The sequence below is a fragment of the Aedes albopictus genome, chromosome 1 (assembly GCF_035046485.1).
Source record: "Aedes albopictus strain Foshan chromosome 1, AalbF5, whole genome shotgun sequence".
In the NCBI taxonomy this organism is placed as follows: Eukaryota; Metazoa; Arthropoda; class Insecta; order Diptera; family Culicidae; genus Aedes; species Aedes albopictus.
Window position 1 is genome coordinate 255816941 of NC_085136.1, and position 72089 is coordinate 255889029.

The window sequence follows — 72089 nt, forward strand, 5'->3', positions numbered from 1 at the left end:
AAGTAAGTAAGTAAGTTTACGACGCGACTAATGTGCAGCGAAAATGATGTAATATCACAAGATTTTTTTTTGCTTTGTAGCCTAGCGAGAACGCCGCGAGACGTTGTAAGTCAACGATGGCGGGCAATAAGAACCATGGTAACCTCATGACCGCTGTGGTAGCAGCAGAGCCCGTGAAGCTAAAGGTACTAAAGTGTACCCAGACGGGCTTTGTATTCGCGAGCAGCCCGAGCGGTACGCCAGACCCGATTGCCAACGAAGCGTGGGAGGCAGCAGTCAGGTGAGGAGCTACCAGGCAGCGTACGCAAGAGCAAGAGGTTGTGAACTCCGAGATTTAAAACAGACAACGCTGGAAAGTCAGACCCAGGTGAGGGGTCCCGGAAAGCTGGAAAAGGTTGGCCGGATAAAGCCGGCCAGGCGCCCCAGATCAAAGGTAGCAGGGGCTTGGTCCTCAGCAACTATAAGTTAGGGTGGGTCCGAGGGAGGACGTGCTCTGGATCCTAGTGGCTAGGAAGAAACAGATGAAGAAAAAGTCGGGGGAGCAAGAGTGCAGGGAAACCAGGCCAAGGAAAGATAGGAGAGAGTAGGTACCAATCACGTAAAGGGCGATGCGCTCGTCATCAAGACGTTCAAGAGTTTAAGTACTCGGAATTCTTGAATGTTATGAGCTCGAGCGTCTACAATTGTCTGGCGGAAGAGATTCTTGGCAAGCATGTCAAGGTGAGGACTCTTACGGCTAAAGTGACCCTGAAGGATTAAAACCTAGACGAGATCACCGACGCGGAAGAGCTCGTTACGGCACTGCGGCAACAGTGCAAAGTCCAGGTGGCCATCGCTGCCGTTCATCTACGGCAAGGCCTGGCAGAAACACATGTGGCCTGATAGGGAAGCTCAAGGTGGGCTGGTTCAGGGGCAGCAGGGACGAAAGTCCTGGGGCCTGACGCACCCCCCCGCTTGCGAGTCAGCCGCGTAGTCGCCGGCTAAGAATAGGACTACTAACCCCAATTCAAGGTGTCAAGCGACCCGTGCTGAGGAATGAGTGATCGAGGGGGTGAAAAAGATGCTCGATCTTTAACGGAGCCTGTGGGGTACCTGGGCACCCCCCACAGTAAGCTGTCCCTTACCGCGTTAATGCAGGGCTCTGGCGTGGTGGACATTCTTTCCCGTGCGACTCGTGGGATTAATCATGAAATCAAACAAATCAAGCAATCAAAATTCAGGTGGAAGTAGTGGTGGGATCAACCCCTTCGCAAGAAGCGGGTTGATGAGATCTCCGACAAGGAGAAGTGAGGAGATAGGCGCTGGGAGTTGCGTACGCAGCTCAAGCGTGGGTGCTCCAGTCCACTTCCCGGCAAGCCAGCCGGTGGAGGTTATGGACGGAGCGTGGTTGTTGAGGGCCGTCAACCGAGGATCCAAAGGACGGTCCGCAATAGAGGTGGCTGAGCAGCAGCTTGGCAAAATCATCGACTTTGCGTCCACTAAGTCGAACATAAGCAAGGACCTGAAAACGGCCTTGCTTCGACTTAGGGCGTCGATCGACGATGCCAAGCAGGAGCACGCGGCACTCGCGTTGCTGACTGCTGCAGCAGCGGAGCCTGCAAATGAGAAAGTGCCGAAGTTTACCCAAACGGAGGCCTTCTCCTTCGCAGGAAGTCCAAATAAGGCGGAAGCGACTGCTCGCGACAAACGGGGCAAGCAATCGCAGAAGCGGGCGAGGCAACCGTCAGGCGAGGAGCTGTCTGGCGGTGCCCGCAAGGCCAGGCGAATCATTACCCCGAAAGTCGGTAATAATGCCGGAAGGTCGGACCCCAGCCAGGGTTCCCGGAAAGCTGGGAAGGGTGGGCCTGAAAAGGCTGGCCCGTCCCGGAACGATGGGAACAAGGGGTTGCGACCGCTAGTGGGCCCTCAACAGCCACAGAGTAGGGCGATCCAAGGGGAGGACCCCCCTTGGACGAAGGTAGAGCGGAAGAAGAAGAAGGCGAATCCGCAGGTAGTAGCGCAGGACGCCAAGCCAAGGCGTAGGAGGGCAGGTGCCAAGCGCGAGAAAGGCGACGCTATCGTCATCAAGACGGAACAGTCCAAGTACTCGGACGTCTTGAAGATGATGCGAAGCGACGCCAAGCTTGAGGGTCTTGGAGCCGACGTACGCAGTATTAGACGTACTCGTACGGGCGAGATGATCCTGGAGCTGAAGCGCCAGAAGGAGCACAAGGGCGCCGCCTATAAGAGGCTGGCAGAAGAGGTCCTTGGTGAGGGTGTGCAGGTGAGGGCTTTGACACATGAGGCGACTCTGAAGGTCAAGGACATCGATGAGATCACCGAAGTGGAAGAGCTCGTCACGGCACTGCGGCAACAGTGCGATGTGCAGGTGGCCGCCGCAGCCGTTAAGCTACGGAAAGGGTCAGCAGGGACACAGGTAGCTTTGGTTCAGCTACCTGTGGCGGACGTCAAAAAGTCCGTTAAAGTAGGGAGCATAAAGGTGGGTTGGTGTGTATGTCACCTGACATTCCACGAGCCACCAGAGGTTTGCTTCAGGTGTCTGGAACCAGGACACAAGTCGTGGGACTGCAAAGGCCCCGACAGGCGCAAACTGTGCAGGCGATGCGGCGCTGAAGGTCATAAGGCCCAAAGCTGCACGAGTCCGCCCATCTGCATGATCTGTACCGGGAAATCCTCGAACAACAGACATCCGATGGGTGGTCCAAGGTGCCCGGCCTTCAAGAAAGCCGCAGTGAACAACAAATCACAGTGCAGGTAACGCAGCTGAACCTGAACCACTGTGATGCGGCTCAGCAACTGCTTTGTCAGGCAGTTTCTGAGTGGGAGACGGATATCGCCATCATATCGGACCCATACCGAGTACCCGCCGGCAACGGCAACTGGGTCGCGGATGGGACCAGAAAAATGGCGGCGATATGGACGACGGGTAAATACCCCGTTCAGGAGTTGGTGTCTACTACCTATGAGGGCTTCGTGGTCGCCAAAGTAAACGGGGTCTTCTTCTGTAGCTGTTATGCGCCTCCGCGGTGGCCGATCGAGCAGTTCACGCAAATGCTGGACCGCTTAACGACCGTGCTAACAGGGCGAAGGCCGGTGGTAATAGCGGGCGACTTTAATGCCTGGGCCGTGGAATGGGGAAGCCGTTTCACGAACCAGCGGGGTCAGATCCTGCTAGAAACACTGGCCATCTTAGATGTCGACTTGGCTAATGTCGGTACCAAGAGTACCTTTAGTCGGAATGGAGCGGAGTCAATTATTGACGTGACCTTTTGCAGTCCTGGCCTAACAAGTAGTTCGAACTGGAGAGTAGATGATGGCTACACTCACAGCGACCACCTGGCGGTTCGCTACAGTATCGACTACAATAACAGCAGACAGCGGATAGAAGAAGAGGCGGCTAGGTCAAGGCCAAGCCCTCGCAGGTGGAAGACATCATACTTCGACGAAGGGGTATTTAGGGAGGCGCTCCGCCGTGAGCGAAACTTAATCGGTTTAGACGGCGACGAGCTGGTAGCGGTGCTCTCACGTGCATGTGATGCGACCATGCCTAGGCGAGTCCACCCTAGAAATGGGAGGCCACCGGCTTACTGGTGGACCGACGCGATTGCGGACCTGCGCCGCGCCTGCCTACGGGCTAGGCGGCGGATGCAGCGAGCACGATCAGAGGAAGAGCGAAACGAACGGCGGGTGGTGTTCGCCGCTGCAAAAGCCGCGCTTAAGACCGAGATAAGAGCAAGCAAAAAGGCCTGCTTTGAGGGTATCTGTCAGAGTGCCAATACGAACCCGTGGGGTGACGCCTACAGGATCGTTATGGCCAAGACGAGAGGTGTGATGGCTCCTACAGAGCAATCTCCAGAGATGTTGGAGGGGATCATTGGAGGACTTTTTCCGCGTCATGATCCTAGTCCTTGGCCTCCTTTCGTAGGACAGCCGGGGACTGGGGCTGGCGATGAGGAGAGGGTCACCGATGTGGAACTTGCGGGGATAGCTAAGTCCCTTAGCGTAGGTAAGGCCCCAGGTCCGGACGGAGTTCCGAACCTGGCCTTAAAAGTAGCTATTGCAGAGGCTCCCGAGATGTTCAGGTCTGCTATGCAGAAATGCCTGGACGAGGGAGTTTTCCCAGAAGCTTGGAAGAGGCAGAGCCTGGTACTATTGCCAAAGGCGGGGAAACCACCCGGAGACCCGTCGGCATATAGACCAATATGCTTGATTGACACGGCGGGGAAGGTGCTCGAAAAGATCATCCTCAATAGAATGTTGCGGTTCACCGAGGGCGAAAATGGTCTTTCGAGTAACCAGTACGGCTTCCGGAAGGGGAGGTCCACCGTAGACGCTATCTTGTCGGTTACAAAAACCGCCGAGAAAGCACTCGAGCCTAAGAGGAGGGGAATTCGCTTTTGCGCGGTAGTGACTCTGGATGTAAGGAATGCGTTTAATAGCGCCAGCTGGTCTGCTATTGCCGATGCGCTCTTGCGTCTGGGGATACCGGAGTACCTGTACAAGATTCTCGGAAGTTACTTTCAGAATCGTGTACTAGTCTACGACACGGAGGTGGGTCGGAAGTGCTTTCACATAACCTCAGGAGTCCCGCAAGGTTCCATCCTGGGTCCGGTGTTATGGAATGTCATGTACGACGAGGTGTTGAGGTTAGAGTACCCAGTGGGAGTGGTGATTGTCGGATTTGCCGACGACATTACGCTCGAAGTCTACGGTGAAACGATCGAGGAGGTAAAGTTGACTACCAACCACTCGATCAAGGTCGTGGAGGCGTGGATGCGGTCCAGGAAACTGGAGCTGGCTCACCACAAGACAGAGGTGACGGTTGTTAACAACCTGAAGTCGGAGCAGCAGACGGAGATCAGTGTAGGAGACTGTACTATCCTGTCAAAGCGCTCCGTCAAACACTTGGGCGTGATAATCGACGATAAGCTTACTTTCGGTAGCCACGTCGATTATGCCTGTAAAAGAGCCTCCACAGCTATTGCGGCACTGTCCCGGATGATGTCCAATAGCTCTGCGGTGTACGCCAGTAAGCGCAAGCTTCTGGCTAGTGTTGCTACATCCATACTTAGGTATGGCGGCCCGGCGTGGGGCACCGCGCTAAGTACTAAATGCTACCGACGGAAGCTGGAAAGTACTTACAGGCTTATGTGCCTGAGGGTTGCGAGCGCGTACCGTACCGTTTCACACGACGCTCTCTGCGTCATTACTGGTATGGTGCCTATCAGCATTCTTATCAGTGAGGACATGGAGTGCTTCGAAATGCGCGGCACAAGAGGCATACGCAGGACTGTCAGGATGGCCTCTATGGTCAAATGGCAGCGCGCGTGGGACAGCTCCACCAAAGGAAGGTGGACCTATAGGTTGATACCGAGGGTAGATAGTTGGATTAATAGGCGCCATGGGGAAGTCACATTCCACCTGACACAGGTCCTTACAGGTCATGGTTGCTTCCGACAGTATCTACACCGTTTCGGGCATGCGGATTCTCCCGAATGCCCAGTGTGCAATGGTTTAGAGGAAACGGCGGAACACGTTTTGTTCGTGTGCCCGCGTTTTCGCACAATGCGTGACCGCATGCTTGCCACATGCGGGGAAGACACAACTCCGGACAACTTGGTCCAGAGGATGTGTAGGGATGAGTTTGGCTGGAACGCCGTTTCAACGGCTATTACCCACATCGTCTGGGAGCTACAGAGGAGGTGGCGCGTGGACTCGGAGAATGGCTAGTCCAGATGCAGTACAAGAGGTGGTCCAGGGGTTCGGAGTCGGCTTCGTAGGTCATACCGGTGCCCTGCGGTCGAGATCGACCCTTACAACGATTAAGTGGCCGCGGAGAGGAAGTCCCGGTAGCGGTGCTGTCGTGGCGTCGGTCTACTGGGTTGGATCCGAGCCCGCGGTTGGAAAGGGGTCCCCGGCAAGGGTCGGGGTAGGTGAGATCCTGCTGTCTGCAACCTACGGGTGCATCTGATAGGGCCTGAAGGGTAGTGATACCCTTCCTTGCGGGCAGGTCAGATCGGGTTGCACGTGGGCATCAGTTCTTGATGTCCGCTCAGCAGTAGGGCGCGGGCGGGGTTGACCCTGCCCGCCTTCCGAGGACAAAGGGAGTGGCGAGGACCACTCGGGAAACTGGCTAAGCGCCAGCATGCTACCGTGATGGACTCTCCAAAGCGAGTCATCGATGTTCGTTGCTGCAGGCTACGCAGCTAACCTTGTGGGTGCGATGTGCACTAGCCCCTCTCTGAAGCAATACCTTCTTGGTGGTTCCGGAGAGACGTAGGGTTTGGCGACCATAGGAATGGTTTAGTGGGTACGAGGAGAGAGTAGTCCTGGATTTTACTTTTGTTGTAGAAGACGGCCTGTCAGACCTACACTACCCTAACCTTCTGTTAGGGTGTCTGTTGAGCAGATTATCCCCCTATGGTTTAGAAGGAAAAAAAAAAAAAAAAGGTGGGCTGGTTGGTATGCCAACTGACAGTACACGAGCCACTGGAGGCTTGCTTCAGGTGTCTGAAACAGGGTCACAAGTAATGGAACTGCAAAGACCCTGACAAGAGCAAATTTTGTAGGTGGAGGTAAAGGCCATAAAGCGTAAAGCTACACGAGTCCACCAAGGTGCTTGATTTGTTCCGGGAAAACCGCGAACGGCAAGCACCCAATGAGAGGTCCAAGGTGCCCGGCCTTCAGATAAGCCGCTGCTGACAAATTATAGTGCAGGTATCGCACCTGAATCTGAACCGCTGTGACACAGCTAAGCTACTGCTTTGTCAGGCGGTTTCTGAGTGGGGGACGGATATCGCCATCATAGCGCAGGCAACGGCAATTGGGTCGTGAATGGATCCAGCAAAAAGGCGGCGATATGAACGGCGGGTTAATACACCGTTCAGGAATTGGTGTTTACTACCTACGAGGGCTTCGTGGTCGCCAAAGTAAACGGGGTCTTCTTTTGTAACTGTTATGTGATCGATCGAGCAGTTCAAGCAGATGCTGGACTGTATGACGACCATGCTTGTGGAATCCAGAAGCGGCTAGTTCAGGTGTAAGGGTTTGGAATTGGCAACGCAGGTCATACCGGCGCCCTGTGAACGAACTCGACGCTTCTATCGAGCGAAGTGGCTGCGCGGAGAATATTCTGGCCGCTGTCGCTGTCTTGGCGTAGATGTACTGAGTTGGTCTAAAGCCTGTGGATGGAAATGGGTCCTCGGCAAAATCCGGGGCTGGTGGAGGCCTAATGTTGGCTAAGTGTTTGACGATAGGGCCTTAGCCTTCAAGAGATCACGGTGCACGCGGTATCAGTTGTTGATGATTGCAGAGCAGTTGGAAGCAGGCGCATAGGCGCCAACTTAGGGGGGGGCAAGCATGGTTTTGCCCCCCCCAATATTTGACGATTTTTTATGATTTTTCGAATTTCCCATACAAAAAATCAGAAAAACCAGGCTTTGCCCCCCCAATAATTTGACCAAGTTGGCGCGTCTGAGCAGGCGTGATATCGACCCGCTCCGCCTTCCGAAGAAACATGGAGAAGTGGTAAGGGATTAGGCATTGATTAGAAAGCAGCACACTGAAATCGTCAATAACAAGTGGCATTGCATAAGGAAGAGCTATGTTTCATAACCAAACAGTATCAAAATGTACTTCCCAATGAGCCATCATCAAGTGAAAATAACACCCAAAGCGGTACTTTCCTGTACTCCTCCTCTCTTCCTCTTCTTGGCGTAACGTCCTCACTGGGACAAAGCCTGCTTCTCAGCTTAGTGTTCTATGAGCACTTCCACAGTTATTAACTGAGAGCTTCCTCTGCCAATGACCATTTTGCATGTGTATATCGTGTGGCAGGCACGAAGATACTCTATGCCCAAGGAAGTCAAGGAAATTTCCTTTACGAAAAGATCCTGGACCGACCGGGAATCGAACCCGTCACCCTCAGCATGGTCATGCTGAATACCCGTGCGTTTACCGCCTCGGCTATATGGGCCCTTACTTTCCTGTACTCATAATGAATATTTATCACCTTCCCAAATGGTAGGGCTCGCCGATGAGATGATCCACAATGATTAGGTGCTTTTATTACGCATTTTTCTTGTACTGATTGCTCTGAATAAAATCAGAATAATGGCATTCGTCCGTCACGCACTTGTAATGACCTCTCTCTCTCTGCCCAGCAGTTGCCTCTAGCTCTAGCATAACAGCTCGACCTAAACCTAATTGCAGTCGCATTAATTCACTTCGCTTAAGCCGGCTACCGAACTGGACAAAAACGAAACGTTTTAGCAACCAATGCGGATGGTTGGATGGATGGATGAAACGGTGCGCGGTGGTGAGATGTCTTCACTTCACCATTCGCAATGCCATCGAACTCACTTGCCGAAAGGGGCAAGGGAAGAAGGTTGCGGATTTCATCATCCTGCACTACAACTGGCGTCATCTTGAACGAAAGTGTTTTACATTTCTTGAAATTGGTACCGTGGTGGCTGGTGGTGAATCAGCTGCTGCTGGCGCAGCTCAGTGCCAACTTCATTAACTATGTGGCAAAGCGCAGAAAATTGAGGCAATTTAAAATGTTTTACTACCGTGCTTATCACGTTGTTACGCCGCCGCCGCCATCGACTGCTACCGGGCGGGAAGAGATTTGGAGGAGCCTAAGTTGGTCCCTAATTGAAATCCACATCTGGAAGTGCGAGGGGTTGTGAGAGCACCAGTTTTTGGACAAGGGGGTGACAAATGACCATTTGCATTTATTGTCAACGGAGAGAGGAAGGCACTCGAGTTGAGCGATTTATTCAGCAGGCAAGCGCATAACAAGTTATCACGCGGTGAAAGGATGACTCAGATTCAGTCATCTAATGGAGACAGGGATGAATTTCGGTCGTGGGTCAGCCACGTCCGTCTTTTTAACCTAACAATCGTACAGTTTTATCGAGCCACTCATGCTTAGTATTTCAGCTTGAAAGATTTATTCGGCATTTCGGCCGCTTCCTAACCATTGGAAAGACTCCCTTGTCCTGGCATTTCCGTATGGCATCTCTGCACATCCCAGGAGCCTCTGCAAACTACTTTTAAGGCCAAATTCGGAACTCCGTCCAGACCTGGGACCTTACCTACGCTAAGGTTCTTTGCTATCTCCGCAAGTTCATCATCCGGTGACTCTCTCCTTATCGTCAGGCCCAGACCCGGCTGTCCAACAAACGGAGGTCAAGGACTAGGATCATGACACGGAAAAAGCCCCTCGATAATCCCCTCCAACATCTCTGGAGACTGCTTTGTAAAAGCCATAATGCCTCTTGTCTTGGCCATCACGATCCTGTAGAGTGTAGGCATCACTCCACGGAATCGGATTGGCATTCTGACAGAGACCCTCTAAGCCGACCTTTTTGCTTGCCCTTATCTTGGTCTTCAGCGCTACTTTAGCAGCGGCGAATACCACTCGCCGTTCGTTTCGCTCTTCCTCTGATCGTGCTCGCTGCATCTGCCGCCTTGTCCGTAGGCAGGCGCGGCGCAGATCCGCAATTGGGTTATTTAGGGGTATCCAGATTATTGCATAATCGGAATCTCCGTCCAAAAATTAGACGAAATCCAAAATTTCATAATTTTTGGTGCCCTGGAACTATTTTTAAAATGCATTTAAAGTTTGTACACTAAAACCTCCATTTAGGTAATGACTCGGGACTGCATAAATAGAATTTTTACCTAAATGGATTCATTACTTAAATGGATTCAGTTTATTACTTAAATGGAGTAAAAGGTTGCAAAGAAGTTTAACTAGGGAGAGTGACTCGAATTGGAGATTTAAAGATGGTCATGCGGAATTTCAGAGAACTTTCAAGGGAGTTTCCGGAGGGGAGGGGTTTCAGGGGCGTTTTCGGGGGTTTTGGAGGGTCTCAGGTGAAAATTGCCATGCAAATGACTAGCTGGGCACGGAACACAAAAAAAAACCTGCAAAATTCCGCCAGACTGAAAAATTGTTGAATGTCGGGTCAAAGTCGGGTCAATTTTTATCGTATGATGGGCCACTGTTGGACCAACATCGAACAACTGTTGGGTCTATGTTGGGTTTGGTGGCCAAAATAAAAACAGGTGAATGATAGGTTAATGTCGGGTATGACGTCATCAATCTTAAGTACTCCAACTGTTCTGAACACAACTAAATTCTATTTAGGTAACGTTACCTAAATGGAGGGGCCTAAATAGATTTTACCTAAATGGATCCTACCTAAATGGAGGTTTGAGTGTATGGGGAATTTTTTTTGTTCGGGGCGAACTGTCATTTAATCGATTGAACTGTCATTCTATCCACGAAAATCAAAACTGTTTTGTTTGTTTAACCATCAAAACAAAGGAATTAGAACGCCATAAAATCACCTTATACTCAGAAAAATTAGCTTTTTCGATTAAGCTAAAGAAAATGGAAATATTTGATTCGTTAAACAACCCAATTGCTTGAGTCCACCAGTTAGCTGGTGGGTTCTTATTTCTAAGGTGCACTTGCCTAGGCATGGTCACATTGCACCCACGTGAGAGCACCGTTACCAGCTCGTCACCGCTTACACCGAGTAGGTTTCGCTCACGGCGGAGCGCCTCCCCAAATACCTCGTCGTTGGAGTATGTTGGAAGTGTGTGGAAGACACTCTTCTGAAATTCTGAAATTTGCACGAGATGGAAGCATCAAAAACGTAAACATTTTCAAGACTGAATCACAAATTGAACTCAATTTTACGGGCACCTATGAGGGCATGGCCTCGGCCTAGCCGTCCCTTCCTCTACTCGCTACCTGCTGTTCTGCTGTTGCTGCAGTCGATGCTGTAGCGAACCGCCACCTGGTCACTGTGAGTGCCTGGTCATTGTGAGTGCAGCCATCGTCTACTTTTGGTACTTTTGGTAGCGACATTAGTCAGATCGACATCAATCATGGCTAGCGCCTCTAGCTGGATCTGACTACGCTGATTCGTGAAACGACTTCCCCATTCCACGGCCCAGGCTTTATTTCACCTGTTATTATCCCTGACCTTCTCCCTGTCAGCACGGCCTGCATCTGCTTGAACTGCTCGATTGACAACCGCGGTGGCTAGCAGTTACAAAAGAATACCAACTTTACCTTGGCGACCACGAAGCCCTTTTGGGATGTAGACACCAACTCCAGGACTGGGTATTTACCCGAGTTCAGTGACTGCCTGACACAGCAGTTGCTGGGCTGCGTCACAGTGGTTCAAGTTGAGCTGCGTATGACCTGCCCTGTGACTTGTCAGCCGTAGCTCTCTTCTTCTGAAGGACGGGCACCTTGGATCTTCGGGAACAAATCGATCACTTTGGAGTGATTGTTTAGCTTTGCGCATTGTGGCCTTTACCTCGCAAAGCTCAGGGCAGTTATAGTATCATGACTTGTGTCGCGTTTCAAGTCACTTGAAGTAAACCTCCAGGGGCTCGTGTATGTCCAGCGGAAACACCGAGAAGCCCACCTTCAGTTTTCCTCTCCTAATATACAAGTAGTAGAACAAAGGCCTCTTGTAACCATGCCGGATTTTTCCGTACCCGAACGGCTGCGCTAGTCGCACCTCGCACTGTTGTTGCAGTGCACTGACAAGCTCTTATGCGCCCGTGATCTTATCCAGGGTCTTATACTGGCGAGTCGCTTCAGCAGTGAAATCTCTCACCTTCTCTCCAAGGACTTCTTCCGCACTTGTAAGCAGGGCTCTTTCGTTTGGTATCCTTTCTAGGCTCAAGGTTCATTTTACAGGCATGATTATTACATGTCGGCTTCCTGATCCAAGAGCCAAGTATTCTTTTCATCAACTTCAAGACCTCCGAGTACTTGGATTCGTCGGTCTTGAGTATCATTCTAATTTTGCTTACTGGAAGCTGCTCATCTTTAACTTCTTCTTCTGCTGTCTATACACTTGCGTCCAAGGACCTCCCACTATCTGGCTCACCCCACTTCAGATCCGGATGCTCACCCAAGCAACACGACCTGTTTCAAAGCCAGTAACAGCAACCTTATTGCAGTTTATTCACTGTCCGTATTTTAGACTATAAAACACAATTGCTTCTTCTTAGAAACCCAAAAAGCGGCGATTCTGGATTGTTATGCAACTTGATTCCTCTCGTTGATGATAAAAAATGGAAACAAGATTTTGTCCAGACTCGAACCATGGACATCAGAAGTATTAACTACTCACCTTAAATACTACACCAAACGCTCTGTGAGAGAATTGCTGCTCAAAACACCATAAAAGCTACTGAAGTTACTTGTTACTTCATTGCACCATCTTTGTCACAAGTTAGAGAACTGTCAAAATGAAAAGATGCGCAAGTTTTTCGCAACATATTTGGAACCTAATCTTAACAAACAAACCAGAGTTAGATGTTGCATAACTGTAACCAGTCTTGTAAACATTCGACACTATTCACTACCTTCATTTCGTTGCCGCAGTCGTGTGTCAGATTGCTTTGTTACATTCGTGCGCTACCGTTACCTCTTACACACAACACGAGCGGTAGAACGAAGATCAATAAACATAAGAAAGAGTCAAATCAATGTCGTATGACACGATGACATTTGTCTTATTCTAGCTTTTCGCATAGATTTTCAACTAATATCGATTATGAATGCTAATATTAATTTATTCTTGCATGTTACATTGAAAACGACACACATATGGCCAAGACAGGTCGCATTATCGAAGAAGACAGGAATAACAAAATCCGACCCGTCTCCCGAAGACGCAATCGTGGTGAAGTGCACTCGTTTGACATTTTTTGTTTCGTACGGTAGTTTGATTGCTTGAGTTGCGAATGTCAGAGTCAAAGGAGGCCGAATATCGACGAAAGGGTTCCAATGACTGTGACCTCTAACAAAACTGACTGTAACATTGCACATTTAATACAAGCTGACTCTTTTATCACTTTTGAGGAATATGTAAGCTCCGCCTCCACGAATCGATGTCAAACACGTGGTATTTGGTGATTCATATGAAACAAAGCCGAAACTTTACGGAATTCGGAGTTTAAATGCAACTCAATTGACCAAAGCATAGAAAGCCACATTTTGGATGATGTTGCAGGTGCTGCTTGGGCAGGCTGAGGATGCACACAGGGATGCAGTCTCCTTCCAACCCTCGACAAACCGATCAATCCTTCCCAGCCTTGTGGGGCGCCTGACTGGGGCTTGACTCACGGGTTAACTTGGCCTTCTGCTTCGGAGTTATCATTTGTAGTACCGTCAAACGGGGTTACTTGCAACAGCGGTGTAACTTGCAACACGATGACATACACTAAATGTGAAGCATTTTCTAATAATAATGAAAACTAGTATGCCCTACTATTTCGATTATAGAGATTATGTGTATAAAAGAGCGATTTAGTCTAAAAATTCGCTTTGTTTCTTTGTTCATGGTTTAGCTACACTGTTAAAACGGATTGCTCATTTTATGCCATAAAAACAAGTATGAAAATCGTGCTTGACCTCTCCCTTATGGTAAGTGCGATAAGTCTGACGACCTTGCTTGCAGTTAGGGTACCTAATAGTAAGCTTAGCTAAACGATAAAAGTTTGATAAACTTATTGACTGAGTAATGCAAAAAATCATTATTGTATTCGACAACCACTATGGGGTAACTTGCAACATTTGAATTTGACGAAACCTTCTATTATTTATCTTCATTTCACGATACATTTGACAGAAATAACCGAAAGGGATCATTTATTGATTACGCAACGCGTTCATTTTCAAATGACAATTCATTTTTTACATTTTTTTTTTTGCACGGAACCTTCAAACATTGTTAGGAAATACCACATTTTGAAGTTTTATTCATGTTTCATCTTGTTAAAAGTTCAATTTTTGTTTGTGAACGCCGTAAATCAATCACCAACATAAATTCTGAACCTAGATGGAGTAAATAATTTTAGCTTAATACCCTAATTAGCGAATTTGAATTTACAAAGTGGAATAGGTGTGTTTCAATCATGTTAATTTAGCTGAAATTGCCAAACACCACTTCAAACTGAAAACTACTTAAACATGACTCATTCTACCTTTTCAAGAAAAGACAATAACCATTGTTGACATTTTGTAATGAGTGCTAAGTCACGAGAATCATATATATTTTATATTTGAGGGACGTGAGACCTGTTGCTAAACGATATACTCTCGCCTGCAATAACTATCAACCCTTTCATGAAAAATTATATGTCAATTGGTTAGTGTACATTTTTTCATGGTATGTTTCATGCATAACATCAAAAATTTACAATACGACTAAATACTAGAATGTTACTGCTGTTTAATGATAGCTAACTTAGCTTCATGTCCTATGTTGCAAGTTACCCCACAGATGGGGAAACTTGCAACAATCATGTATTTCGCACCTCCTGATTAGGTGGCAACGTATTTTGATAAACCAAGTGCTGCATAGTATTCTACTCGGGGTAATTAGCGTACACGATGCTTCACAGGATGTTTCAAATGTTGAAATTTTCAATGATATTGCTTCAAAGTCAAAAAGTGTTGCAAGTTACCCCATTTGACGGTAGTAATGATCAGAACAATCTCACCAAACCATCCAAAGAATCTCACCAGAACCATCCAACAATCTCCATGGAAACGTCGTAATAGCGCAAGCATCCGTAATCGATCGTAGTACAAACGTTGCTTCATCACTCATAGAATTATGTACCTACATATATGAGACTACACTGTTTTCGCACATCACTTATGGCGTGTCATTTCAGCCAGAGACATGAACAAAAACACTTAAAATCAGAAGCCATTCATAGTCACACACAAACTACCGGATGGTAAACGCGGATTCGACGACAAATTTCGACACTCTCGATCAGTGCTGCAATTTTTCGACAGGCCTAGATATGATAGCGATATTTTGCTTTTTTCATTTTCTCCGTTTTGGTTTTCCTGTCAATGTTGCTTTCCGATCAGCAACACGGGAGCGAAATGAAATAGGTACTCACACTCGCACGCAGCGTGCTGAAAGCGAGAGCTGACAGTGCTAAATTTCCATTCAATTTTCTGTAGTTGAGTGTTTTCACCCGTGGATGCATATAGGGCACTCACTCTCACAAGCCACCGCTTGAGACGAATGGCCTTTCAGCATGAGTAGGTAGTGTGTGGATGATTGGGAATTGATCTTGTTGGGTCGCTCACGAATGGAGCTCTCGGACTCTGTCAGTTCTCACATCGAGGAACTGAAAACGACCGCCGCAGTCATTCATTTTCGGTTGAAAAACAGGCACTGAGACTAATATTTTGCAGGACTGGCCTTCGATAGCTCATTTAACTTGAATAGCACTCTCCAAAATCGGGTTTCTTTGGGTCCGTAGTCATTAGAATAGATGTTTGAAATATCCGGGTAACCACAATTAGGTGTCTTTTGTCCACAATTTACTTCACATAACACACGTTGGTTGGATACAAAACGAATATATTTTACCTAATTTAACCACATATATTTACACTAAAGTTCTAAAAATGCTACACAAATTTACAACAAATTAAAATTATGTACGGTGGCCCGTTCTTATCGCATTGGAGACCTTACCGGCACTGAAGAGTTGGATATATGTAGATCAATATTATGAGATAAGAGAATGCAGATTTCTCCCCATTGTAATACAGAAAAGTCTTGCGATTCCTTAACACCATCAAGGCTATTCACATTAGGGTGATTCTCAGACACCCTTCTAAATCCGCCTGAAATTCTCACTTAACACTTTGAAACGCCTCTGTAATCTCCGTGAAGCTTACTTGAGAGCCCTTGAAGTTCCCTACAACCCCTCCAAAACCTTCTGAAATGCCTTAAAACATCTCAGCGCCGCTGGGGGAGGAGTTAAAAGTGAAGCCTTCCCGAAACCTCCTGAAACCTGTTGAAACAGCCTGAAACTCCCTGGAACGCATTGGACCGCCTCTAAATCCTGGTACCCACGTGAACTCACCTGAGAACCTGCGAGGTCCTCAAAATCCTCTGAAACCTTCTGAAACGCCCTGAAATACATTGAAAAGCCATGAAACACCTTTGTTATATAATCAAAATTGCACATCCATCTACAACATCCCAAAATCGATAGATCTAAAAATTACTGCTGAAGATCAACACCAGTTCTTTCACACATTCACGCTTTCCAGGGTGATATTGAATAGTAGGCAGGAGAGTCCATCATTTTGTCGCAGTCCCCGTCGAGATTCGAATGAACTGGATAGTTCACCCTAAATTCTTACGCTGTTTTGCACACCGTCCATCGTTGCTCTTATCAGTCAGGTAAGCTTCCCGGGAAAGTTGTTCTCGTTCATTATTCTCCATAGCTCTGCGCGGTCGATACTGTCGTATGCCGCTTTAAAGTCGATTAACAGGTGATGCGTTGGGACCTGGTATTCACGGCATTTCTGGAGGATTTGCCGTACGGTGAAGATCTGGTCGTTGTCGACCGGCCGTCGATGAAGCCGGCTTGATAACTTCCCACGAACTCGTTCGTTCTAGCTGACAGACGACGGAAAATGATCTGGGATAGCATTTTGTAGGCAGCATTCAAAATAGTGGTGATCGCCCTGAAGTTCTCACATTCCAAATGGTCGCCTTTCTTGTGAATGGGGCTCATTACCCCTTCCTTCCACTCGTCCGGTAGCTGTTCGGTTTCCCAGATCCTGACTATCAGCCGATGCAGACAGGTGGCCAACTTTTCCGGGCCCATCTTGATGAGTTCAGCTGCGATACCATCCTTACCAGCTGCTTTGTTGGTATTGAGCTAGTGAATGGCATCCTTAACTTCCCTCAGTGTGGGAGTTGGCTCATTTCCGTCCTCCGCTGCACTGGCGTCGTCATTTCCTCCGTCGCCGTGGGCTCCCGTGCCTACGTTCTCCACTCCGTTCAGGTGCTGATCGAAGTGCTGCTTCCACCTTTCGATCACCTCACGTCCGTCCGTCAAGAGGCCTCCGTCTTTATCCCTGCATAATTCGGCTCGCGGCACGAAACCGTTGCGGGATGCGTTAAGCTTCTGATAGAACTTCCGTGTTTCTTGGCAACGGCACAGCAGTTCCATTTCTTCACACTTCGCTTCTTCCAGGCGGCTCTTTTTCTCCCGAAAGAGGCGGGTCTGCTGTTTCCGCTTCTGTTTATAACGTTCCACGTTCTGTCGAGTCCCTTGCTGCAGCATTACCGCCCTCGCTGCATTCTTCTCCTCCAAAACCGTTCTGCACTCTTCGTCGAACCATTCGTTCCATCGATTCCGTTCCACGTACCCGATGGTGCTCTCGGCTGCGTCGTTGATGGCTGCTTTCACTGTACTCCAGCAGTCCTCTAGAGGGGCCTCATCGAGTTCGCCCTCGTCTGGCAACGCGGCCTCGAGATTCTGCGCGTATGCTGAGGCGACATCCGATTGCTTCAGTCGCTCTAGGTTGACGGAGAGTTTTGGGCGCAGTTTGACCATCACCAGATAGTGGTCGGAGTCGATGTTGGCGCCACGATAGGTCCTGACGTCGATAATGTCGGAGAAGTGCCGTCCGTCAATCAGAACGTGGTCGATTTGAGATTCCGTCTGCTGTGGTGATCTCCAGTTGTAACGATAAGGGAGGCTGTGTTGGAAAAAGGTGCTACGTATGGCCATATTTTTGGAGGCGGCGAAATCAATGAGTCGTAGGCCGTTTTCGTTCGTCTGCTGGTGGGCGCTGAACTTACCAATCGTCGGTCTGAATTCCTCCTCCTGGCCTACCTGAGCGTTCAAATCTCCTATGATGATCTTGACGTCGTGGCTTGGGCAGCGATCGTACTCGCGTTCGAGCTGCGCGTAAAATGCGTCCTTGTCATCATCAGTACTTCCGGAGTGTGGGCTGTGCACGTTTATTATGCTGAAGTTGAAGAATCGGCCATTGATCCTCAACCTGCACAGTGCACATTTTGTCGTCGATCGGCTACCAACCGATCACGTGCCTCTGCATATCACGATGAAAACTGTTCCCAGCTCGCGTGTGTTGCCGCAGCTCTGGTAGATGGTATGATTACCTATAAACGTTCACACCATGGATCCTGTTCAACACACCTCCTGCAGCGCTACGATGCCGAACCCGCAGTCCTTGAGTAGATCGGCGAGTATGCAGGTGCTCCCAATGAAGTTGAGAGATCGGCAGTTCCACGTACCGAGTTTCCAATCGCAAGTCCTTTTTGTTCGCTGGGGTCGTTGGCGTTGGTCTCGGTTGGAGAAGGCGAGTAAGCCACGAGCTGCATCAGCTGATGAGAGAACCAACCATCCTCCACGCTGCGAAAATCGGGAGACTACGGTGGACGAGTCACGTCATCAGGATGACGAATAGCAACCCGACTAAGATGGTTCTCGAGAGTCATTCGACCGGCACAAGAAGACGTGGTGCGCAGCGAGCTAGGTGGGTCGATCAAGTGGAGGACGATCTACGGACCCTACGCAGAGTGCGGAACTGGAGACACGCAGCCATGGACCGAGTAGAATGAAGACGGCTACTATGTACAGCAAGGGACACTCAGGCCTTAATCTGACCGGTAGGTAAGTAAGGTAAGGTTTATTCACGGACTCCCAAGGGCCATAGGTAGCGGAATTATGATACTGCCTCTTCTTGGTTCGCCCAAATCTGTGGTGGTTGAGGACTCACATAAGGTCACACCCCTCCGCACCCTTCAAGCCGGAACGGGCCGACCTTAACAGGCCCACCCTTTTGTTTCAGAGTTAACAGTTGTTGCCCTTTTGTTTTTAGAGTTATCTCAGTCTTGCGAGTTCAACCGGGTAACTCATCCCCTACAGCTATCTCGCACGCTCCTTCGTTTCAATTTCCTGGGAACATCTTCCAAGTTCGGCCCTGCGTGGAGCCCATCTTCTACTCGCTGGGACATGATCAAATCACACGCTGTGATTCACCGCCATCCCCGGGAGAAAGAAGATACCGCAGTACCGCCATCGCACTCATAGTCCGATTGGGGGACGGGGTTTGTTATTCAGTTTGTCAGCAGCATGCTTAAACAGGGGTCTTAATAGACCCGGACCGTGTCATCGTAAAACGATCGCATTTATTCCTTCTTGGCGGTGATGACCGCCGGCGCGCGCGGGTAGGCTCTCACTTCGGGGTTGCGTTACGAAACTTTTTTGCTAGCGAGCGTGTATTGTAGGTACATTCTTTTTTTTGCAGCCCGGCGCAAAACGATGATCGCCGAGTTCAGTCGAATTAATTTGTTTGTCACGCTGGGATAATCTTGTCAAATTTTTATGATTATGATGATGGCGGTGATGATGACGGCGGCCATGGAGATGGATGATCTGCAGCAGCTCACCACTTTGTTGCATTGTAAACTGATTGGAAACTGATTTGAATCGGGTTTGATTAGCTGACATTTTAAGGTTTGGGTTAACCTTTCCAAATTGGGAAGAATCAGAGATTGATGGGTGGGTTGGACTGTGTGGTGATCGGAAGGGTAGTTACGTGTATCGGACGGATTTATCGTGAGAATTTTCCACGGTTTGGGCTCTGAGATTTCAATGGAGACTTAAGAGTCTTCCTCCTAGCATATATTATTTATATTGAACTGATAATGAAGGAGAACGAATCAAGAACCGTGGATTTACAGTTTCTCAAAAATAGCACCATACACAAATTTAAAACGATACAGCAAAATGAGTAAGTCTAACAACCTGTTATTAATTGTATTCCAATCAATCCTGCTAAAAAAAGACAAACCACACGTAACTAATCCGAACGGATTAGGATCAATCCTTTTGATGGGAAACTAAAGACCATGTGCGCTGGTAGGTACCTAGTGACTTCGCCAGCGGCACAATTCTCACAAGACGGATTTTTCTTTTCGCTTCAATAGGCACACCAGGTGCCTGAGCCGGCATTCAAAAGATCATCAACGAGCCGTCATAAATCAGAGTAGAATGCCCACGCCGAGATGCGGCTTGATTCCTCATTTAGACGATAAAAAAATCTGAGCCTAACTGAAAAGACTGAAGTTGCCCTGCGCTTCAAAGAAGATGATCCTCTCACTTTTCAACAGGGATTAGGATTTGCATTGTAGGTTCACCTTCCAGCACCTGGTACATAGGTTAATGTGTGGGAGATTGGTCGTGTGAATATGGAGCTCCACGGTGCGATTTTATCAGACATGGGTTTAATTATTTAACGATGCAAGGCGAATGTGGGGTTTTCCCACGGTGAAGCAAATCAAATTAATGATGATTCAGTTGACAAAAAAGACACAGTTTGGACGTGTGTTTGATACTGATTCAAAACTGATTGGTCAATTAGGTTATTGTTTTGGAAGATGATTTCAGGGTTGTTCTCCTTAATTCGTAATGACTTGAAAGCGAAAGTAAAATGAATCATAAAAACGACATGACGGGAAGGATGTGCTTTATTCACAAAGAAGGTTGGATTTTACTTTATTGAAATCTCCATTTACAGTCACCCCACAGTTATGAATAGGCTAAGGCATACTTCGCAGTCTATCGATGAATAAAAAATATAATAAAACATGTCCTCAGGTCATTGATAGGCGAAATAGAAGCAAAATATTGTAAATTTTCAGGAAAAAATATAAAATCTATTGGTTATTGATCAAAAATATCTATAAAAAACAGATTATTTAAGGGCGGACGGGACGGTCGAGGAAATACCCTCCATTGCTCTGTGGCTACTAAGATGGTAATCTCAGATTCTACTTCATATTTTGCAACAAAAACCTATCATTGTGTATGCTCACTTGCAGTGCACATGCTGATTGGTTTTCAGCAGCTTCAGTGCGATAGAACTCGAGATTACCATCTTCAAAATCGCGAGGCAAATTGTTAGAAAGAGAGGCAAAATAGGAAAAATAACACGGCGTCCCGTTTCACCTTAACGTCGGTCGTCCCACAGTTATGGATCACCAGAATTCTCAGCCACAGTTATGGATCATTTTGGCTCATATTATGGATCAACGACATCTACTCATCATAAATAATTCAAAAATAATATGCAAAGTAGTTTTAACGAAATCTTGGAAGTTTGGGAGTTCGTAACGCAAAAATTGTAATTTTACCCCCTTCACCCCCCACGTAAACAAATTTTGTGTGGAAGGTCTTAATTTCATGTATGGATCGTAACACCTCAAGAGACTCGCTTCTCTCTCTGCATTACAAAATATGCAAATGAACCCTAGCATCGTTTCGGGGTTTTTCTTAACATAAAAATATTATTTTTACTATTTGGGGCCTCACACAAATTATGTAAGGGAATATGGATTAGGAAAATCATAAAAATTGCACGCTCCATACGCAAAAAAGTAATTTGTGTGGAGAAAAAACATCATGCAAGGGAGGAATGGTGGATTTAAAATGACAAAAAAATACCATAATCTATGAATAGCCCCTTACTCAATGTTTTTGCACTTCATTTGCTTTATATTTCTGTCATGTTTACCAGGTTATTCTTCATATTACAGGGATCTGCTGCTTGTAGCTACGGAAAGTAGACCTGATTACATCAGTTCAAATTCATTTCATTGTAACAATGAAGTAAGAGTTTTCCTGGTCCGAACACAATGCTTTGTAACGCTTTGGAACAAGTTGGAATCCAGATTCATCGAAGTTCAGAATTCGCTCTGGATTGTTGAAAACTTCCATATCAAAGCCATCCTTTCGCAGCAGCTCTTCCGCCTCCTGGAACCAATTGCGCAACTGACCCGAGCAGAAGGGAATAGCAACAGCATAATAAAATGTGTTATTTTGGCAAAATAACTGAGTAACGCATTGCGTTATTTTCGTGTTATGAACATAACATACCATGTTATAAACTTGTCTGTCATAAGCGGCAAAATATCAAAAATCATAACAAAAAAATGTTCCTGGAAGACAAGTTAAATAACACGTTTTGTTAGTATCAATAACAACTTTATAACAGTGAATTTGTAAAATATTTCAATAACAAATTTTGAAATTAAAAAGTTATTGATAACAATCTGAAAGCAAAATGAGTTATGATGTCAAAATCATAATTAAGTAGGTTATAATATTATATATGCCTATATTCATACTTTGAGAAAATTTATGCAAAATGATATTTATAGCAACAATAATTAACTACAAATCTGAATCAGTTAAGCTGTTAGTACACAGGGTCAAATATTTGTCCAAAATGAAACCAGTGCTCAAACATCTTGTTTGATTCGATCGAATTTTCATTGGTGTCAAACAAATGTTGGTTCTTGAGTTATTTATTGTCAAATATTTGACCTTGCGCACTTCAGGCATTAGAAGCTTGCTAGATCAAATACGTATTGAATAATCAGTGAAACGTCTGGTCAAAGATCGAAAGGCTTTAGGATTTATATCTACGACAATAGAAGTTTTTTAAATAATAAAATGGCCATGTAAACTCCACTGTGCAAGATTGATGGAAATACCCTGATGTGGTTTGTCAAGCGTTGGTCAAGGCGTAAGTAGATAAAAAGAATGCAATCCTATATAAAAAAACACTGATGCAAATCATACTCTATATGTGCACGAAAACCGATTATGAAAATATTGCTTTGTTATTTTATAAAAAAAAAAACAAAAAGTGAGGAAATGGATCCAGTTTCGCCTTAAGTTCGAGCCATTTCAGAGGAAAAAAATGAATTTCTGTGTATTCCATTTTGAAGATAAAAAAGTGATAAACAATCATGACCCACTATTACTCAAAAGCCAGTCATTCAAAGAGAATGTCCTTGTGGCACGCTTTAGTTTTCGCGGCCTAGAATAAACGGCCTAGAGATAATTTTGAAATTTATTTTGTTTATGAGATAAGATGGATCATGGTTATGCACTTTTTTATTTCCAAAATGAAAATCAACAGATATAAATTTAAACATAAATATACTTTTTTCCAATGCTGTAATTTTCGAATAGTATAGTTGTGATTGCAAAACTTGTTATTGTTGTGCTATTGATGATCAAATATTGGTACAGTCTCAATAATACAACAATAACTGAATTTGTTCTACAACTGTTGGCAACACGGTTCAGCACGTTCTGCACCACCCGTTCCACACATAAAGAATGATCGACATTTCAATAACAACGGCTAGAGGAATGAACAATGCAGAGTGTGTGGCAGATAGGACTCTTGAGTTGTTGTTGAAATCTGCCGTAGTGAAACAGTCACACTTTCCAAACTATTAGCTTAAATTATTAAATTCTTCTTCTAATTGCCTTCTATCCTACCTACAAGCAAGGTTGCAACCATTCATTTGCAAAGATTTACATTCATTTGCTATTATCTCAGTTCAGAAGCATGCTATCGAAAAACAATGTATGGATGAATTTAACCTTGTAATTTTATCTGAAAGTTTGCCGAATAACATTGGGGTCGCAAACGTATACCAAAGTCGTGAGCGAGCTGTAAAGGCAACTCTTCACGCGGTGAATGTAAATTACATTCACGCTGTGGAAAGTTGCCTTCACAGCTCGCTCACGACTTTGGTATGCATGTGCGACCTTAATGTTATTCGGCAAACTTTCAGATAAAACTACAAGGTTAAATTCATCCATACATTGTTTTTCGATAGCATGCTTCTGAACTGAGATAATAGCAAATGAATGTAAATCTTTGCAAATGAATGGTCGCAACCTTGCCTACAAGAACTCGTAAGTGTACTTAAATTGAATTTATAAATTGATTAATGAACTAATTACATGCACATGCAGGACGGCGATACAAATTAAATCTAAATTACGTGGTAACAGTTCGGCGGATGACTAATTGTAGGACTTATAATGTAAGTGTTTATATATTTATGTTTTTGAAGTACGCTAATTAAAACTGAATTTTAGCTCAAAGCTTACTCCAACAAAACAAAGCGAGTCTGCTAGAAGAGGTCCGAAATCCCAATCCGTCCCGTGCCAACAACAACAAAACATTTTATTGAAATGTTATTTATAGAAAATATACCAATAGCGGCATCATAACAAAATAAAGTTGCTCAACAAAACATGTTATTGAAAAGTTATGCCTTAATAAGTTAATAATAGCAAATCAAGATATAAAAACAGGTTTCATGATTCAGTTGTTATTGTTTTGATATTCTCCTCTGCTCGGGGAGCCTCGGTAACTTTTGCACCTGCCTTTAAGAGATTGTTTACCAACTTTTTCTTGATATCCGGATGACGCCTCAAAAATCGCTGGCTCCAGTTTTTGCCTACAATATTTGTCATCATTTAACCAATGCAGAACGTGACGACCCATACAAAAAAATATTGAGGTCTCATACAAAAAGTGTGACATAGGGGGGAGGGGGTTGAAAATGATCGATTTTTGCGTGACATAATTTGTGCATGACCCCTTGGATCTGGTCCAGGTTTTGCTTTCCTTTACTCATCTTTCACTCGCCGGAAAAGCGTTGTGAAAGGAATCTTGAACTCTTTGGATGTACCTACCTCGGATGTTTTTGTCCTCCTACGACGACGTCTTCGATAGTTTGTGTGTCGTACGTCGTACTGCTTCTGGATTTTGGCGATGCGATCCATTTTTCTGGAGAATGGTATAAAATGTAGATCAATTTGCCATTCATACATGGCTTGATTCATAATTATGGACAATGTCATTTTCACCCACAAATATGAATCAACTCTAGACCTCTTGAAAATATAGTGTTTTTCTTGAAAAATCACTCGCACTTTTTTATGATAAAAAATATCTTCAATTTATAAAATAATCAGCAATTGGGGATATTTTCTTGTTAATTCGATGGAAAACACCTTATGAACGCGAGCACTCTCCCTACGTGCGAACACAAATAGTAAACAAAACAAGTAGCTCTTGGGGCCGTGCCGCAACTTTGTCGTTTTTTGCAGCATAAATTGCATTTAATATGCGCAGTGATAGTTATGTTTATGTACTGATAACCGTTCTACACGGGAAAAATAAATTTGATGAAATTTATAATAAAATTGTACTACAGTAGCATTTTAAAGTGAAAGTTGATCCATATCTGTGGGATTACTGTAGGTGAAATCTATTCAGGTGAATTATATTTAAAAAAAATCGGAGGTATTATTTTTATAAGGACTGTTCATTAAAGAAAGTGGACACCTGTTTTTCAATAGAAAATATTTATTTTCGAACTAATTCATTTTTTATTTAATATAATCAACATACATGTGGCCGAATTCACGTGAGTTTGAACATTTCCTCTTGATACCTCCCATTAGATTCTGCACAACTTTCTCCGTAACCTTTCGTTGTGCCGCAAACCAAATTTTCTTGAAGCAATCAACAGAGCTTGCTTCTCTTCCATCTATCTTGAGATGCCGCTTAATTATTGTCCAGTATCTTTTCATAGGACGCAGTTCAAGGAAGTTTGGTGAATTTTGCCATTTTTCGACAAAATCGACTTTTTCCGTCTTGTGCAGCTCTAGTGTAGTAGAAGCGTAATGAGCGGATGCTAGACCCGGCCAAAACAATGGAGGATCCGTATGTTTTCGATAGATAGGTAGAAGTCGTTTTTTGATGCATTCTTTTATGTTATTTTCACCGTTGATTGTTCCTGTTGTGAAATACGAAGAACTGTTTAAGACGCATGAACAATTGGCTTGCCACAACAAAAACTTTTTGCCATATTTTTCGGTTCTGATGTACCCTACATCATCCAGCACATCTGTCCCCTGCTCAGCGTTGAAAAATTGCGGTCCCGGAAGTTGACTAGTACGCCCATTCTCAAAACGACATTTTTTTGGAACACCATTTGTGCAGAATTTATCTGCTAGTCGATAAGGTAATCCAACCCATCGCTCAAAATTTCTCACTTTATTCCGTTTTCTTTGAATGCGTTGCCGAAGTGAACAATGTTTTTACACACTGAGCATAAATTAACAATTTTTGTTTAGTTTTAACTCTAAACTATTAGTAAACAGATGTCCACTTTCTTTAATGAACAGTCCTTATGAATTTCCTAAAAAAAAATCTCTGCAGAAAAACCTGTAGACATCCTTGGTGTACTAAAGGTGTCTCTGGAGATATTTCTGAAAGAATGCCTGGATGATTTTCTGTATGCATTCTTGAAAAAATCTTTAAATGCAGTTCTGAAGAAATTTCTGAAGTAATCTATAGTTAGATTCCTGAAGAATACTCATGATTAATTGCTGCAAGAATCCGTGGAGAATATCCGAAAAATGTAAGAGAAATTTTTGTGAAAAAAAAAGTTAAAATAATATTTTCTGCAGATATTTATGGAGAAATACTTGAAGAAAATCCTGATAGAATTCCCAAAGAAAGCCATTAAAACTGTCCTTAACATTATTTGTTGGAAGATTTTCTGAAGTAATTCTTGGAAATTTGAGAAATTTTGAGAAATGGAATTTCCGGAGAAATTCCTAGAAAATACTTCTGCAGCATTTAATTATTAAATTCACAAAAAAAAATCCGAAGTATTGCGGAGATTCCACCAGTTTAGACTCCTGCGCGGAAATTAGTTGCGTGGATTTTTCTTGCGTGGGCCCACAGATATAAAAACAGACCGTGTCCTGGTGAATATTTTACGCTACGTTGTTGATTACACCTTTGGCAATTTGTCTGTACATATAGTAAACAAATACTTATAATGAACCTACGCTGAAAATGAGCCTAATCATTTTTTCGCGCCGGAATCTATAAATCTCCGGCATGGGCAATATGTGGTATTTTTCGGGACGTTCGGAGACGGTTTCACGCAAACACGTTTTTAAAAGAAAGAAAATATAAAATCCGGACTTTATTGCGCGACGGTCTGATCGAGAGTGACTAACTCAAGTCTAAACGGAAGTTGGCTGACGCCGTGACGATGAGCTAAGCGGACGTGCTCGAACGCAGACCTGTCAAAGTGACAGCTTGACGCAAAGAAAATTGGGAGATAGTACACCAGCTCTAATGGGAATAGAATTGTGCACCCAAGGTTGCTACAGGTATTTCATAGAATATACATGAAGGGATACACGGATGAATTTCTGAGGGCATTTGTGTATGAATTGCTGGAAGAAATCTTGAAGGTAATCCTTCAGGAAATTACAGTGATTTCAGACGCAATCCCCAGGCAATTCCAAAAGAAATTTCTGGAGGAGTTCGTAAAAAATTACCTGTACAAACTCCTGACGGAATCTCTGGAAGAATTTTCAAAGAAACCACACATGATTTTTTTTTTGAAAGGATCTGTGAAAAATTCTGAAGGAATCCTTTGGGAAATTTCCTTTGGAGAATCCCGGGAAGATTTTCTCCAGCAATCCCTAGAAGATTTTCTAAAACAAATCTTTGAAAATTTTTATGAAAGAATTTCTACATGGTTTTCTGATAAATTTCGTTAGGACTTTTGGAAGGCATTTGTGGAAGGTTTTTCAAAGGAATTCGCGGAGGAGTTTCTAAATAGATTTTCTAAAGGAATTACCTACCTACCTTACTATCTCTTCTTCTTCACTATTGACGAGGCCCCTTTTTCTAGCTCCGCTATTACACCTTCTCTTTCGTCTCTCCTGTGGTGTCCTTCGCTGCTTCTTGTCTTCCGTTGAGTTGAGCGGCCGTTCGGTGCAGTCGCGACGGGTGCTTATGCGCGTGAGCTCCGGACACTTTCAAAATGGCCTCGCCTGGATGTGCGGCGTCTAGCCAACGGCGGTCTATTCGGTCGACGCACAGAGGTCCAATTTTGAAAAAAGCTGGCAGAAACTCAATTTTTGAACATGTTTCTAATGGGATACAGTATAATGAGCATTCATCTATAATAGGTACCAGGAGCACTGACTGGCCTTTAAAAAATTTGGAAATATTGATTATGTATCTTGTTCAAGGATGGGAACACTCACTTGCAAAGAGTTACACTCACTTGCTATTTTCTCAGCTCAGAAGCGTGCAATCAAGAAACGATGTATGGACGACTTTTGCATTGTGGTTTTGTCTAAAACTTTGCTGAATAGAGTAGGGGTCGCACACGCATACCGAAGTCGCGAGGGAGCAGCGAAGGCAACTCTCCACGAGGTGAATGTAAATTTCACTCACCTCGTGGAGAGTCGCTTTTACAACTCGCGTTTAATGATGGGCTTGGTTGTAATATGGTAGATCTTGGATTACCTGGGTTCTATTTTGCTATCACTTCTTCCACTTCCCACTTTCGCTCGATTTATGCGATAAAGTCACTTTCTCAAGGCAGATAATTAAACGTCCATAATAAATACAAAATTTCCCATAAATAATTCGAAAAGTCCCAGTAAAGAAACAGGGGTGTGAGCAGTAATAAATAACAAAAGTTCCATAAACAAAAAAAAATGCATAAATAAATCAAAAGTTTCCATAAATAATTGATTTTTGAGCAATTAAAAATGTCAAAAATGCAATGAATAAATCAACTGTTGCATAAAAAAATCCATTTTTCCCACCAAATAACTTCGAATTTTCCATAAATAAATCGGATTTTTCCATAATAAATTAGAAAATTCACAATAAAAAAATATTGAAAAAGCAATGAAAAATTCAAAAAATGCAATAAAAAATGACTTAATTACCCATGAAAAACAAGTGTAGGAAAGTGTAACTATGATTGCAATTTACCGAGCAATTACTTGCTGTCCGAACTCGCTATCGCTCGTCGGACCTAAAAAAGGGATAACATCTATGTTTGCATTCTACCGGGCAAATTCTTGGATCTGTGGTTTGCCTAGAACCGAAACGATGCAGTTGCGGTGCATCGGATATCGGAAACTTCGGCGGCCTTCTGCCGCCTCAGTTCCTCAATCCTCTATGCGGCTTTGCCGCATGGTCTGCGTATTTTTTTTGGCTCAAAATGCATTTACGTTTATTGCTCGTTTTTTGACATTTATTGATAATTTACTTTTTCGTTTATTGCACTTTTGAATTATTTATTGCTTTTTAAATATTTTTTTATTGTGAATTTTCATATTTATTATGGAAATATCCGATTTATTTATGGAAAATTCGAAGTTATTTGGTTGGAAAAATGGCTTTTTTTATTGCAACAGTTGATTTATTCATTGCATTTTTGACTTTTTTAATTGCTCAAAAATCAATTATTTATGGAAACTTTTGATTTATTTATGCATTTTTTTATTTGTTTATGGAACTTTTGTAATTTAGTACTGCTTACACCCCTGTTTCTTCACTGGGACTTTTGGAATTATTTATGAATAATGATCACTTTCTTATGAGTCGTTTATATTTTAGCCCTTTCTCAAACTTGTTTCTAGATATTATTTTTTAGAATTCAACTTAGCTAGCCCAACCAAAGGCCATCAGCATCGATTCGGAGGGCGAAGCAGAAAGAGTTTTGGGTCTCTTATGGCTACCAGAAGAAGACGTCATTGCCTTTGCTAACAATCAACAGCTGGATGGAGTTATACCGACGAAACGAAATATCCTGCGCTGTGTCATGAGCCTGTTTGACTCGCAGGGTATCCTGGCACATACAACGATCCAGGGACGGATGATCATCCAGGACACCTGGCGCAATCCAATGGGACGAAGAGGTCGCAGAGACTATTCGTAGGCGCTGGCTCCGATGGACAAAACTATTCGATGATGTCGGTCGGATGAGGCTTCACAGACCATACTTTCCTGGTTATTCCACTGCTGAGGTCGGCTCGATAGAGCTGCATGTTTTCACGGACGCAACTGAGGAAGCATACGCCTGCGCGGCCTATTTTCGGGCCACGATAATGGGAAAGGTGCGCATTACGTTAATGATGGCCAAGGCGAAAGTAGCGCCATTGAAATCACTGTCAATACCACGTCTTGAATTGATGGGAGCCCTTCTCGGAGCTAGACTAGCTGAAGCGGTGAAAGAATATCATACTTTTCCAATCGACCGCCGTGTGATGTGGACAGACTCGAAGACAACATTAGCTTGGATCCAATCACAACATCGCCGCTACCGGCAATTCGTGGCGTTCCGTGTGGGAGAAATCCTAGATAAAACCGAAGCTACCGAATGGAGATACGTTCCTACGCAGCATAACCCAGCCGACGATGCAACCAAGTGGGGTAAGGGACCCAGCACAGATATAACGTCACGTTGGTTTCGCGGGCCCGACTTTCTGTACAGTCCGGAATCAGAATGGCCGTAGCAAAGGTCTACGCAGTCTTTAGAAACGGATGAAGAATTGCGGCCCTGCGTGGTGCATCGAGAGAAGCCAGTTGAGGATGTCTACCAGATCGACAACTTTTCTAAGTGGGAACGTTTGTTAAGAGCAGCAGCCGACGTCCATCGATACATCGTGAACTGTTACCACAGAAGCAAGAAGCAGGAACTGGTCACGGGATTCTTACTCCAGGAAGAGCTGCAGAATGTGGAGAACAGCCTGTGGCGGTCAGTGCAGGCATCCGTTCACCCGGACGAAGTAGCTGTGCTGAAATTAGCAGAAAGGGATCAGAAGAAGCACATTGGAAAGACTAGCCCTGTCTATAAGCTGTCTCCGTTCCTGGATGAACACGGCGTTATGCGGGTGGCCGTATTGGTGCCGTTCCGTACGTCATGTACGATTTCAAATTTCCCATCATCCTGCCGCGCCACCACCACCTGACTAAGCTGATCATCGACTGGTATCACCGCCGGTATCTACACGCCAATCACGCCACAGTACTTAACGAAGTTCGTCAGCGGTTCCACGTCTCCATTCTTCGCACGGTAATACGACAAGTAATCAAGGAGTGCCAGACTTGCAAGATAGCCAAAGCTCTACTACCACCAAGGATGGCTCCCCTTCCAGCGGCACGCCTAGCGGTCATGGCACGACCGTTCTCGTACGTCGGGCTTCATTACTTTGGACCTATCCAGGTCCGGATCGGGCGCAGCTGCGTTAAACGTTGGGTGGCCTTGTTTACGTGCCTCACCGTGAGAGCCGTACACCTGGAAGTAGTTCATTCCCTCTCTACAGAATCGTGCAAGATGGCAGTCCATCGATTTGTAGCGCGTCGTGGGTCACCCCTTGAGATTCGCTCAGACAACGGCACAAATTTTCAGGGAGCCAGCCGAGAGGGATCAGATTACAGCGATCGATCAACAGTTGGCGGAAACCTTTACCAACTCGAACACGAAATGGATCTTTAATCCTCCATCCGCACCACACTTTGGCGGTTCATGGAAGCGACTCATAATGGCCAGACAGCTCGTCGATGGCGTCGATGGATCTACGAGTACCTTCCGACGATTGCCATCAGAAGTAAGTGGTTCGACGAAGCCGAGAAGTTAAGAGTGAACGACCTTGTGCTGCTTGAGGACGAAGGCCAGCGCAACGGATGGTTGAGAGGCCGGGTTGTCGCGGTCAATCCAGGGAGTGATGGTCGCATTCGCCAGGCTACAGTTCAGACAGCTGGAGGAATATTCCGGCGTCCGGTGAGCAAGCTGGCAGTGCTCCAGGTGCAGGGCGATAGTAACACAGATGTATCGGAGCCACTGGTGCGTTACGGGTCGGAGGATTTTGCCAACGCTGGCAGCACTGGGAATTTGAACGGCGAACCGTTCTGCGATACCCCCCGATCTTATCCTACGCGCAGCGAATGACATCGACCTTGCGTAGTCTACGTGCGTAACGATTGTCAGGGTGCAGCATAGGATGTCAAAATGAGGAGATGGCAAAACTATAGAGAAATCTGAAAGTCATTGTCGTAAGAATCTCTGTAAAAGTGAATTTCTAAATCAGGCAAAAATTATTTCTAGAAGTATTATTCCACGTTTGAAGCAGAAGTCGGTTTTGCTTTTCACACCGATTTGAGTTCCTGGCAGTAAGTTTGAAATGAATTAGATTTGATTAAGATTGTAAACAACATCAAATTGGTTTAGGTATATATCCGCATCTGAATTGAAACCTCCAAGTCAGGCGAAGGCTGAGTTGGCACTTTCGGAAGTTTGTAAGTTGATGCAATTATTAAAGCGCAAATGAATGTATTCCCTTCTATGATTACTAGGCTAACACTCGCCAATAGCGCCAACGGTACAGAACTAGGTTGTTCAATTTAGTTTAGGGTGAAAAGAAGGGCGACCAAATTGTAAGTACAATGAGTTTTGTATCTAAACCTTTACTAATAAAGCTCCATTTAGCTTTAAGATATACGGCACATCCAAACCAAGTGCGTTTTCTACAAAGAGGTCCGAATTCGAAAACCAACACACGTCTTGCTTGATCGATCGTTGCAACGAAATTCTTGATTGAGCGATGGCGGTTCATGTTCCAAGCCTTCGACCAGAAGTAACTCCTAGAGTGGTTTTAAAAGAATGAATGAATATTCCCGCAAATTCCTGCAGTAATCTCGGAATGAATATCTGAATGAATTCAGGAAAAAATTCGTAAAAGAAACTCAGAAGCAACTCCTGGAGGAATCCCGGAAGGAACTTTTTTAGAAAACCTAGAAAGAAGTTTTGATGGAATCTCAAAAGAAATTCCGGTTGAAATCCCTGGAGAGATGTCTGAAGCAAATCAAGGTGGAATAGAGGAGAAGAAAACTTTAAAAGAAAACCTGAAGGAAACCATGGATAGAATCATAGAAGGATCATAAAAAAATACTTCTAAAGAAATCTCAAAATGAAGCTTTCGAGAAAGCTTAGTAGGCATTCTTGGAGCGATCTCAGAAGGAAGCCCTAAAGAAATACAAGGAGGAAATCTCATATTGAATCCTAAAGGGAATTTTTGGAGAAATCCCAGAAGAAAGTGCGGGAGGAATTCAAAAAAAGAAGAACTCTCAAAAATAGGAATCCCAGAAGAAATTTCTTGTGCAATCACATAACGAACTGTTGGAAGAATTTCGGAAGAAACTCCTGCAGGGTTCTTCAAATATCATGGTGAATATTATTCAAATGAAACCAATTTAATATTCTTAAGAGATTTATTAGTGCGTGATTGAAAGTGAACGGTAGAAAGAGACGGCGTGTCTATATTATCTTGCTATTATTTGTTTTTCATAACGTTCGTTTAACATAAAAATTGAAATGTAATTTCGAATTTAAATAAGTTTCGATTTTTGTTTTTGCTTATTAACATGGAAATTTTGTTTAAGAGGGGGGGAGGGGGTTATTCAACAAGCTACGTCAGCTATAAGGTAGGTATCCGAATCTATGATGAAATGCTACGAGAGGGGAGGGGGTGTAAAAATCGCTTATAAAAGCTACGTTATTTATGAACGTCCCCCAACGACACGAACTACACCGTCTAGATGACATTCCATACTTTCATGTTCCCCACCTCGTGAAACTTCAGCCAGGCTGGTACTGCTAATAATAATGCAGCCCACAAACTCCTCTTTAGACACGGCCGTCGTCGCATCACGGTTCTAAATGCCTTGGCAGACCAACGAACATCGCTGGAACATGTGCCTCCAGCTTCACAACTGCGACGACAACAACAACAAAAACGACAGAACGTGAAGACGATTCTGCTCTGTGTAGCACGAGCGAACGGGATTCCATCTGTGATGCCTGGTGATGACTTTTTACAGCCTAAGGTCGTTCTCAGCATCTCTGCCGCACCACCAAGTCTCGGCCCGAGAAGCTGACTGGCATACACCGATGATGCGATGGATGTCGTGTAATAAAGGTATTTTTGCCAGCTTGCGGCCCGGTTCCTCGGTGACTACTTCTTCAACTGACAGAACGAGGAATTGGAGTGAAATGCCTAGTTGGGTCTTCAATGTGGAAAATTTAAAAAATTGGATTAAAAAAAAATGGATATTGCCAGTTTTGATGAAGCAATCATGAAACTGAATCCAAGAGGAATTTTACGGATAATTTCTAAAGAAATTTTTAACAGATCAACTACGGAAAGAGGAATTGCAAGAGTAATTTCTGAATAGCGAATCGTAGCTCACCCCACTCTCCCCTCAGTTGGCAACCGAAGATCGTTCGATACGATTCCACGCGAATGCTAATATGTTGCATTTGAAAATGCTGTTGGCTCCCTAGGAGCCTGGGTAGGTTCAAATTCCCTCCAAGCTGCGAGACTAGCTTTGGAAAAGGCGAAAGTTCATCAGCGACATTGCCGTCTCGTACCTAGGTAGTTGTTGCAGATCCTGATCTAATGCTGCTGCTTGCTGATGGCGGTTTTGCCTAGAAGTCACTACTGACTGCTGCAGTCAATTGGCAAGGGTTCGAGAATTTGTGTGAGAGCAGAAAAAAAGTGGAACCGGAGTCGACGACGACGACGAACTTTAGCTTGATGACGGTGGACCTTGAAATGACGCGGTCGAAAAGGGTGAGTTACGTAATGTATACGGTTTCAGTCATTGGAGGTTATTAGTATTTTTGTAGTGTAATATATTTGGTGAACTAATTAGAATGAGCTCTCTACTTTTTGAAATACTTATATTACTTTATTACACTACCAAATGTCAAAACTTTAAATAAGTGATCGCATTCGCAATTACCATCTGGATCTCTTCCTCTGTCGGCTTCCCTTTTCGGAACCCGAACTGCTTATTAGATAATCTGCTCTCGCCTTCGATGTACTTTACCAACCTCTTCAGGATGATCTTCTTCAAGAGTTTGCCAAGCGTCTCCAACAGGATATCGGTCGATAGGATGCTGGGTATTCAGGTGGCTTGAATGATTTTGGCAGAAACACCAGTATCTGGATCTCCCAAATGTCTGGAAAGTAGCTATCGTCCAAAAAATTCTAAAGCACTGTCCTGAACATGTCCGGAAACGCAAGGATTGCAGCCTTCAACATCACATTGGGAATACAATTCGGACCAGGGGCTTTCTTTTTTAGTCCTTTTGCCACTATAAGAAGTTCATCATTGAAAATTGAAACACGGTTTTCTTCATTGTCTGCTTCCCTCTCGTTGACATACGGTCTGCCGTGTGCAGCATAGTTGTCCCATGTTCTATGGGATTTCCTATTAATTTCGGCGAATTTTCGAAGCTACTAGTGGGGAATTCTGGGATTACTATGTAAATATAATTCCTGGAGTTGTTTCTGACAGGGGAACGTCCATAAGTAACGCTACCGTTTGAGGAGGGAGGGGCTCCGAAAATTGTGATAATTTCAGAGGATGCCCTGTATAAAAAGTGTGGGGTTGAAAATGAACCTTCTTTTGCATAACCTATTTAATGAAATTTCTAATAAATTAATGGTGCCGTTTTAGGAGGTTCTCCATAGAAATTCTTTGATAATTAACGAATAAACAGGCATCTCTAAAAATATTTCTAAGAGATTTTTTAAAAGAATCCTCTCAACTTCAAGAAACTTCTCAAAGAATTCTGTAAATTTTTCTAGAAGAATTCTTGATGAAATTTCTGGAGAGTCCTGTAAAGGAATTTCTGAAGATTTCATGGAATATATGCCTCCAAGAATGTCATTCGCAAATTGCCGTGAAAATCTACCAAGAGTATTCAAAGAACATGTAGGAGAATGATTTTATGGACCTAATGAATCGCCAAGAATTTTGTTGATAATCCGTTATGGTTTTCAAAAGAGTCTTAATTAGTACTTAAAAGAATAAGTGGATCTTAACAGTATTGCTGTAAGAAATCATTGAATGAAATCACAAAAAATAAAATAGATTCACAAGAAGAACTTCAGAAAAATACGCCTAATATGCACAAGGAAAAAAATAGAAACTGTTTGAAAATGACCACTGTTATTGGTATTAGATTTAAACAGGTTGGCGTGAAAAAAATCTTTGTCGTTTTCTCATCGGCGTGGGAAATTTTGTTCGGCGGCGTGGAAAAATATGAACAGCGGCGCGCCGGGTCAATTTGACTGGCGGCGGCGGCGTGAAAAAATCGTCGGCGACGGCGGCGCGGCGCGGCGGCGCACACGTCTAATTCTAACTCACCTCAGTGTTTGTTGGAATGCACTTGGTTCACTTGCGCTGTTCGTGTTTGGCAGGCTAAAAACGAATTCCCGTACAGTTTTCACAGCCCTTCTCTGGCTAGCACCTCCCATTGTTGATTATCAAGCCAACTAAACAAATAATTATGACTTTGCAACAAGCTTTGCAACCATAATTATGACTCTTCACTTTCTTGTAGCTTTTTGGCACTGCATCCACAGTGCAACAGAAACTCTTTAATTGATATCACATACCAAATCGCGTTATGCCAACAGAAACGCTTCTAGCTTATTCGAGTTTGTATGCACACTTCAACGAGTTTATTTGTACTTTTATGCGATTTCATCCATACACCAATGCGAAGTAAACTAACACAACAAGAAAAGTACCAAGCGAAGTCGTATAATCATCGCAGTACGCAATTATGCGAATTCATTAGACACTTTGCGAGTTCGCTCGCACGCTTTTACGAGTAAGTAAAGTTCATCGCAATAAAACATCAGAATATCATCTACTACGATGTACTCCTACCTTATAAAAGTTATTTGTATTCTTATATCACTTTACCTGATACATCGTAATAAGTTCAAAAAATAACATCATATGCGATGAAGTTTGTCAGTCAGACGTACATATATGCGACAGTGACTTTAAATAGTACTTTTTACGATGTACGACGTGGTTTCTTATGCGACTCCTGGTTGTCTGGGGAGGGTTCATGTAATCCATGTCAAGAGCCGGATCAGCGTAGGTCAAGAATGTTTATCTGAGTCTACTACCTACCTTTGTTGTTGCGAGTATTGAACGTACCTGGAGTTTTTTAACGGAACGGAGGCAAACTTACTGTTAACCCACTAGCCGTTTCAAGTAGGTGTCTCCCAACAGAGCCACACCCTAGGCATGCTCTGCTTTAGCTGCCTGAAAACTAGAAGCTCTGTCTGTCTGTCTGTCTGTCTGTCTGTCTGTCTGTCTGTCTGTCTGTCTGTCTGTCTGTCTGTCTGTCTGTCTGTCTGTCTGTCTGTCTGTCTGTCTGTCTGTCTGTCTGTCTGTCTGTCTGTCTGTCTGTCTGTCTGTCTGTCTGTCTGTCTGTCTGTCTGTCTGTCTGTCTGTCTGTCTGTCTGTCTGTCTGTCTGTCTGTCTGTCTGTCTGTCTGTCTGTCTGTCTGTCTGTCTGTCTGTCTGTCTGTCTGTCTGTCTGTCTGTCTGTCTGTCTGTCTGTCTGTCTGTCTGTCTGTCTGTCTGTCTGTCTGTCTGTCTGTCTGTCTGTCTGTCTGTCTGTCTGTCTGTCTGTCTGTCTGTCTGTCTGTCTGTCTGTCTGTCTGTCTGTCTGTCTGTCTGTCTGTCTGTCTGTCTGTCTGTCTGTCTGTCTGTCTGTCTGTCTGTCTGTCTGTCTGTCTGTCTGTCTGTCTGTCTGTCTGTCTGTCTGTCTGTCTGTCTGTCTGTCTGTCTGTCTGTCTGTCTGTCTGTCTGTCTGTCTGTCTGTCTGTCTGTCTGTCTGTCTGTCTGTCTGTCTGTCTGTCTGTCTGTCTGTCTGTCTGTCTGTCTGTCTGTCTGTCTGTCTGTCTGTCTGTCTGTCTGTCTGTCTGTCTGTCTGTCTGTCTGTCTGTCTGTCTGTCTGTCTGTCTGTCTGTCTGTCTGTCTGTCTGTCTGTCTGTCTGTCTGTCTGTCTGTCTGTCTGTCTGTCTGTCTGTCTGTCTGTCTGTCTGTCTGTCTGTCTGTCTGTCTGTCTGTCTGTCTGTCTGTCTGTCTGTCTGTCTGTCTGTCTGTCTGTCTGTCTGTCTGTCTGTCTGTCTGTCTGTCTGTCTGTCTGTCTGTCTGTCTGTCTGTCTGTCTGTCTGTTTTTTTTTTTTTTTTTTCCTCCCAACCTCCCAAGCAGAGAAAACCGATTGGAAAAACTCTGCTACACCTTGACGCCTCGATCCCCCTGGTACCACTGATATGCGACTGCTTCAGGGGGGGCAATGCGCTCATGCGCTCTTCTGCTATTGTGCTCATGCACTTTTTGTCGCTTCTAAATTTGTTATTCTAGTCATTCTCGTTTTCGTACCTAACCTATCGCCATTCAGCGACACAGTTAGTACAAACACACACCAAATTTGTTATTCTAATACCACCAGCAAGTACTTCGGATCATACTGAGTTTCTCCGAGGAACGGTGCCGTTTTAGCACTCCAGTTTTTCGCGCACGACTCGGATAGTCCCCGACGGTGGATCTACCCTACGCCGACAAAGACTTCCCCGGCAGTGGAACATCTTCCGAAACCGTTTCTTCCCGGACAGGTGCCGAGGTCTCTCCTGCGATTCCGGTTGGAGACTGGCTTCCGGTTCACAGGCGCCCCGACGACCAAGTTCCGGTGCTTCTCCGCGATATACTCGGTCTAGTCCCCGGCGGTGGACGGACCTAGCCTACTCCGACAGAGAAAGACCCCGACGGTGGAAGTTCTCTCGACACCGATGTTTTCATCCCGACCAGTAAGGTGCCGAAGTCGACCCGGCGATTCCGGTTGGTGGTAGACTTCCGGTTCACCGGCGCTCCGACGACCAAAAACCGGTACTACGCAACGGACGACTCAGTCATGTCCCCGGCGGTGGATCAAGCCTACTCCGATCGCGTTCCGGCGCTCTCTGGTCTTCGCGCCACTTCCTTTGCAGCGCGGACAGCATCCTCGTTACTGCTCTGTCGACAGCGTTCCACGTAACTTCGTCGCGACACATTTCTTCGACAATGTTGTCGACTGTCAGGCCGCGCATATCCCTGCGCATCTCCGAGAACCTAGGGCATTCGAAGACGACGTGCGCCGGTGTTTCCTCCACGTTCACACACTCCGGACACAGAGGGGAAGACGCGTGACCGAATCGAAACAGGTACTTCCGGAAACAGCCGTGCCCGGACAGAAACTGCGTCAGATGGAAGTTCACCTCCCCATGCTTCCTGTTCACCCACGCCGACACATTTGGGATCAGTCGGTGGGTCCACCTTCCGTTCGCCGCATTGTCCCACTCTTGTTGCCACTTCACCAGCGAGTCCATTCTAGCAGCTGCTCTCGCATTCCTTACGTTACTCCGCCGATAGCACTCGACGTCTTCCTCTAGGGTGATGCAGATGGGCATCATCCCAGCGATAACGCATACAGCCTCCGACGAGATTGTTCTGTAGGCACTCGCGACTCTCATAGCCATGAGCCGGAACACACTGCCCAGCCTTCCACGGTTTCTCTTCGTTTTTAGCGCCGGAGCCCAGGCTGGCACTCCATACCTAAGTATTGAGGTTGCAACATTTGCCAAGAGGCGCCTCCTACTGCTTCTTGGACCGCCCGCGTTTGGCATAATCCTCGCTACTGTGTTAACCGCCTTCGCCGCCTTTTCGCAGGCATAGTCAACGTGCGCGTTAAAGTTTAAGCGGTCGTCGACCATCACGCCCAGGTGCTTCAACGCGCGCTGCGATGAAATTCTCTCCTCTCCGATCGTGATCTCCAACCTTTGCACTGCTTTGCGGTTACTGACTACGAGCACTTCTGTCTTTTTTTTTTTTTTTTTTTCCTTCTAAACCATAGGGGGATAATCTGCTCAACAGACACCCTAACAGAAGGTTAGGGTAGTGTAGGTCTGACAGGCCGTCTTCTACAACAAAAGTAAAATCCAGGACTACTCTCTCCTCGTACCCACTAAACCATTCCTATGGTCGCCAAACCCTACGTCTCTCCGGAACCACCAAGAAGGTATTGCTTCAGAGAGGGGCTAGTGCACATCGCACCCACAAGGTTAGCTGCGTAGCCTGCAGCAACGAACATCGATGACTCGCTTTGGAGAGTCCATCACGGTAGCATGCTGGCGCTTAGCCAGTTTCCCGAGTGGTCCTCGCCACTCCCTTTGTCCTCGGAAGGCGGGCAGGGTCAACCCCGCCCGCGCCCTACTGCTGAGCGGACATCAAGAACTGATGCCCACGTGCAACCCGATCTGACCTGCCCGCAAAGGAAGGGTATCACTACCCTTCAGGCCCTATCAGATGCACCCGTAGGTTGCAGACAGCAGGATCTCACCTACCCCGACCCTTGCCGGGGACCCCTTTCCAACCGCGGGCTCGGATCCAACCCAGTAGACCGACGCCACGACAGCACCGCTACCGGGACTTCCTCTCCGCGGCCACTTAATCGTTGTAAGGGTCGATTTCGACCGCAGGGCACCGGTATGACCTACGAAGCCGACTCCGAACCCCTGGACCACCTCTTGTACTGCATCTGGACTAGCCATTCTCCGAGTCCACGCGCCACCTCCTCTGTAGCTCCCAGACGATGTGGGTAATAGCTGTTGAAACGGCGTTCCAGCCAAACTCATCCCTACACATCCTCTGGACCAAGTTGTCCGGAGTTGTGTCCTCCCCGCATGTGGCAAGCATGCGGTCACGCATTGTGCGAAAACGCGGGCACACGAACAAAACGTGTTCCGCCGTTTCCTCTAAATCATTGCACACTGGGCATTCGGGAGAATCCGCATGCCCGAAACGGTGTAGATACTGTCGGAAGCAACCATGACCTGTAAGGACCTGTGTCAGGTGGAATGTGACTTCCCCATGGCGCCTATTAATCCAACTATCTACCCTCGGTATCAACCTATAGGTCCACCTTCCTTTGGTGGAACTGTCCCACGCGCGCTGCCATTTGACCATAGAGGCCATCCTGGCAGTCCTGCGTATGCCTCTTGTGCCGCGCATTTCGAAGCACTCCATGTCCTCACTGATAAGAATGCTGATAGGCACCATACCAGTAATGACGCAGAGAGCGTCGTGTGACACGGTACGGTACGCGCTCGCAACCCGCAGGCACATAAGCCTGTAAGTACTTTCCAGCTTCCGTCGGTAGCATTTAGTACTTAGCGCGGTGCCCCACGCCGGGCCGCCATACCTAAGTATGGATGTAGCAACACTAGCCAGAAGCTTGCGCTTACTGGCGTACACCGCAGAGCTATTGGACATCATCCGGGACAGTGCCGCAATAGCTGTGGAGGCTCTTTTACAGGCATAATCGACGTGGCTACCGAAGGTAAGCTTATCGTCGATCATCACGCCCAAGTGTTTGACGGAGCGCTTTGACAGGATAGTACAGTCTCCTACACTGATCTCCGTCTGCTGCTCCGACTTCAGGTTGTTAACAACCGTCACCTCTGTCTTGTGGTGAGCCAGCTCCAGTTTCCTGGACCGCATCCACGCCTCCACAACCTTGATCGAGTGGTTGGTAGTCAACTTTACCTCCTCGATCGTTTCACCGTAGACTTCGAGCGTAATGTCGTCGGCAAATCCGACAATCACCATTCCCACTGGATACTCCAACCTCAACACCTCGTCGTACATGACATTCCATAACACCGGACCCAGGATGGAACCTTGCGGGACTCCTGAGGTTATGTGAAAGCACTTCCGACCCACCTCCGTGTCGTAGACTAGTACACGATTCTGAAAGTAACTTCCGAGAATCTTGTACAGGTACTCCGGTATCCCCAGACGCAAGAGCGCATCGGCAATAGCAGACCAGCTGGCGCTATTAAACGCATTCCTTACATCCAGAGTCACTACCGCGCAAAAGCGAATTCCCCTCCTCTTAGGCTCGAGTGCTTTCTCGGCGGTTTTTGTAACCGACAAGATAGCGTCTACGGTGGACCTCCCCTTCCGGAAGCCGTACTGGTTACTCGAAAGACCATTTTCGCCCTCGGTGAACCGCAACATTCTATTGAGGATGATCTTTTCGAGCACCTTCCCCGCCGTGTCAATCAAGCATATTGGTCTATATGCCGACGGGTCTCCGGGTGGTTTCCCCGCCTTTGGCAATAGTACCAGGCTCTGCCTCTTCCAAGCTTTTGGGAAAACTCCCTCGTCCAGGCATTTCTGCATAGCAGACCTGAACATCTCGGGAGCCTCTGCAATAGCTACTTTTAAGGCCAGGTTCGGAACTCCGTCCGGACCTGGGGCCTTACCTACGCTAAAGGACTTAGCTATCCCCGCAAGTTCCACATCGGTGACCCTCTCCTCATCGCCAGCCCCAGTCCCCGGCTGTCCTACGAAAGGAGGCCAAGGACTAGGATCATGACGCGGAAAAAGTCCTCCAATGATCCCCTCCAACATCTCTGGAGATTGCTCTGTAGGAGCCATCACACCTCTCGTCTTGGCCATAACGATCCTGTAGGCGTCACCCCACGGGTTCGTATTGGCACTCTGACAGAGACCCTCAAAGCAGGCCTTTTTGCTTGCTCTTATCTCGGTCTTAAGCGCGGCTTTTGCAGCGGCGAACACCACCCGCCGTTCGTTTCGCTCTTCCTCTGATCGTGCTCGCTGCATCCGCCGCCTAGCCCGTAGGCAGGCGCGGCGCAGGTCCGCAATCGCGTCAGTCCACCAGTAAGCCGGTGGCCTCCCATTTCTAGGGTGGACTCGCCTAGGCATGGTCGCATCACACGCACGTGAGAGCACCGCTACCAGCTCGTCGCCGTCTAAACCGATTAAGTTTCGCTCACGGCGGAGCGCCTCCCTAAATACCCCTTCGTCGAAGTATGATGTCTTCCACCTGCGAGGGCTTGGCCTTGGCCTAGCCGCCTCTTCTTCTATCCGCTGTCTGCTGTTATTGTAGTCGATACTGTAGCGAACCGCCAGGTGGTCGCTGTGAGTGTAGCCATCATCTACTCTCCAGTTCGAACTACTTGTTAGGCCAGGACTACAAAAGGTCACGTCAATAATTGACTCCGCTCCGTTTCGACTAAAGGTACTCTTGGTACCGACATTAGCCAAGTCGACATCTAAGATGGCCAGTGTTTCTAGCAGGATCTGACCCCGCTGGTTCGTGAAACGGCTTCCCCATTCCACGGCCCAGGCATTAAAGTCGCCCGCTATTACCACCGGCCTTCGCCCTGTTAGCACGGTCGTTAAGCGGTCCAGCATTTGCGTGAACTGCTCGATCGGCCACCGCGGAGGCGCATAACAGCTACAGAAGAAGACCCCGTTTACTTTGGCGACCACGAAGCCCTCATAGGTAGTAGACACCAACTCCTGAACGGGGTATTTACCCGTCGTCCATATCGCCGCCATTTTTCTGGTCCCATCCGCGACCCAGTTGCCGTTGCCGGCGGGTACTCGGTATGGGTCCGATATGATGGCGATATCCGTCTTCCACTCAGAAACCGCCTGACAAAGCAGTTGCTGAGCCGCATCACAGTGGTTCAGGTTCAGCTGCGTTACCTGCACTGTGATTTGTTGTTCACTGCGGCTTTCTTGAAGGCCGGGCACCTTGGACCACCCATCGGATGTCTGTTGTTCGAGGATTTCCCGGTACAGATCATGCAGATGGGCGGACTCGTGCAGCTTTGGGCCTTATGACCTTCAGCGCCGCATCGCCTGCACAGTTTGCGCCTGTCAGGGCCTTTGCAGTCCCACGACTTGTGTCCTGGTTCCAGACACCTGAAGCAAACCTCTGGTGGCTCGTGGAATGTCAGGTGACATACACACCAACCCACCTTTATGCTCCCTACTTTAACGGACTTTTTGACGTCCGCCACAGGTAGCTGAACCAAAGCTATCTGTGTCCCTGCTGGCCCTTTCCGTAGCTTAACGGCTGCGGCGGCCACCTGCACATCGCACTGTTGCCGCAGTGCCGTGACGAGCTCTTCCACTTCGGTGATCTCATCGATGTCCTTGACCTTCAGAGTCGCCTCATGTGTCAGAGCCCTCACCTGCACACCCTCACCAAGGACCTCTTCTGCCAGCCTCTTATAGGCGGCGCCCTTGTGCTCCTTCTGGCGCTTTAGCTCCAGGATCATCTCGCCCGTACGAGTACGTCTAATACTGCGTACGTCGGCTCCAAGACCCTCAAGCTTGGCGTCGCTTCGCATCATCTTCAAGACGTCCGAGTACTTGGACTGTTCCGTCTTGATGACGATAGCGTCGCCTTTCTCGCGCTTGGCACCTGCCCTCCTACGCCTTGGCTTGGCGTCCTGCGCTACTACCTGCGGATTCGCCTTCTTCTTCCTCTTCCGCTCTACCTTCGTCCAAGGGGGGTCCTCCCCTTGGATCGCCCTACTCTGTGGCTGTTGAGGGCCCACTAGCGGTCGCAACCCTTTGTTCCCATCGTTCCGGGACGGGCCAGCCTTTTCAGGCCCACCCTTCCCAGCTTTCCGGGAACCCTGGCTGGGGTCCGACCTTCCGACATTATTACCGACTTTCGGGGTAATGATTCGCCTGGCCTTGCGGGCACCGCCAGACAGCTCCTCGCCTGACGGTTGCCTCGCCCGCTTCTGCGATTGCTTGCCCCGTTTGTCGCGAGCAGTCGCTTCCGCCTTATTCGGACTTCCTGCGAAGGAGAAGGCCTCCGTTTGGGTAAACTTCGGCACTTTCTCATTTGCAGGCTCCGCTGCTGCAGCAGTCAGCAACGCGAGTGCCGCGTGCTCCTGCTTGGCATCGTCGATCGACGCCCTAAGTCGAAGCAAGGCCGTTTTCAGGTCCTTGCTTATGTTCGACTTAGTGGACGCAAAGTCGATGATTTTGCCAAGCTGCTGCTCAGCCACCTCTATTGCGGACCGTCCTTTGGATCCTCGGTTGACGGCCCTCAACAACCACGCTCCGTCCATAACCTCCACCGGCTGGCTTGCCGGGAAGTGGACTGGAGCACCCACGCTTGAGCTGCGTACGCAACTCCCAGCGCCTATCTCCTCACTTCTCCTTGTCGGAGATCTCATCAACCCGCTTCTTGCGAAGGGGTTGATCCCACCACTATTTCCACCTAGATTCTGATTTCTATTTGACTTCATGATTAAATCCCACGAGTAGCACGGGAAAGAATGTCCACCACGCCAGAGCCCTGCAATAACGCGGTAAGGGACAGCTTACTGTGGGGGGTGCCCAGGTACCCCACAGGCTCCGTTAAAGATCGAGCATCTTTTTCACCCCCTCGATCACTCATTCCTCAGCACGGGTCGCTTGACACCTTGAATTCGGGTTAGTAGTCCTATTCTTAGCCGGCGACTACGCGGCTGACTCGCAAGCGGGGGGGTGCGTCAGGCCCCAGGACTTTCGTCCCTGCTGCCCCTAGCACTTCTGTCTTGTGATGGGCTATCTGCAGCTTCACTCCATTCATCCATCTTTCCACTGTGTCGATTGCCTCCGATACCAGCACTTCGACTTCATCGATTGTCTGTCTGTCTGTCTGTCTGTCTGTCTGTCTGTCTGTCTGTCTGTCTGTCTGTCTGTCTGTCTGTCTGTCTGTCTATCTGTCTGTCTGTCTGTCTGTCTGTCTGTCTGTCTGTCTGTCTGTCTGTCTGTCTGTCTGTCTGTCTGTCTGTCTGTCTGTCTGTCTGTCTGTCTGTCTGTCTGTCTGTCTGTCTGTCTGTCTGTCTGTCTGTCTGTCTGTCTGTCTGTCTGTCTGTCTGTCTGTCTGTCTGTCTGTCTGTCTGTCTGTCTGTCTGTCTGTCTGTCTGTCTGTCTGTCTGTCTGTCTGTCTGTCTGTCTGTCTGTCTGTCTGTCTGTCTGTCTGTCTGTCTGTCTGTCTGTCTGTCTGTCTGTCTGTCTGTCTGTCTGTCTGTCTGTCTGTCTGTCTGTCTGTCTGTCTGTCTGTCTGTCTGTCTGTCTGTCTGTCTGTCTGTCTGTCTGTCTGTCTGTCTGTCTGTCTGTCTGTCTGTCTGTCTGTCTGTCTGTCTGTCTGTCTGTCTGTCTGTCTGTCTGTCTGTCTGTCTGTCTGTCTGTCTGTCTGTCTGTCTGTCTGTCTGTCTGTCTGTCTGTCTGTCTGTCTGTCTGTCTGTCTGTCTGTCTGTCTGTCTGTCTGTCTGTCTGTCTGTCTGTCTGTCTGTCTGTCTGTCTGTCTGTCTGTCTGTCTGTCTGTCTGTCTGTCTGTCTGTCTGTCTGTCTGTCTGTCTGTCTGTCTGTCTGTCTGTCTGTCTGTCTGTCTGTCTGTCTGTCTGTCTGTCTGTCTGTCTGTCTGTCTGTCTGTCTGTCTGTCTGTCTGTCTGTCTGTCTGTCTGTCTGTCTGTCTGTCTGTCTGTCTGTCTGTCTGTCTGTCTGTCTGTCTGTCTGTCTGTCTGTCTGTCTGTCTGTCTGTCTGTCTGTCTGTCTGTCTGTCTGTCTGTCTGTCTGTCTGTCTGTCTGTCTGTCTGTCTGTCTGTCTGTCTGTTTTTTTTTTTTTTTTTATTCTAGGAGTCCAAAAATCTTCTAAAGACGCTATGTGGGATTCGAATGTGCGCCTACCCACTAAAAACACTCTCCTAGTTCACCTCCACCTTAAATTCCCCTCCGGTACCACCATGCAGTATTTCTTCGGAGGGGAGGCGTTATGTGCCTTGTGCACCATCACCAATTCGTTATTCTAGTCTTCGTACTGAGCCGTTTGGCTCCCGTGTAATTTGTTATTCTATTTTGATTAAACAGTCGCCATTTAGCGACCTTCTACTGTGTTAGCCACATTTACCATGCCACATGCCGAGCCATTTAGCTCCAGTTTGTAATGTGTTAGTACTAATTTGTTCGCCATTTAGCGATTGATTACGGTTACTAACACTCCTCATGCAGTTCTCTACTCCGCTGATAAAACAGGTCTTCTGGAAGCGACCATGTAGCCTTTAGCACTCTCGCGTACTACTCGGATAGTCCCCGGCGGTGAATCTATCCTACTCCGACGAAGAGTTCCCCGACAGTGGAAGATCTTCCGAAACCGAACTTCCCGGGTAGGTGCCGAGGTCGGTTCTGCGATTCCGGTTGAGGTCGGCTTCCGGTTCACAGGCGCCCCGACGACCAAGCTCCGGTGCTTTTTACGCGGACCTACTCGATCTAGTCCCCGGCGGTGGACCTAGCCTACTCCGACGGAGACAACCCCGGCAGTGGAAGTTCTCCCAACACCGAAAATCCCGACCAGTGAAGTGCCGAGGTCGGTCTGGCGATTCCGGTTGGTGGTTGGCTTCCGGTTCACCAGCGCCCCGACAACTCAAAACCGGTACTACGCCACGAACTACTCGGTCATGCCCCCGACGATGGATCGTGCCTACTCCGTTCGCGATCAGCCATCCTCTGATCCTCTCGCCATTTTCGCTGCAACGACAACATGATCTGCACAACTGACCTATTCACCGTGCTCCACGTAACTTCGTTCTGGCACATCTCCGTAATGATGTTGTTCGCGTTCAGATTCCTAACACTGCTCGCTTGCATCTCGCTACGTTCCGCCATGAACCGTGGGCAGTAGAATACCACGTGCTCCGGTGTCTCCTCCTCGTTCGGACAGGCCGGGCAAAGTGGGGACTCTGCGTGGCCGAATCGGTGCAGATACTTCCTAAAGCAACCATGGCCTGACAGGAACTGTGTCAGATGGAAGTTAACTTCTCCGTGTTTTCTGTCCACCCATACCGAAACGTTTGGAATGAGCCGATGGGTCCATCTTCCGTTTGCGGCGCTATCCCAGTCCAGCTGCCACTTTCTCATCGAGTCAGCTCTCGCATTCTTGCGGGATCCTGTCGTTCCTCGGCGATTGTAACATTCGCAGTCTTCTTCCAGTACGATTTTTATGGGGATCATTCCCACTATAATGCAGACCGCTTCCGTGGATATGGTTCGGTATGCACTGGCTACTCTCATAGCCATCAGCCTGTATGTGCTATTCAGCCGCGCCAAGTTCCTCTTCGATAGCTGTCCAGCTGCCCAGACAGGAGCGCCGTACCGAAGTACCGACGTCGACACGCTGGCAAGGAGTCTCCTCGTACCGCTACTGACTGCCGATCTGTTTGACATGATCCTGGTCAACGCTGCGATTGCTTTGGCCGCTTTCTCGCAGGCGTAGTCGACATGACTGTTGAAGTTTAGCCGGTCGTCGATCAACACCCCAAGATGCTTCACTTCTCGTCTCGAGTCGATGGTGAGTTCTCCGACTGAAACTTTAACATGCTGTACCGCCTTTCGGTTGCTGATCATCAGCACTTCAGTTTTGTGGTGAGCTAATGCCAGCTTCCAGTTTTCGACCATTTCTATCGCCGCCGAGGCCCGTACTTCCACTTCGTTCAGCGACTCACCGATTACTATGAGCACGACGTCATCCGCGAACCCAACAATCTGCACTCCTCTTGGTAAGCTTAACTGCAGCAATTCGTCGTACATCGCGTTCCACAGCATCGGGCCCAGGATAGAGCCTTGAGGAACACCCGCTGTTATGCCTACACTCTTCTGTCCCTCACGCGTTTCGTAGACCAACGTCCGGTTCTGAAAGTAGCTCTTCAGTATTCTGCAGAGATACTCGGGAACCCTCATCCGGTGTAGGGATCTAGCTATTGCTTCCCAACTAGCGCTGTTGAATGCATTTTTCACGTCTAGAGTGACGACCGCACAATAGCGATTTCCTCTTCTCTTTTGCTTCATGGCAGCATCGGCTGCTTGAACAACTAGCCGGATAGCGTCAACTGTACACCTTCTTCTTCGGAACCCGAACTGCATCCTCGATAGTCCGTTCTCGCCTTCTGTGTAATTTCCGAGTCTGTTGGAGATCACCTTCTCCAGAAGTTTTCCAGTCGTGTCCAGCAGACATATAGGCCTATACACCGATGGATCTTCGGGTGGCTTGCCCGGCTTCGGCAGCAGAACCAATTTCTGCCGCTTCCAACGATCGGGGAAGTTTCCGTCGTCGATACACTTCTGCAATGTGGTTCGAAACATATCCGGGTTTTGTTGGATTGCTGTTTTCAGAACCAAGTTGGAGATGCCATCTAGTCCTGGCGCTTTCTTGGGTTTTAAGCTCTTCGCTACCGTGATGAGCTCCTGGTTGGAAATACGGGATTCCTCCATATCAGCGGCGACTTCCTCATACGGCGTGGGAGGCCAGACCGTTGGCTCGTGCTGAGGGAACAGTCCGTCTACTACGGCTTTCAGCTTTTCTGGACACCTCTCGGGTGGGGTCGCTGGGCCTTTTATCCTTGACATAGCTACTCTGTAGGCATCTCCCCATGGATTTGCGTCCGCGTTACGGCAGAGTTCCTGCATGCAAGCTGCTTTGCTGAGCTTGATACCTTTTTTGAGGGCCGCTCTTGCCGCCCTGAACAAAGGTCTGCGCTCTTCCCTTTCCTCGTCAGTGTGAGCCCGTTGCATTCTTCTCCTAGCTCGAAGACAGTTCCGACGGAGTTCGGCGATCCTCCCATTCCACCAGTAGACTGGTCGGCGGACGTCCCGCGGCTGTATCTTCCTCGGCATAGTTGCATCGCAAGCTCGAACGAGAACCGAAACCAGTTCATCCGGACTCAGGTTCAGCATATTGCGTTCATACCGAAGCACTTCTGCGAACACTTCTTCATCGAATGCTTCTGTTCTCCACTTCCGCCCTTTGGAATCATCCCCACGTGCCGCCGTCTGTACCCGTTCTCCAAGACGGTATCGGATCGCTTGGTGATCACTATGCGTATAATCTTCGCTGACTCTCCAATTCATACTTCTCACTACAGTCGGACTACAGAACGTCACGTCGATGATAGACTCTCTGCCTTCTCTTCGATAGGTGCTTGTGGATCCTTCGTTGGCTAGAACTAAGTTCAGTCTGGATACTGTTTCCAGCAGGCTCCATCCTCTGGGGTTTGTGAGGCGGCTACGCCACTCAACTGCCCAGGCATTAAAATCGCCGGCAATGATGACTGGCCTCCTGTCGCCAAGTTTCTCCAATATTTGGTCCAGCACCTGATTGAACCGCTCTATCGTCCAGCGTGGAGGTGCATAGCAGCTACATATGTAGACGCCGTTAACCTTGGCTATAACGAAACCCTCTATCGCGCGATACACCACTTCCTGCAGGGGATATCTTCCAACCGTCCAAATCGCAGCGGTTCCAGCTTCATCTGCTACCCAGTTACCATTTCCGGATGGGATACGGTACGGATCCGAGATGATTGCTACGTCGCACTTCGCTTCCTTCGTGGATTGGCACAGCAGTTGCTGCGCGGTATCACAGTGGTTGAGATTTATTTGCACTACCTCCACTGCGATTTACCGGACATCGCCTGTTTGAATGTTGGACATTTTGGGCCAACAGTAAAGTGGTCCCTGCGCCCCTCGTTTTCACAGATGATGCACTTTGGTGGCTTCTTACACTCTTGTGCTTTATGACCTTCATCTCCGCATCTCCTGCACAGTTTCGATCTATCTGGTCCACGGCAGTTCCGTGCCAGATGTCCAAACTCTTGGCATCTGAAGCATATCTCCGGTTGCTGAGAAACCCGCAGTGGGCATTCTGAAAACCCGACTTTCACTTTGCCAATTCGCAACGCCTTGTCGGCAGCATTCACCGGGAGCTTGATAGCCGCAACCTGCGTCCCGGAAGGTCCCCTTCTTAGTCGGACTGACATTTCAACGTCTCCTATCTCCATTTGCTCCTTAATTGCAGTTTTTACTTCTTCCGCCGTAGTTATCTCGTCTATGTCGACGCATTGCAGAACCACTTCTGGCGTAACAGCTCGGACCTGCGCAGTGTCTCCCACGACGCTCGCTGCAAGCTCCTTATACGAAGAGCTCTTGTTCTTCGAGTCCTTTTTCAGCTCGAAGATCATTTCTCCAGACCGTGTGCGCCTGACTTTTTGTACGTCCGCGCCGAAGTCCTTAAGCTCCGGAGCCGTTCTTATGGTACGTAGAACCTCGAGGTAACTTTCCTCACGGGTCTTCACCACAATCGCTTCGCCCTTCTTTTTGACGCTTCTCCTAATTGCTTTTGGTCTTGCGCCTGCGTTCGTCTGCTTTGCCTTGCCCTTTCTTTGCACAGTCTGCCACTGGGTCTCTCTGTTGCCGACACCGACCTGTTCTGCCTCTGCGGCGGCCAATCGCTTGCGCAGATTGTCTCTCTGCCTTTTAGAGCCTCCTGGCCTTTCATCTCCTGGCGAGGATCGGTGTCTCTTTGTCGCAGACATCGGTGTGTTTTCCGTTCGCGCTAGTTTCTCCTTCTTGCCGAGGTTTCCCGGGACTGTTCTCGGTGTTTGCTGTTGCAGCGTTTTAGCAGCGAGAGCGTCGATGCCAATTCGCTTTCGTCTATTTCCGCTCTCTGCAACACGTTGGTCCACTCCTTGACGGCTGATCCAAGAGCTCTCCGGATCTTTAACACCAGCTCCTTGATGTCCTTGTGCACATTGTGTTTCTTGTCGACGAATTCGTGGAGCTCTTCCACCCAGTTCTTCGCCACTAGAACCTTCGGATGTTGCTGGGGCACGCCCCATCCGCTATTCGTCGGCAGCTGCTGCTGTTGCTCTTGGGCCACCATTTGTTGCTGCTGCTGTTGCTCCTGTTGTACACTGTGGTTATGTTCGTGTACCGTGCTTCGCTGCAAGAACGCTTCTTGTTGCTGTTCCGCTTCTTCTCTTTGCTGAGGAGACCTCATCAATCCTCCTCTGGCGAACGGATTCGCCACCTTTACGCTGTTATTCTTGTTTTCTCCTTCCATGTTGTTGGGTCCCCCCTCCGAGCCGCTATCTCCACCTGCTGCACATAGTCGCTTTCATGATCTCTTGGTTGTCTATGAATCAGGGAGGCCAAGCGAGGGTTGAACACGTACCTTCATGGGGTCCGTGTTCAGAGCCAGATCAGCGTAAGTCGGGAGTGTTACATCCGAGCCTAGTACCCATCAAAATTGATGGACAGATGAAGAACGTATCCGGAGGCCTGCCAAGGTTTTACCGGGACGGAGGCAGACGCACCATTAGCCCACTCGCCGTTTCAAGTAGGTGTCACCCTTCCTTACTCAGGGAGCAGAATGGCACGAATGTCAGCCCATCGTCGTCATCCTATGCGTAATCCGTAGTCCGTTGTCGTTTGCTTTGACCAGTATGCCATAATCAGGATGTTACTGACATCGATCCTGATGTGCCGGTTGGCACTCCGAGTATTTGGGCTAAGGCACTTTGGAAGCGGTGCCAGGTCGCTTGTACAGAGTTGCTTGCGGATGTGTGGCTTTTTATGGAGATCCAACAGAGCCCACTGTTGAAACCCCGCCACATCCTAGGCATCCTCTGCAGCGGTCGGAATTTTCGCTCATTCTCACGACAATAGAATTCTCCCTCACGCCAATTTTCAGCGAAAATCTGGCTTGAGAAATCTCCCGCACAAAGAGCAGAGCGAAAACATTTTTTCACTCACTCCCAAAGGTGCGAGAATTTCGTTTGCCCTTTGTCGGCCGATTATGTTGTCTTTCCTAGACTCATATGACGCCGACGATGATTGGTTTTATGCATAATATTTTCTACACCCTCTGTGGGGTTGGCGTGGTGGTGTGGATAGAGTGCGCATGTCGCGTATGTTTTTAGTAATGTTCCAGGTTCGAATCCCGTCGCGGGCACAATTTTTGTTAATCTGCTTTGAAAAGATTTTCGTGAAAATTGGGTGAGAGAAAATTGAACAGAACGAAAAGAAATTATCTGCAGGTTGAAGCGATTTTCAGTTATCATGAATCGCTACTCTCAAAAGAAGTGCTGGAGGGGAAAAGTGTTCCTCAAGCAAAATAGTGAAAATAAGCTCTCTCGCCGCCGTGAGAATAGCCATATTTCGTATCGCTGAAACGAAAATTACGAACTCTGATCCTCTGCTTGAGCTGTCTGGAAACCAGAAGCTCGGTCACTCCCCGAAGGAAGAGCCAAAGGTGGTAATCCACACGGATGTGCGAACGATTTTCGCTTAGGATGAACTCCTAAGCTGCCACCCGACTCACAGAAGGGGGGGTTCGTCAAGCCCCTGGACTCCTGTCCCTGCTGCCCCTGTCTGTCTGTCTGTCTGTCTGTCTGTCTGTCTGTCTGTCTGTCTGTCTGTCTGTCTGTCTGTCTGTCTGTCCGTCTGTCTGTCTGTCTGTCTGTCTGTCTGTCTGTCTGTCTGTCTGTCCGTCTGTCTGTCTGTCTGTCTGTCTGTCTGTCTGTCTGTCTGTCTGTCTGTCTGTCTGTCTGTCTGTCTGTCTGTCTGTCTGTCTGTCTGTCTGTCTGTCTGTCTGTCTGTCTGTCTGTCTGTCTGTCTGTCTGTCTGTCTGTCTGTCTGTCTGTCTGTCTGTCTGTCTGTCTGTCTGTCTGTCTGTCTGTCTGTCTGTCTGTCTGTCTGTCTGTCTGTCTGTCTGTCTGTCTGTCTGTCTGTCTGTCTGTCTGTCTGTCTGTCTGTCTGTCTGTCTGTCTGTCTGTCTGTCTGTCTGTCTGTCTGTCTGTCTGTCTGTCTGTCTGTCTGTCTGTCTGTCTGTCTGTCTGTCTGTCTGTCTGTCTGTCTGTCTGTCTGTCTGTCTGTCTGTCTGTCTGTCTGTCTGTCTGTCTGTCTGTCTGTCTGTCTGTCTGTCTGTCTGTCTGTCTGTCTGTCTGTCTGTCTGTCTGTCTGTCTGTCTGTCTGTCTGTCTGTCTGTCTGTCTGTCTGTCTGTCTGTCTGTCTGTCTGTCTGTCTGTCTGTCTGTCTGTCTGTCTGTCTGTCTGTCTGTCTGTCTGTCTGTCTGTCTGTCTGTCTGTCTGTCTGTCTGTCTGTCTGTCTGTCTGTCTGTCTGTCTGTCTGTCTGTCTGTCTGTCTGTCTGTCTGTCTGTCTGTCTGTCTGTCTGTCTGTCTGTCTGTCTGTCTGTCTGTCTGTCTGTCTGTCTGTCTGTCTGTCTGTCTGTCTGTCTGTCTGTCTGTCTGTCTGTCTGTCTGTCTGTCTGTCTGTCTGTCTGTCTGTCTGTCTGTCTGTCTGTCTGTCTGTCTGTCTGTCTGTCTGTCTGTCTGTCTGTCTGTCTGTCTGTCTGTCTGTCTGTCTGTCTGTCTGTCTGTCTGTCTGTCTGTCTGTCTGTCTGTCTGTCTGTCTGTCTGTCTGTCTGTCTGTCTGTCTGTCTGTCTGTCTGTCTGTCTGTCTGTCTGTCTGTCTGTCTGTCTGTCTGTCTGTCTGTCTGTCTGTCTGTCTGTCTGTCTGTCTGTCTGTCTGTCTGTCTGTCTGTCTGTCTGTCTGTCTGTCTGTCTGTCTGTCTGTCTGTCTGTCTGTCTGTCTGTCTGTCTGTCTGTCTGTCTGTCTGTCTGTCTGTCTGTCTGTCTGTCTGTCTGTCTGTCTGTCTGTCTGTCTGTCTGTCTGTCTGTCTGTCTGTCTGTCTGTCTGTCTGTCTGTCTGTCTGTCTGTCTGTCTGTCTGTCTGTCTGTCTGTCTGTCTGTCTGTCTGTCTGTCTGTCTGTCTGTCTGTCTGTCTGTCTGTCTGTCTGTCTGTCTGTCTGTCTGTCTGTCTGTCTGTCTGTCTGTCTGTCTGTCTGTCTGTCTGTCTGTCTGTCTGTCTGTCTGTCTGTCTGTCTGTCTGTCTGTCTGTCTGTCTGTCTGTCTGTCTGTCTGTCTGTCTGTCTGTCTGTCTGTCTGTCTGTCTGTCTGTCTGTCTGTCTGTCTGTCTGTCTGTCTGTCTGTCTGTCTGTCTGTCTGTCTGTCTGTCTGTCTGTCTGTCTGTCTGTCTGTCTGTCTGTCTGTCTGTCTGTCTGTCTGTCTGTCTGTCTGTCTGTCTGTCTGTCTGTCTGTCTGTCTGTCTGTCTGTCTGTCTGTCTGTCTGTCTGTCTGTCTGTCTGTCTGTCTGTCTGTCTGTCTGTCTGTCTGTCTGTCTGTCTGTCTGTCTGTCTGTCTGTCTGTCTGTCTGTCTGTCTGTCTGTCTGTCTGTCTGTCTGTCTGTCTGTCTGTCTGTCTGTCTGTCTGTCTGTCTGTCTGTCTGTCTGTCTGTCTGTCTGTCTGTCTGTCTGTCTGTCTGTCTGTCTGTCTGTCTGTCTGTCTGTCTGTCTGTCTGTCTGTCTGTCTGTCTGTCTGTCTGTCTGTCTGTCTGTCTGTCTGTCTGTCTGTCTGTCTGTCTGTCTGTCTGTCTGTCTGTCTGTCTGTCTGTCTGTCTGTCTGTCTGTCTGTCTGTCTGTCTGTCTGTCTGTCTGTCTGTCTGTCTGTCTGTCTGTCTGTCTGTCTGTCTGTCTTTCTGCAAATCGGGGAAAAAATGCTAAAGGGAGGATTTTACAAAGATTGCCTAAGGAATTACGAAAGGAATAATCGAAAAAAAAACTTAGAGAATTGTCGGTTGCCAAAACAATTTTCAAGAAATATTCAGATAAGTTTTAAAAATGTTGCCTGACAATTTCTTAAAGTAATAAATAAAGAAATTGATAAATGATCTTCTGAAATAGACCCCTAAGTATTTTGTTCGTTTTCTAAGAAATTTGGAGCAAACTCTCAAGTGGTACAGAAGAAGAGATATAGATAACTTTGACAAAACTGGAAGCTCCTAATAACACTAAGCACCAAAGCGAAGTTAGGTCCGATGCATGGGTTTAGAGACTGAATTGGAAATACATCGTCGTTTGCATAATTTTAGACAAATTTGAGCCTTTTACACAACATATCGTACTCCAATTTTGCAGTTTTTCAGGAGTCGAAACGAAATTGAAAAAGGTTATATCTTAGAAAACGATGACCCACTCTCAACTACTGCACTGTAGGATGAATGGACCGAGCTAGGACCTTCTGAATACATATCAAAAGCGGGTAAGACCGCCGAACCCGTCGTCAATTTTTAACTCTCGCCAAGTTTATAATTAAACCTCCTTTTTTGCTCACTTGCTACAAGCCGGTTGCCTTCAAGTCGCCTAAGGTCTTTCATTTCCAATAATTATCAATTTAGTTTTTGTTCCAAACGCAAATTGATTGACCCAATGAAGCAAGCCCACTGTTTGTTCTCATCAATTGAACTAGCAATTGTTTTACGCCACTTGATTCAATTAGAAATTGGTTTCTTAAATTAGACGATCACCGCGGTTGAACACTTGGGAAAGCTGTCCAATTAATCTGCTAAAAGCAATTTGCCAATTTGGCAACCTTTCTTTGTAGAGTTAATAGAAAAAGCACACCTTCTAGAGTTCCACTTCACTCTCTGCCTCGGGTAAATAAGCTGATTCTCTTAGGAAGACTTAGGTGGGCGTTACACCCGCGACCAGTGCCAATTTACCGAAAACAAAACCCAATATCTTCATCTTAAGCACCGATCTCCTGGCACCTCAACCACGACGACCGACGACGATGGTGATCTTCACTTCACTCTAGAGATGCCAATCCCCTTAATAGCACCACCGAAAAATAAACCAAACATAATTAAGGGGTGGCTCCCGATCGCAGCAAAAATTATAATCACACTTTCGTGGCTCTGGGAAGGCGTTCACCGTCGGAATGTTGCACCCCCTCTGGGTCATTACATTGTAGCACCACGCAGGGGGCACCACGCTGCTAAACCTACTATCAAAACAGATTAACTGCGCGCGATCTGAGGTGGCACCCGGAGAAAAAAAAGAACCGACCATCTTCTGACAGTCGATGCAACAGGTTACAACAATCGACGAATAATGGAAAGGAATGGCGAAAAGCGTGTGGGTGGGTGGTGCCCCATTCAGAGTCGTCCGGCGTTGTTGGATTGATTAAAATTACTTCAGACAGGCAAAAACAGTTGATTTGATAGTCGTGGATGGGATTTGTACACCGCACCGCACCGATCGTCTTAGCATCTGACAGGATTTTATCGTGACAGTGTGACGCCACCTTCTTCGTCGGGGTGATTGGATTGAACCTCCTAGCCTGTAGCAACTGAGCTGGTTGCTGATGTAAGAGCGATGTTGATTTTTTACGATGTGAAAGAATGTTTCGCTATGCGCGGAGAGGTTCATTTTATGCGCATTACCTAAGCTGGGGATGCGGTGTCTTCATCGATTACGGGAGTTGTGAATGCATCATTGTAGGATGAAATCAACTAATCCTTTAGACTAGTGTGTATGTTTTTCTTCTTCTTTCTTGCGTTACGTCTCAACTGCAACAGAGCCTACTCTTTAGGTTAGTGTTCTAAAAACCTCTACAAGACATCTACATCAAAATATTACTTGGTCATTGGTATAATTTCCTGCTGCACCACCAATAAATTTTCGTCTAGCATAAGCAGCATCGATTTGATAGCGACATCGGCGGTAAGGTAGTACCAATTAATAGGGTCTGGGACCAATTTGGCAGGAGGACATATTTTGGGCACCTGCTGCTATAACTCAGTCACTTTCAAACCTTGAAACTTGAATTTTTGAACATGGCTAGATACAAAAGACAAAATAAAGACCTCTAACTCCCATACATTACTCGAAAATTTCATGGCTCACGAAGTACTAGCGAGAAAATATATAATACCTTCAACCTATATAACCTTGCGTCTCGCTGCAAATTGAATTTCTAGTACTCCGTTTTGTTGCTAAGAGCAACCAACACATTATTTACGCAAGTATAAACAAGAAAAAAATATGGCGTTGGGCGGTTGAGCAATAAAACATCGTATGATCCGTTTAATTGGTTTTATCAATAATATCTCCTTTTATTTTAGGATACCATACAAGTGTGGCTGTCTAAAATCTGAAAATGAACTAAGAAAACAAAACAAAAACTGTATCAAAATCGATACTTTATTGCCCCTCAATGGCAATTGAGTAATGCGACATGCACTACACTAAAGATACGGGTAATGTCACAATAGATCTTAAAACTGGTCGCAGTGACAAACCCGAACAGGAATAAAAAAAAATAGTCGGTCTGATTTCCGCGTCCGAGCCTACCTCAGCATCTCTTATGATGGTATTGACGTTATAATTTGGACAGCGCTCGTATTCACGTTAGACCTGCGCGTAGAATGTGTTCTTGTCATAATCAGTTCTTCCGGTGGGTGGGCTTGTGCATGAAATTGAATAACCGACACTTGACCCTTGACTTGCACATTCTTTCGTTGACTAGACACCAACCGAAAACGCGCTTCTGCATATCGCCCATCACTATAAGAGCTGCAGCTGTTCCCAGCTCACGTATGTTTCCGCAACTCTGGTAGATGGTATGAACATCTCTTAACGTTCGCATCGTTGATCCCCTTTTGCAGCGCTACAATGCCGAAGCCGCGGTCCTTCAGTATATAGACAAGTATGCGGGCGGGTGCTCTCGATGACATTGAGAGATCTGCCAATCCATGTACCGAACTTGTAATCGCAAGTATCTCTTTGTCCATGGGGTCGTCGCCAATTGTATCGGTTCGTACTCTCTTGTTGATTTTTGGTGCATGGTATTTTACGGCCGGCTCGCAGGGCCTAACACTGACCCCACGGTTTATTGTCCGGAGTGACCCAGTAAGTTTACCGAAGCAAACCTCCCGTCTCTGTCAGCATACGACCAAAGTTTCCACCGCGGTTGGTAAACCGATCTAGAGGTCCACATAGCTAGCCTTTACCGTGTCATGTTGTCAGATTGAATAGCGCTCCAAAGTGGAATCTTTGGAAGAATCTTTTAGGGAATCTTTATATGAATTTTTATAAATCCTGGAACAATATCAGGTAGAATTCCGAAATATTTTTTGTAGATGTTTTCTAGGTGATCTTCTGAGGTATTTCTAAATTAAACCTTGAAAGAATTGAAAAAAAATATAGGAGAAATTCTTGGAGGAGACCATTAAGGAATGCCCAATAAAATATATGAGGATATTTTTGAAAGAATCATTTAAGAAATTCCATAACGAATCATTGAAATTGTTTTTAAAAAATTCCTAAGACAAATGTGTGTAAGAATTCTTAAAGAAATTCTTGAATTGATTTTTATAAGGTTTCCGTAAGAAATCCTTGGAGCTAGAATCCTGCTAGAATCTTGTTTTCAATCTTTATTGAAGACAATTTTGACAAACAATTTTAACAATATCAACAGACAATTTTGTTTCAGTTCTGAATATATTCTAGAAACCATCATCCTCTCCTCTTCTTGGCGTAACGTCCTCACTGGGACAAAGCCTGCTTCTCAGCTCAGTGTTCTATGAGCACTTCCACAGTTATTAACTGAGAGCTTCCTCTGCCAATGACCATTTTGCATGTGTATATCGTGTGGCAAGCACGAAGATACTCTATGCCCAAGGAAGTCAAGGAAATTTCCTTTACGAAAAGATCCTGGACCGACCGGGAATCGAACCCGTCACCCTCAGCATGGTCATGCTGAATACCCGTGCGTTTACCGCCTCGGCTATGTGGGCCCGATCAATATACAATATTATTATCGTTGAATACGATTGCACCGATTTTGATCATACCTCTAGGAAGACAGCTCGATTTAGCATATTTATATACGATGTAAAGCGTAAAATTTTCACGATTCAAAGAAATCACATATACGATGCTATCGAACTTGAAGCTCAGCATTCAGAACGTATGATTCTTTACGATTCTATCCGATTCTGTGCGATCCTACGGATTGCGCTTGTGGGAGTACGGACTTTCCGAGACGAAATCGAGATACCGTCCGTTTGTCTGCTTTGGTAACCATTTTTTCTCAAGGATTCCATCTTTTCTCGTTACCATGATATCGAGAAATTTAATCTGCTCTTGTTCTTCCTTCTCCACCGTGAACTGCAGCCTATCATGGAAGTCGTTGAAAATCTCCAGGATTCGATCCACATGTTCCCTCCGTGCAACGCAAAAACAGTCGTCCACATACCGTCTGTAAATCACCATATCGAGTTGTTCTGCACTCACCCTCTGTATGCTCTCCTGTTCCAAGCGCTCCATAACGATGTTCGCTATAACCGGAGACAGCGGGGATCCCATCGGTACACCGAAGGTTTGCGTGTAGGTGACTCCTCGATAGTTGAAGAAAGTAGAGTCCAAGACTAGCCTTACTGCATCCAAGAAACTTCGTTTATCGATCTTCGTATGCCTGGCTACCTCACTCCACCTTTCCTCGATACACCCCATCGCGTACTGCACCGGAACGTTTGTGTATAGCGATTTCACGTCCAGTGGAAAAAGCACGTGCTCCTCGGGGATCTGCATTCCTGTTACCTGTTGTGCAAACTCAAAACTGTTTTTCACATGGTGTTCTGTTTTTCCAACAACATTTTCCAGGACCCCTGCCAGAAATTGGGCCATCTGGTAGGTGGCGGATCCGATCGTCGAAACTACTGGCCTCAAAGGTCTGCCCTCCTTGTGCAACTTCGGAAGACCGTAGATTCTGGGAGGATTACAGCTCGATATTTTCACTTTCCGGTGTTCGCTTTTCTCTATCCATTTCTTTTCCAGCCACGCATCCACCGTTGCATTCATCTTCCTCATGATCCTATTGGAAGGGTCAGTTCGCAGCTTCTGGTACGTTTCTTCATCGTTGAGCAGTTCCATCATTTTCGCGTGATATTCTTCTGCTTCAATTATGACGGTCTTGTTACCCTTATCTGCTTTTGTTATGAGAAAATTCGGGTTTTCCTCCAAGAAACGCCTGCTTGCTGCTCTGCCCATAATCGCATAGTTGACGTAAGCGCCACTGTAGTTTTCAGCACACTTTTGAAATTTTAACAATGATTAATGAAAAGTTTAAGATTTTTTTCTACGTTGATGTCTAGCTAGTGATTAGATATTGTGCTCTATTGAATAAAACTGGTCACAACAATGCACATTTGAGAGATATTAGCTTGTGAGTGCTGACATTGTCAATGGTGGTTACGTCAACTATGCGATTATGGGCAGTGCTATATCCTTCTCAATCCACTCCAACCGCCCGTGTCTGGGTTGTCGGACATAGTTGATATGATTGGTAATTGCCGACGCAACCTCACCACGAATCTCGTCAGCATTCTCCTTGAATCGAATCCCCTTTTCAATACCGGCAACTATTTCAACATACGGCATTTTTCTTTTATTCTGTACGTTGAAATTCGGACCCAGTGAAAGGGTTCGTTGTAAGAAATCCGGGATTCGGGTGTCCGTCGTGTTTTCTACCCATTCTGCTTCGGTGTTCATCTCGGCTATCCGCTGGTTTTTCATCCTCTCTATCTTTCTCTCTCCTCTCCTTTTGGACTCTTCGTGGACGAACACGGCATAACACTGGCGGTGAAAGCAAAATCTAAATTGAAAAATGAGATTTTTGCTAAACTGAAGGACCCGATCCCACCAGGACAACATAAAAATGTGGTGTACTCGGTACCGTGCGGAACAGGGGATGGAAAGGTGTACATCGGACAGACGGGAAGAAAACTGGACACGAGAATCAACGAACACAAAAATGACGTGAAACGGAAAGACAACAGGACTGGATTGACGCACCACACACTATGTGACGGCCATGTGTTCAATTTTGACGAGACGAAAATAATTGAACGCATCGCCGACCAGGAGAGCAGAGTCGTCGCGGAGACATTCCACATCAAGCTGGCAGGGGAAACTAATACAGTTAACCTCCAGCGTGAATGTGGATTGTTCAACACGAACTACAATGCGTTAGTGTTTAAGCTACGACAAGTGACGAACAACGATAGACGACGAAGAGGAAACGAGAGAGGACGCGCACCACAACCGCATAGTACCCTACTAGACAGTGGTACGTGATCTCCCAGCTGGATAGGAGGTAGCATCAGCTGCGGCGATCAAATTGTGAGTTGTGGGGTGAAAAAATGAAAATGTATAAATCTTGTTTAATGTTAGTTTTTTGTAATAAACTTGTAGGCGTCTGAAGATGGCTGAAAAGTGATTAGGCCGAAACGTCACGCAAAAAACGATATTGTTTTATTCGTTCACCGATAAATATCAATAAAATAGATATATACTAGTTAACGGTGATTAAACCCAACAAGCAAGGCTAAGGGACTTAGCTATCCCCGCAAGTTCCACATCGGTGACCCTCTCCTCATCGCCAGCCCCAGTCCCCGGCTGTCCTACGAAAGGAGGCCAAGGACTAGGATCATGACGCGGAAAAAGTCCTCCAATGATCCCCTCCAACATCTCTGGAGATTGCTCTGTAGGAGCCATCACACCTCTCGTCTTGGCCATAACGATCCTGTAGGCATCACCCCACGGGTTCGTATTGGCACTCTGACAGAGGCCCTCAAAGCAGGCCTTTTTGCTTGCTCTTATCTCGGTCTTGAGCGCGGCTTTTGCAGCGGCGAACACCACCCGCCGTTCGTTTCGCTCTTCCTCTGATCGTGCTCGCTGCATCCGCCGCCTAGCCCGTAGGCAGGCGCGGCGCAGGTCCGCAATCGCGTCGGTCCACCAGTAAGCCGGTGGCCTCCCATTTCTAGGGTGGACTCGCCTAGGCATGGTCGCATCACACGCACGTGAGAGCACCGCTACCAGCTCGTCGCCGTCTAAACCGATTAAGTTTCGCTCACGGCGGAGCGCCTCCCTAAATACCCCTTCGTCGAAGTATGATGTCTTCCACCTGCGAGGGCTTGGCCTTGGCCTAGCCGCCTCTTCTTCTATCCGCTGTCTGCTGTTATTGTAGTCGATACTGTAGCGAACCGCCAGGTGGTCGCTGTGAGTGTAGCCATCATCTACTCTCCAGTTCGAACTACTTGTTAGGCCAAAAGGTCACGTCAATAATTGACTCCGCCCCGTTTCGACTAAAGGTACTCTTGGTACCGACATTAGCCAAGTCGACATCTAAGATGGCCAGTGTTTCTAGCAGGATCTGACCCCGCTGGTTCGTGAAACGGCTTCCCCATTCCACGGCCCAGGCATTAAAGTCGCCCGCTATTACCACCGGCCTTCGCCCTGTTAGCACGGTCGTTAAGCGGTCCAGCATTTGCGTGAATTGCTCGATCGGCCACCGCGGAGGCGCATAACAGCTACAGAAGAAGACCCCGTTTACTTTGGCGACCACGAAGCCCTCGTAGGTAGTAGACACCAACTCCTGCACGGGGTATTTACCCGTCGTCCATATCGCCGCCATTTTTCTGGTCCCATCCGCGGCCCAGTTGCCGTTGTCGGCGGTCCTGGAGCAGGGACCCAGGGATGAATTCCAAAATAAATCTTTGGAGGAGTTCTCTAAGAAACTTTGGAGATATGTTTGAGTTAAACATGGAGGTTTGACGAATTTTTTGAAACAGATTAATGAAGAATTCCCGGTAGAATGCTTGGAGGATGTTTTGAAGGAATGCTTGGAAAAATTTCTAAAGAAATCATTACACAAATTCTTCCGGTAATCCATGAGGACATTCCTGAAGGAATTTCTGAAAGAATTTTTAAAGAAGTTGTTGTAGGAATCCAAGGTGGAATTGTTTTAGGAATCCTTAGAAACATTCTTGAATTGATTTTCAGCATATTAATCAATCCAAAGAATTCTTCAAATAATTCTAGGATCAATTTATGATGGAATTAAAACAACAATGTTTGTTAAAATCTGAATGGACTCTAAAATGATTCTTTGAAGATATTTTTGTTGGTATTCAAAGAGAAATAACCTAACGCATTCTTAGTGGAATTCTTGAAGGAATGCTCGGAAAAAAAGTAGAACATCTATGAAGAAATTTCTTAACGAATCATTGGATGAATTTCTGCAGCAATCTTAGTAGGGTCTGGTACCATTTGGGCAGGAGCACCTATATTGGGCACTTGCTGCTATAACTCAATCAATTGTGAACCGATTGATTTGATTTTTGAGACACGATCAGATACGCACAGTATCTACTCATGAGCAAAAATTCCAGTCGATCGGTTTGAAATTGACTGAGTAATAGCAGCAAGTGCTCAAAATAGGTGCCCCTGCCCAAATGGTCCCAGACCCTAATAGTGGCATATTCACCCGAAGGATTTTTTTGAGAGAATCTTTAAAGGAATGGTTATTGGATTTGCCGAAGGCAATATTAAGAATTCTTTGAAAACATTTTTGATCGAATCTGAAGGGATTCTAAAAAAACTAGGGAGAGTTTTCTGTTGAATTTCTCGCAGGAATTTCTTGAGGAATACTTGGGTGAATTTCTACAGAAAACAATGGAAAAATTCGAGAAGAATCCGAAGATTACTTCTTGTAGGAATCCTTGGATAAATTAATGTAGGAAGCATTGAAGGTATTCCCAAGAGGCAAGACAGATATAACAAGAGTAAATCTTTTTTCAAAGTGTTGTTCACTCTAGATTACTCCGGGTTTTCCAAAGTGTTGTCTGATGCCAGAGGAAAATCGAGCAGCAATGCCTACTTCTCTGCATTTCTGAGACGTTTCTGAATGCATTCGAACGAAATTAGTTACTCAGCATTGATTAAAAATGTTCTGGATTCGCAGTGTGTTGCCCCTCGGGAATGCCTTGTATAAAATCCTTGGAGGATTTTATAAGAAACCCTAAGAATAATGTTTGAATATTTTTTATTCTTTGGCAGTTTCCTGGAGGAATACGAGGAAGAATTTCGGAAGATTTTTCTATATAAACTCCTGATGCAATCGTAATAATTCTTGAAGAAATTCATGAAAAGTTTCTATAATTTTTGAAGGATTTTTTGAAGAATTTCTTAGAGCATCCTCGGGGGCTTTTCAACAAGAGCACCTGAAGACGTCCTTTGTCCTTTGAAATGTGATCAGGCCGAAACGTCACGTAAAAAACGATATTGTTTTATTCGTTCACCGAGAAATATCAACAATAAAGAGATATACTAGTTAACGATGATTAAATCCAACAAGTGCAGAAGTCCTTATAGATTTTTTGGAAAAAATCTTATTACGAAAAAATAATGAAGCACTACAAATGCATATTTATTTATTTATTTGATATCATCTTCGACCTAATTGGTCGTACAGACTACATACATGATGGTGTGGTGCGAAAACTACAAGAATATTGAACAAAACATACAATGGTGAACAAAACCAAAGATCTACGAATTTGAAACCCGAAACAATTACGAAGAATCACGAATCATTCGGGTTGAGGGTCGCCACGCTGGATTGATGAAATCCCGAAATTCACGACATCGTACTCCCTTCGGCCAGTTGGAGGCAGTAAGAGCAGCATCACGAAACTGGTTATCGACGGTTATTTTGTATGAGACGTAGCTGAAAGTGGAAATATCCTGCCACGAAGATATCAAACATTTTGCATGTAGCACTTCAACAGCTCCTAAAGATTCGCATATCATTTGCTTTAATTCATGCTCAGTTACGTCTGGTGCAATGTTTGATACGTACAGCTGGAGATTCGTATTGGCTGTAACACGTTCTGCGGAGTTGATTGCACTGAGTCTCGTGGAAGACAATGGAGAGTTGGGTTTGTTGATGAAACTGTGTTGGTGTTCAGACGACGTGGATTGATTCGGTACAGCGGGTACAGCAGAAATCGTTTCGATGACAGATAAGGCTTCACTGATCCGCTTTACCTCCGACTTCAGACAATTTATCTCCCTTTTGGCATCATAATTGTTGTCCTCCTTCTTAATAAACGCCTTTCGGAAACGAGCATGTTGTATAGCATCTCTACACGAATCACACATCCAAAAAATGTTTTCGTGCAAGCACGAACACCCCTCATCATACGATAAACCTACGCACCTTGCATGGTAGTAACACTGGTCTTCGCAAAGACCCTCGCACGAAACAACGATGTCCCCAGCAACAATTTCGATTGTGCAGGCTTTGCAATGCTGAATCATATTTACGGTTTAGTGGCCTTTATACGACGAATGTATGAGTGCTTCAAATGCAAACGGCGGAACGTAAGATTCAGTTGAAAAGAACAGTCAAACAGATCCGTCACAAACAATAGAGGATGATGCTTTTATTGCTTGATGATGAATTCGATGAGCAATGCTTTCTCGCAGGGAAAATAAAACAGTCCGTGACTGCCGGAACATTCGTTCTGCTAACAGATTTTAGTCCATTGAAAAGATAAATGCACTGGGCGACCGACTGTGGCAAAATCGAGAATTAACGGGTAGAGAACACAACGTAATTCATGGAAAATTTCTCAGCCCAAAACAAAGCGATACGAACGACACGGTACGACAACACGAAAATAATATAAAGGGAACATTACGAATGCGTAATAAACAAGGACATCACAAGTGGACTAACACAACACATAACATATATGTACTTTGCCCCGTTACCCTGGTGGATAACAATTTCCGATGTCAGGACGACGAAGTTTCATTAATGGTCCATTGTTGGTTTCATTGTTGGTCCATCAGTCAATCCTGTAATCGTATTTTCTCTGGCAGGTTTCCTTTTGTTCGCAGCATTAGTTGCTTTCATAGCTTGAGTTATGTCTAGGAATTTCAAATCCTAAGGGGGCATCACGATTCGGACTTCTTTACTAGAGTTCTATAACTTGAAGTCTGTGCCAGGGAAAGGTTTACATCTCTAGTACTTAATCGCGGCCCGAAATAGCCTGAATGTTGGCAATCGAATTAGGATTGCGGGGCCCCATTCTGCCAGAGCCCATAAATGCGCATTAATACTAGGGGAATATTTACAAGTTAAAATACAACATTTAACACAAAAGTAAAACTTGTAATAATCTTCGGAGGAATTGCTGAAGGTGTTGAGTGTTGATCTGTGGAGAAACTTCAAGCGTAACTTTAGACAAAATCACTATTAAGTCCCTTTGAGAAAAACCTGAATGTTTGCCTCCATCGGTTTATAAAGAGGAATGCCTCCAGATCAACTAATGGACTACGAGATGTGATGGCAAGGTCCACTGTAATTGATTTTGGACAAATCTTCCAGGCCTTTGAACTTCGGTCTAACAATCCATTCGGTCATTATTCCTTACATAATTTTAATTATTGATATACCATATTTTTATCACAATTTCGAGTTCTCCAATGGCATAATTCATTACATTCCATCACTATCCAAAATTCTCACAGCTATGCCGTTTACCGAGAGGATCATTTCGAGGGCAAACGTCGTTCTGCTTGAGCCTGGCGCTGCTGATCGAGGTAGGTAAAACCTTCACATAGGGAGCATAAATTTGTTTGGCCGCGCAACTTCTTCACCCACAAGAAGCTGAGATGGGGTTCAGAGGGGTGCTCCCCATCTCGTGTGGAATCTCAACTGAGAAAAACAAACAAGAAGCAATTGCTACCCACCAGCGGCAACACATCACCACCACAAATTTCTGATCTTCTTCAAAGTGAACTCGCATCGCAGCAGCAGAAAACAATTTCAAAGGTTCATCAACGACGACGGACGCGATGCTGAGATGTTGATGGCGGTATGCGAGGTGCCAGCGCATGACAAGTGAATGGTTCAAGTACGTTCGTGTTTTTTCCCTTCTGTAGCAGAGGTTTGAAGGTACCCTAGGTAGGTGCTGTTGGCAGTTTGATCCAGTTTTGAAAGACCTTTGCCGCCGCTCCGCATAAACTGCATTGGCACACCACGCTGCGCGATTGGGGGACGACGCGACGACGCTTGGAAGAAGAACCGCGAAAGGTACCTTCGTTTGAGCAATAGCAAGCAAATAAATCTCGTTTGCATCGGGGGTAGCGAGCTGGGATTTTTTTTTTATTTGAGTTGTATTAAAATTGTTGAAACCTGCCATAAATCATTCATAATTAGAAGTGGTTGTAACGATCCTAAATTTATATGGATGCAATTTTATCGTAGCCTTGAAATCTTGGGCTGTCGAAACTTTTGAGTTAGATCCTTTAGTTTGATGTTTTAGGATTGTTTGTTTTAAATACTCACATAAGAATAGCATATTTTCCAAAACTGAAGGCGAAAATTTCACCAGAATGAACAATAAATGGCAATAAAAACTGTATTACATAATTGGCTGCCACCATAAAAAGAAAAGAAAGCATAAGAAAAATGTGATTGCTCAGGCGCAAGAGAGTATGGAACAGGATAATATGCAAAGGTTTCACAAAACTGTCAACATACTGGGAAAAACAGTGCCATCTTCCGTCATGTACAACGACTGTGATCGAAACTTGCTGACAGATAAAACACCACCACCAGGTAGAAAAAGCGCTTCGAGGTGTTGTTGAATGATGGGAATGGAATAGTAACCGACAGAATTCGAATCGATAACGATGAACAGGATGTAGAAGCTTCAACGCAGCTGTATCAACTCTTACACCGTATTACATTGAAGATATGAGAAGAGGAAGAAGTGCCTGCTAGTTGGTTGGATGGTCACATATGCCCTATATACAAGAAAGGCGTGAGATACAGAGGACACTTCTAAATTAAGTGCACGAAATGTTGTCCGGAATTCTGTTTAACAGACTGAGGTCGATTAAGGACTCTTCCGTCGGCGAACATCAGGTGGGTCGTGGGGATGAAATTTAAACATTGTTCGTAACTTTAGACTGCTCAGTATAGTACTGACTGGAAAAAGCGATAAGGAGTGGTACGTTGAGCCTCCGGTGAAACTTCCGTGTTTCATGTGTACGGCACAGCAGCTCCATTTCTTCGCACTCAGCTTCTGCCAGGTGGCACTTTTTAGCGTTAGCGTAGTTAGGGACTGTTCATAAACCACGTAGACCAAAATTTGGCTTTCTCAGACCCCCCCCCCCCTCTCGTATACTTTTGTCCATACAAAAATTTTGAAATTTGTATAGAGCGTAGACTTTGGCCAGACCCCCCACCCCCCAAAAAGTCTACGTGGTTTATGAACGGCCCCTTACAGTATACTTCGTAGATTGGATACTAACAACATTCATGTAGGTACCTTTTGCTAATCTTGCTCGGATTGCTTTTCGGAACAAGGTAGGGAAGTTAACTTTGCTCCAATTTTATGCAAGAATACCAAATGCACAAATCCCAAGTAACAAAGTGACAACCTTTCGGATTTCATGCTTATTTATAAAAGTTTTATTGTAGCAACAAACACGCTATTTTGCATAAAGAACGCATTTAATGATGCTATGCAGCCACTATACTGCTGGTTGTCTTGAAAACCTTTTGTAACTCTTGTAGATCAAGCATTGATTGGTTTTGATAACAAATTTAACATGACATTCTACAGGGGATAGACAAAATGATCGGGACAGGTAAAATTTTCTCTTTTCAAAAAATTTATAGTTGTATTTTTTTTAAAAGTGCATCAACAAATCTAAAAATTTTACTGTAAGACGATCAACTAGCTGTGTATTGGTGGTCAAAATTTGGGAAAGATCGGACTATTCTATATGAAGTACGAGAGATTCTAGAAAAAGTCATGATTATTCGATAGCCAACATTGAACTGTTCTATCTCCAGATTCAATGAACCAAATTCAATAAAATTTTGAGCAATCATGACTTATATAATAAGCTTTGAAAAACTTTTAACATAACCTAAAATTGTCAACACGGATGGTAACTATAGTTTTTTTTTTGAATTACCTCTAATTGAATTTAATATAAATATGTTTTGGAAAAAAGTAACAAAATAATCGGCAATAAATTGAAAAAGCAATGGGAAGCGTATTAAAATAAGACCAATTTACTAAAAAAAATCATACAATAAATGAATTCACTGTAACTTTTTTCTTATTGATAGTTTCAAGTTCAGTTATTTTTTTTTTAAGTTCATTATATGAGTCATTAACGGTCAAAATTTCATTGCATTCGGTTCATTGAATCTAGAGATATAGCAGTTCAAAGTTGGCTATCAGATAATTATGACTTTTTCTAGAATATTTCGTACTTCATGTAGAATAGCCCGATCTTTACCAAATTTGGACCACTGATACACAACAAGTTGATCATCTTACAGTAAACATTTTAGATTTTTTGGTGTACTTTTGAGAAAGTTACAGCCATTTGACCATTTTTTGAAAAGTGAAAATTTTGCCTGTCCCGATCATTTTGTCTATCCCCTGTATGCCTTCTTAAAACCGTTCGATAAATCTATCGAATGCTTATGAAAGTCATCATAAAATATTGTATAGAAGCGTAACTGGTTGAACCAATATTTGAATGCTGGAATAGTATCGAGTGCAGCAAACTCCTAATCGTGGTTCTGCCGGTGGAGGAAAAAAAAACCTGCATAGACGATCAGATCACAGTTCAAATGTCGTTGAATCATTAATCATTAATCTTAATCACACTGTTTTCGCTATTTAAGCATTAATCAGTAATCATAGAGTAAAGCGGGGCAAAAGTACGAGTGGGGCAAAAGTTTCTTTTGAAGTTTTCGAGCTCAATTCAAATTATTACTTTCGGGTGTCAAGGTTGCTCGAAGCCTTTTTGGAAAAGAGTCTTTTACTTCAAAAATTATGAAAATTGATCAATATTTCGAAAAGTTATGACAAAATGTTGGGTTTTGATCAAAAAATTGTAATAAGCGATGATCCTTCCAACGCATGGAATGGAATTGTAATGAAATCGAATTCAATATTTTATTTTGGGGCGTACCTAAGTATATTTTGAAGAAGCTTTAGCATGTATAACTTTTTGCAAAAGTTCGAATTGTGGGGCAAGAGTTCGAGTCATGTAGCAACTTTAGGTAAAAACCTAAAATTCGGCAAAATGTACATAATATCTATTAAAATGATGGAACTAGTGAGAAAATTCGATCAAAGTTAAGAAAAAATGTTGCTTTATCTGAATTTGGCGGAAAACTACTAATTTTTGGTGTAGTAAATTTAACCCTGATTTGGGTAAAATACAGATCAAACTTTAAAGTGTATTCCAGTTCCAACATCAAATATTAATTGATTTTAGGTATTCCTATTAGGTACCAAAGTATCAAAATAGTGTGCTACGGTTAGCGAAATTCCACAAACACAAGATTCGAACTTTTGCCCCAGTGGTGGGGCAAGAGTTCGAATAAGACACACACATACAAAAAGTGTTGTAACTCAAAATTGAAAAAACATTTGGCGTAACTTTGTTCAGCAAAATTTTAGCTGATGGATGGTAGAATCACCACACGGTATTCATTTATTTTTATTTGCTTCAATTTTTTGAGAAAAATTTAATTTTTAACTAGGGTCGAACTTTTGCCCCACCTTACTCTAATCATAAGAAAAATAGTTTAATCAATCATTATTCACAATGATTCACCACATAAAATATATGATCCTATTTGAATTAATTTGAATGCTGGTTTTATTTTTATGCAGGTTATTTTTTATGCACTTTAATTTATGCACCTCCCAGCTAACACAAAGTCTTAAGGTACCCCGGGGCAAGTGAGAATCCGGGGCAAGTGAGACCTACTGCTTTAATTTTCTTTATTTTTTAGTTTTAAAGGCAAACATTCTTCATAGAAAACATAGGTATCAAACCAACGGATATTTTGAATTCAAAAATTGTTATTGTTTTCACCATAAAGAGACCATATATGTTATGGTTGATCATATGTTATCCTAACCCTAACCCACCTTAAATTAATTATACAAAGAGCTAATCGTAGCAATAGAAGACTGCAACGATTTTTGACGAAAGTTGGCAATGATTTTAGTTGACATCTGTTCCAATGTTTCAATATTAGAAATTTGATGCAACTCATTAGTGCTATACCAGGGAGGCAACTTCAGAATCATTTTCAAAATTTTATTTTGAATCCTCTGAAGTTGCTTCTTTCTGGTATTGCAACAGCTCGACCATATTGGGACAGCGTACAACATGGCCGGTCTGAAAATTTGTTTATAAATCAAAAATTTGTTTTTGCGACAAAGTTTTGATTTTCTATTAATAAGTGGGTATAAACACTTAATGTATTTATTGCACTTAGTTTGAATGCTTTCTATGTGGTTTTTAAAAGTTAAGTTTTTATCTAGTAAGAGCCCTAGATACTTAACTTCTTCCGACCAATTTATTGGAGTTCCCCTCATAGTGACAACATGTCTACTTGAGGGTTTCAAATAAAGAGCTCTTGGCTTATGTGGGAATATGATAAGTTGAGTTTTGGAAGCATTTGGAGAAATCTTCCATTTTTGCAAATAAGAAGAAAAAATATCTAAACTTTTTTGCAATCTACTACAAATGACACGCAAACTTCGCCCCTTGGCTGAGATTCCTGTGTCATCTGCAAATAACGATTTTTGACATCCCTGTGGCAAATCAGGTAAGTCGGAGGTAAAAATATTGTATAAGATTGGTCCCAGTATGCTGCCTTGTGGAACACCAGCTCTTACAGGTAATCTATCTGACTTGGAATTTTGATAATTTACCTGAAGTGTTCGATCCGATAAATAATTTTGAATAATTTTAATAATATATAGTGGAAAATTAAAATGTTTTAATTTTACGATCAAGCCTTCGTGCCAAACACTATCGAATGCTTTTTCTATGTCAAGAAGTGCTACACCAGTGGAGTAACCTTCAGATTTATTGGAACGAATGAAATTCGTTACCCGTAAAAGTTGATGAGTAGTCGAATGACCATGGCGGAATCCGAACTGCTCATTGGCAAAAATAGAATTTTCATCAATATGAATCATCATTCTATTTAAAATAAGTTTTTCAAAAAGTTTACTGATAGATGACAGTAAGCTAATTGGACGATAACTAGAAGCTTCGGCAGGATTTTTGTCAGGCTTCAAAATTGGAACAACTTTAGCATTTTTCCATTTTTCAGGAAAATATGCTAAATGAAAACATTTGTTAAATATATTAACCAAAAATGATAAGCAACTTTCTGGAAGTTTTTTGATGAGAATATAGAAAATTCC

General features: G+C 45.5%; 2 protein-coding genes across 2 annotated transcripts; both read right to left on the reverse strand.

The window, feature by feature from the left end:
• Positions 1–46750: 46750 nt before the first annotated feature.
• Positions 46751–50661, reverse strand: LOC134291565 (uncharacterized). The gene is made up of 4 exons (XM_062859486.1): positions 49851–50661; positions 48704–49740; positions 48269–48646; positions 46751–46999 (listed from the first exon to the last, which is right to left on the reverse strand). Exons 1-4 carry the CDS (start codon positions 50659–50661, stop codon positions 46751–46753), a joined length of 2475 nt encoding a protein of 824 aa, XP_062715470.1.
• Positions 50662–58974: 8313 nt separating this feature from the next.
• On the reverse strand, positions 58975–59904 carry LOC134291571 (uncharacterized). The gene has a single exon (XM_062859491.1). It carries the CDS (start codon positions 59902–59904, stop codon positions 58975–58977), a length of 930 nt encoding a protein of 309 aa, XP_062715475.1.
• Positions 59905–72089: the final 12185 nt, after the last annotated feature.

Bases quoted from the DNA above. Each gene is read 5' to 3' on its own strand.
- LOC134291571 (XM_062859491.1), bottom strand. From the start codon at position 59,904: ATGATGGAACTGCTCAACGATGAAGAAACGTACCAGAAGCTGCGAACT.
- LOC134291565 (XM_062859486.1), bottom strand. From the start codon at position 50,661: ATGTCTGCGACAAAGAGACACCGATCCTCGCCAGGAGATGAAAGGCCA. The intron at 49,741-49,850 runs GTAAGAAGCCAC...GGTAAATCGCAG, and splicing joins AGGTCATAAAGCACAAGAGT to TGGAGGTAGTGCAAATAAAT. The intron at 48,647-48,703 runs GTAGCTATGTCA...TGTCCAGAAAAG, and splicing joins CATGGGGAGATGCCTACAGA to CTGAAAGCCGTAGTAGACGG.